General features: G+C 46.9%; 1 protein-coding gene and 1 long non-coding RNA gene across 2 annotated transcripts; both read right to left on the bottom strand.

Moving 5' to 3' along the window:
- Positions 1 to 16,506: 16,506 nt before the first annotated feature.
- On the bottom strand, positions 16,507 to 43,095 carry LOC119454006 (scoloptoxin SSD14-like). Its single transcript, XM_037716024.2, has 12 exons — positions 42,896 to 43,095; positions 39,873 to 39,995; positions 36,701 to 36,795; positions 34,390 to 34,576; positions 32,778 to 32,932; positions 31,337 to 31,474; positions 29,666 to 29,805; positions 28,218 to 28,411; positions 25,120 to 25,237; positions 23,262 to 23,384; positions 18,216 to 18,329; positions 16,507 to 16,677 (listed from the first exon to the last, which is right to left on the bottom strand). The coding sequence occupies exons 1-12, from the start codon at positions 43,093 to 43,095 to the stop codon at positions 16,507 to 16,509; spliced, it is 1,758 nt and encodes a 585-aa protein (XP_037571952.2).
- Positions 43,096 to 54,016: 10,921 nt separating this feature from the next.
- Positions 54,017 to 62,998, bottom strand: LOC125945318 (uncharacterized). The gene is made up of 4 exons (XR_007466811.1): positions 62,870 to 62,998; positions 60,314 to 60,561; positions 59,181 to 59,245; positions 54,017 to 56,610 (listed from the first exon to the last, which is right to left on the bottom strand). It is a non-coding gene; the product is annotated as an uncharacterized LOC125945318 (long non-coding RNA).
- Positions 62,999 to 72,089: the final 9,091 nt, after the last annotated feature.

Here is a 72,089-nt window from a genome sequence, read left to right as displayed (position 1 = left end):
GAGAAAGCTATGTCCCTGTGGTGAGTGAAGTGTGCGAGGCCAAGTGCACTGAAGAAGAAACATAATGCGATGACCAAGAGCGTCCGGACGTGGGCGCCATGCTTTGGGAAAAGAAGAGGACGACGAAGAGCCAAGCACGAGGGCGCGGCGCAAGTAAGAAATAAAGGAAAAAAATGAATCAATCAGTGGAACACACGAAACCCAAATGAGGAACACGAAGTTCCAGAGAGCCAACCGTGGGAACACACGAGGCCCAAGCAGAATAAAAAGGCTATGAGCGTTGTAGAACGCGGGTTTAGTTCGAAGTGTATTTACACTTAGCTGGCCTCGCCCACAGGAAGGGAAAAGGCTCCCGTGTAGAGTTTTCGGAAATCCCTGTGGGCCCTTGGCCGTTCTGTAAGGACGCCGACGTCGACCTACACCGTTTGACTTTAGAGGACATTTCTTTGTCTCTCGGTGTACGCTCTAGGGGATACGGCTGAGTATTGATTGGTGATTGACCTAGGCACATCAGACTGATGTGTGTTTTTTCTCCTGGCCACGCAAACGCTGCCTAGTCGGCTTCTCTTGCACATAATAAGTTGTCAGTTGATTTTGTCTTGGGCAGCGGACTGACCAACGGTTCCTGTGGCCCTGGCACCGATCAGGTACCACACTCCATTCGAATGAAAAACCCTCAATTCATTCAGGAAGAGTTTCGGAAGGCGACACTTCATTATCAATTGATCACCGAAGTACGCCGGTGCGGTCGCGGGGGCATTCTTGGCTGCTCGCCAGAGTAGGCCTGTATCACTGACTTTCGGAAATGTACAGCAGTTTGCCTCGTATCCAGTGAGCTGCTTTATTCCTTCGCACTTATAGCTTGTGGTAAAGGACTAGTTCGTGCGGTCGACTCGAGCCTTACCCCTTAAGACATTTTAGAACTGTTTTCGGTAGCCGGTGCCGTGTCTGCATTTCGTTGCTCTCGTTTATCTGAGAACAAGAAGATCCCCACAAAGTCACTCATAGCTACTTTCACTGGCACAACTCACCCGACCTAGATCAAAGCGTCGCCACTCATTCACCGGGTTTAATCGCTATCTCCCGCCACCTTCAACTGTTTGAAGTGTTGGCGCTGTGGGCATAACATTAAGGGATGTCCATTGGTTTTTCGCTGTCTTATAAAATGCGGAGAAAGCTATCAATCACAGGAATGAATGTTCAGCACAGGAAGAACAGTGGTGTCTACGCACTGGTTCTCATTCAGCTCACTATGCTAACTGCTCTGCGAGAGTGCAGGAATTACAAATTCTAGAGATAATTGAGCAAAAGAGATGATCCTCAAGACGTGAATTTCGTGCTATTATTGCAGAGCGATCTCGCGGGTAAGCCGGTCCAGCAAGTCGTCTGTCCCGTGTGGTAGACTCGACGCTTTCAGTTGTCATATCGTCGACAGTAGAGAGGGTAGTGAAGACGGAAATGGAAAATCTATTGGTGAGCCTCTCGGAGTCATTGGCGGAAATGGTGACTGCGCAAATGACTGAACTCTTTCAGGTGGTTGACCGCCCAACTGTGGCCTCTATACTTCCATTGCTTTTATATGCGAATGATGCGGGATGCATCGAAACCAGGCCCTTCTAACATTTGGCTCAACCAAACCTCCCCTGTGTATCATGCAGAACAGGAATTATATCAGGAGTTCAGATTGTGGCTCACAAGACACGTCCTTACAGCTTGACCCCCGTGCTCTTTAACGCCGTCCGTCTCCTTTAAGCTGGACAGGATATTAACCTGGAAAGGGCATCTGCTACTGCTGGTCTTACCTCAACAAAGGTACACTAAAAATATTACACTGGAATGGGCTTCCCATTTATGCCGATGCTATTGACTTATTTCACCTCTGCACTCAACATTCTCCTGACATGACTGTATTGCAAGAAACTTTCTGTCAGCAGAAATGACATTTCACTTTACAATCACCGTGCATTTCATGTAGACCGTCCCTCTCGCGATGGCGGCTTAGCTATACTTATTTCATCAAAAACTTTGCACCTTGCTGAAATGGGTTACCAGCTTATGACTGCGTAAAGAGAAATTCTAGCTTTAGATATTCCATTCTAGGCTGCATCCCACTAATGTTTATTTCCTCGCAGGCATTGAGAATACTATAGTGTTCTTGATTCAGTAATTGCGTTCTGTAGAAAAGAAATAATTTCTGCCGGGGATTTTAACATTTGAACATTTTTTTTTGCCGGGGATCATCATACTTCGTGAGATTTGAAGACCGATTTGAGCGGCAAGTGTTCGTGGCATTCGGATGCTAGCAATAATTTGTGATGCAGGAACGCAAGAACACCCTCATTTGTTTGTAATCAATCAGTTTCTGCGATAGACTTTAATTTCGCTAGTAATAATTTGCCTATCTCCCCGCGATCTTGTATTATAAACTCGGGCACAAACAGTGATCATGTTCCTATATATTTTGAGCTTGTATATCCGAAAGTAAGCCCAGGCCATCCAGAGAGCCTAGGAAAGGGCGGAGTGCTATGGCGGTCTGTCCTCTACGTGGGCGCGGGCAGCGGTTACAACGGCCTCCCGTTAGGGAGTCCTGACAGTAGCTCCTCAGGACCAAATAAAGTTCGTTGTCTGTCGGTCTGTCGGTCTGTCTGTATGCCCGTTGACTCCAATTGCTAATTGGAGTCAATTCTGCTGAAATTAGCTCCAATTACTGCGTTGACTCCAATTGCTAATTGGAGTCAACGCAGTAATTGGAGCTAATTTCAGCAGAATAAAATGGTTTACGCACGCCTTTATCTAATTAGCTAGAAGATAATGAAGAAGCTAAGGCCACAAATTTATTTTCTGTTTGAGAAGACTTCGTAAATAAATCTCAATTCACTGTGCGCTCCACTAAAAGGCCATCTTCAAACTCTTGATGGAAAACGGAGTGCTCACGCAATTACAGGGTAAGAAAAACGCCGTTACGAAAACTACTTCATAAGCAGTGTCCTTGCAATTGGAGTGACCGTAAGTTTGCCGCTCCAACATTTAAAAGAACAACTGTCAATGCAAAAGACAGCTTCGATTGCAGGCACTTATAAGGCCAACAACAGAAAAGCACTCTTTAGATTCATGAGAAAATAAAGATGCTTCCGGCACAACTAAACGCCGACTCTGGTTCCAACGCCCTGAGGATTGGCAAAATTACTGAAAAATATTGCTAAAGGTCTAGGAAGCCGGTTTAAGCTTATTTTGCCCTATCACGCTACGCCGCTTGCTCATGGTGAAGACTTCGAATAAGCTACGGTTTAGGAGCCGACAAACGTAGAAGCCAGTTGTCCAATTCAGCGCCAGGTCCTGGTGGCATTACTACGCTAATAATAATAGTTTTATTTAAGATATCGCCTCACGGATTGCTTGCCATGCTAAACCATTTTGCTAACATTTCGAGGATTCTTCTGGAATGGAGACGCGGAAACGTAATCCCATAATTAAAAAATTAATAGCCCTTCCCCTGTCGAGAAAATGGGAGTAAGCTAAGCTTCTCGAGTGTTTCTTCGGTGTTCATCCGGATGAATTGCACTGACGAGTATCACGTTGTGCTTGAACCACAACCGGCCACACGCACTGCAGCTGGTTCTGAAGTTCCGGTTGAGAAACTCAGCGTCGAAACCTGGCCGTCGCACCGGGGAAGATGGTGCTATCTTCCGGATGCGTGCAACACCTATGTCGGGTTCCTGTAGGGCTAGACGACACTGACATGTGGCCTCAGCATCGCGTTCCCGCAACTCAGGGTCGGCGGCTCTTCGCTGACTTTCGGCCCGGGCTTCGGAGGCCCTCACGCTAGAATCGGCACGTCGACGACGAGGTCTTTCCCGAGCGCATTCATTCTGGAAATATTTCTGTGAAATTTCTTCAAAATTAAATCTGTCCGTTAAGTAAGACATTGAATGGCTCATACCCCGTTAAGCAATGGCTCATACCTCCGTAAACACGGCCTCTTCATTACGACGACAGAAAAGTGAAATTCTACGCTGGAATGATTAGCGGCAACGCAGCCAATTGCGGAAGCAGACGACGACGAACGCGGGAGCCGGGGCACGAGCGCGAGCCGAGCACGAGCGTGTGCGGACCACCTGTGCATATAAAACCCCGCTTTTAAGGGGGTTTAAGGGGCCACCACGCTAACCGATTCAGCCAGTGGCTGAATCAGTAAGCGTGGTGGCCTCGCAACCCGTAGGTCGGGTTGCGGCCCGGTCGGGTAGTCCCCGAGTAATTTTTATTTTCGCGTGGCTTGAGAGTGAGTTTTTTGCGGTCGCACTTACAACGGCACCGACACTTGTGAGCCAATACAAGCTTCGCTTGAAAAAGCAAGCTGCTAATTGGGACGCCTTATATAACATTTGGCCAATATCTCCTACATCTAGCCAAGTAAAAATGATACAAAGAATTTTACACGACTGCATGGATAATTGGCTGATAGAGAACATGACTTTGAGCCCGTGCCGCAGAGCTTGCAGACGTGGGTGCTCCATTTGGTGTGCCCATATCGACATAGAAAGTCGAACTCAGCTTGCTCGAACGGTTTAGCGCATGGATGATGAGGACCTAAAAGAAGGGTTTTTGGCATTGCGCTTCTAAGCCACACAGAGTTCGTGGGTTCGTGTTCCTTAATTACCTCTACCATAATTAAGATATAGTTAATTAAGGCACTCGCACCCATGACCTTTGGTGGGAGTCGAACGCACGACGTTTGGTGTTACTTAAAGTAAGCTTAATTAACTGACAGTTAAGACAGAGTTAATTAAGGTACTCGAACCCACGACTTTTCGTGGGAGCCGAACCACCTTTCGCGGGAGAAAGCAAGTATTAGGTACTAACAACGCAATCGAATGATTCATGAAGCCACCATGCCACATGGTGCCCCTAACAAAGGTTGTGGGCTCGAGTGCCTTAATTACATCTACCTTAATTAAGACAGAGTTAATTAACCCACTCAGACCCAGTACCTTTGGTGGGAGTCGAGGCCACCACCATGGGTTGGAGTAGAACCCCCAACCTTGGGTGGGAGAAAACAAGTAATAGGAAGTAACAAAGCATTCGATTGACAGTTTCAAGTAATTTAATTAATGTCTCGTGAGTGCGCACGCTCTCACCTTCATCGTCTATAGCGTATGCTAAAGCGACTCTCAGCTTCTTTTCCAATTAGCTAAGTACTCACATTATAGAAAGTCGAACTCAGCTTGCTCGAACGGTTTAGCGCATGGATGATCGTGGGAGCCGAACCCTTTCGCGGGAGAAAGCAAGTATTAGGTACTAAAACGCAATCGAATGATCCATGAAGCCACCATGCAACAGGGTGCGCCCCTAACAAGGTTGTGGGCTCGAGTGCCTTAATTACATCTACCTTAATTAAGACAGAGTTAATTAACCCACTCAGACCCAGTACCTTTGGTGGGAGTCGAGGCCACCACCATGGGTTGGAGTAGAACCCCCAACCTTGGGTGGGAGAAAACAAGTAATAGGAAGTAACAAAGCATTCGATTGACAGTTTCAAGTAATTTAATTAATGTCTCGTGAGTGCGCACGCTCTCACCTTCATCGTCTATAGCGTATGCTAAAGCGACTCTCAGCTTCTTTTCCAATTAGCTAAGTACTCACATTATCAGAGCAAATTTATTAAGCTGTGAGCGCATTGCTGGCTCGGCTCTGTTTCAGAGGTAAAGGTCACGTGCGCGGTGTTCTTGCGGGAGGAGATGCTAATAATTTGGCTCCATTAACAATGCATGACTGTTCTTGATCAACTGCACGCCTTGTATTTTAAAGGAGTGCAGTTCCTGAAGAACAGTCTCGTAGTGCTGCTGGAGTAGGACAGAGTGTAATTCCTAGATAACTTACGCAGCTGCAATCGTTGATGGAGCCAAGGTTAGCACCTTGCTGAATGCAGGCTATCTTGCACAACCACAAATGCTGTTCTGGGTGTTTCTGTGACAGTACTTACAATATTTCGCAAGGATATATGGAAACCATTAAGCAAAATCAGCAATTACAAGAATTTTGATCTTGGTGCTGGGCTTTTAAACTACCGCTAGTTAAACAAACCGCAAGTAAGTGCGGCGACGACCACAGGGACGTTAAGCTTTCCGGAGCAGCAGTAACTTTGCCAGCAGGAGCCGGCAGTACATTAAATGCATTAATGCATTGGTTGGTTGGTTGAGGCACGGCCGCTGGATAAAAAAAAAAAAAAAAAAGGGCGGCCTGCCGCGTGCATCCAAAACGGTATGATCCGCCGCGGCGCCACACGCCGGGGTCTGTTGTCTGACATCGGCATAGCAAATGCGTCAGGAACGCGCTTGGAACGCCGTCGCGCGTGCAAGCCGAAGCGTTTCATCCCCTTCAGCTAGCGCCGTTCGGCACAGCCAAGCGGCCGACAATGCAACTACGGCCGTCACGTTCGCTCCCATAGCAGCGCGCCCGACGCGGCAGGCCGCACTTTTTTTTTTAATCCAGTGGCCGTGGTTGTGGTGTGTGCTGCTGGCGGGTTTCAACGCACACTCGTTTATTAAAGTATCTGTACGCTCAAACGTTTTATTGCGATAGCAATTATATGGACACTTCAACCGGATTTCTGCCGTCGGCGTCGCCGTCGCCGTCGCCGTGAGGTTCCGTATAGATAAAATCTTCGCCGCGCGCCGTATGCCCCAGCGGAAGCGTGCGGGGACGCGCGCTATCACGGAGAGCGAACGCACTCAATCTCCCACGCGCAAGCAAGGAAGCGGAAAGCCAGCGCCGGAGGGAGCAGGGGGGGGGGGGGGGGGCACTTCTCTGCCAACAACCGCGCTCGTCGCTCGTCCGCACAGTCTCTTATCTCTCCCACGCGCAAGCAAGGAAGCGGTAAGCCAGCGCCGAAGGGAGCGGGGGGGGGGGGGGGGGGGCGCACTTCTACGCTGCCAACAACCGCGCTCGTCGCTCGCTCGCACCGTCTCTTATCTCCACACGGCTCTGACCTTTAGGCGCCATTCGCCGCTCAGTTTCCGTTGAAACGATAGACCGCACGTACCTTCGCCTATGCGGCGTATCCGCTTGCTGCCAGAGTTTTGACGGTCGTTGTCTGCAGTCATTCAGTGTGATCTATTCATGTTTGTGCGCGCTCACAGCACGCTTGTTCATTCAGTTAGTAATAGTCGGGCCACATTTTCCAACGCACGCTACACATGCAATGCTGCCCGGATTGGCAGTGCAGCGCTACAGATGTGTCCCTTCGCACGCGCTGCCCACGGGAAGCGCTTCTCATCAACACCACCGTTTCACACGCGCCTTCTCGTGGTCATCGAGTCTCTCTTCATGTCGGTCTACTTACGCCGCAGCACACCTCCTTACTTAATCAGCTCATGTTTACTACAATTCATATTGCTACCAAAGCCGCTCACCTTACTTCGTATGACATTGCTGTGTTGCTATCGCATTCATTGCTTCGCCCTTAGGGCGAAACTGTGACATTTTTTGTTCGGTTTCGCGGAGTCATAACTCCGGATTTTCTGCGAATCGCCGACGTTTCGACGCCGCTTCGGCGGTGCGATATTCAGGCTCGGACGGAAGTAATCTCACTCGCTCTCGAGTAGCGGCGCAGCGACTGTCGTGCCGCGCTTTCTCTTCTTCGGAAGTGACGCTCTTCTTCGGCGCGCCATCTTCGCGGTGATGTGCTCGGCGCGGAGAGGGCGGGACTTTTGTCTCGCCGTGGCGGCGACGCGGAGCTATATATCCCGTGGGTCGCTGCAGTTACGTCACGGCTTAGCTCCGCCTCTGCGCAGCCGCGGCAACCACTCCGCACGGCGCGGTGACATCATGGCTCGGCAAAGTTAAGGCGAAGCGATGCGGCGCGCGCGATGCACGTCACGGCTCATGCAGCTGTGGCAAGGCTCGACGCGGTCAGCGCAGCTGGGGCGAAGCGTTGCTAGGCGAAGCATGGTGACGTCATAGCCAGGCGGAGGTTTTGCGGCGTACATTCGACGGACCATCCTCGAGGTTAACTCTTTCCATATACCATGAGGAAAATAGGTGTTTTTTGTATGTTACGGCAGATGTTTGTTTTATTGCGATAGCAATTATATGGACACTCCAAAGCAGATTTCTGCCGTCGGCGTCGCCGTGAGGTTCCGTATGACGTCAATGGAGATGAAATCGTCGCCGCGCGCCGCCGAACGCTGTATGTGCGAGTGAAAGGGCGGGAGGGATGCGCGCTTTCACGGGTAGCGAACGCACGTCGGAGAGCAAACGCGCGTTCTGCGCCGTGCTCCCTGAAGGGCTGCGTCTCTTTCCTCCGTTACAATCACCATATATATAAAGAGCAAACGCGACTTCTTCCGTGGCGCGAAGTGCTGTGTGGGGACGAGAGGGAGGGAGGGGAGGCGACGTTTAGCTGCGGCACCAAATGCGTATTTATATAAAAACGTTTGAGGTGAGAAGGTAGGTAAGATTTCCGACGCTGCTCGACGAGTGTCCCATTCTGATCTAAGCGAAAACTTCCGAGCCGCCCCAGAGGCACAGGCAACAGTCACCAACGCCACGCGCGTCGGGTGCGAAGGCGGGCAAAACGCCGACGGCGTCGACAACAGTTCTGCGCGTTGCTGGTGCTGCTGCATGTCCAAGTTTATACAGCTGATAAAACTACTATCCTTAATCCGCATAGCTCTCTACTTATTTGCTATCGCAATTGATGCTTCGCCTTTCGGGTGAAAATGCGACAATTTTCCCGAAGTATCTACTGCACTCAGTATTTATTCTAATACATAAACAGAAAGCAGTGTGAATGCACTTTTCACGAATAACAGTTTTATTAATGAGATGTATGTCACAAAAAGATATAAATTGTTAAAATCAAGATTGTGCGATAAACACAATCGCACAATCTTGATTGGTATCTACGCTTGGTATCTACGAAGAAAGAAGTGCTACGAAAACTATAAGATATGCAAAATGTATTCCCGTCTATTAGGCACTATCTCCGAAAAAATCAAAAGTTTGTTCCGGGCTGGTTTGCGTCGTCGTCGCTTTCAGGCTCGAAGTCCGACGAAAAGTCAGCGTCCTCTGACTCGCTGGTATTCGATGTATCGATAAGATCCGCCGCAGAGGCAGCGGAATCGCGATATCTGCGCCGTTTCCGAAGCCGGACATTTTTTTGCATTCTGCTTTGACGATCGCGAAATTTTGGAGCGCGTTTAAAAATCACCACCTAGCGGGAAAAAAAGCGAACTGCTTAGAAAACTAAAATATAGTTCTCCTTCTTCACGTCCGATAGCGCAGTATGTCCGTGAGCGGCGCGGAAGGTCTCGAAAGCGGCGTTTCGAACCATCGATACAAGGCTAACCATGCCCAATGGGCGCGGTGCAGAAAGAGTTAAACAGCTTCGCTAGTTCACAGGGGTATGTGCCATTGCGCTTGGACCCTTTCAGCACCACCTCCAGGATCGGCCGACATTTCCGGCGTACACCACCGGACTACCTCCAGCTTAAACAGCTTCGCTGTTAAGAAGCAATGTGCTGGTTACGCCTTATATAACATTTGGCCAATGTCTCCTACATCTAGCCTAGTAAAGATGATAAAAAAATTTTACGTGACTGCATGGATAATTAATTGGCTGATAGAGAACATGATTTTGAACCCGTGCCATATTGGATTCATACGTAGGTGCTCCATTTGGTTGGTGTGCCCCTATCGACCTAGAAAGTCAAATTCAACTTGCTCGAACGGTTAAGCGCATGCATGACGAAGACCTAAAAGAAGGGTTTTTGGCGTTGCGCTGGTAAATAACACGGCGCCACGATGGTCATAGGATCGTGTGTATTGATCAAAATGGAGTCTTCGATGGAACACACCGTTCACGGAGCCGAAGGTAAGTACCTTGCTGAATGCAGACTATCTTGCACAACCATAAATGCTGTTCTGGCTAATTCTGTGACTGCCTTTACAATATTTCGCAAAGATATATCCAAGCCATAATGCAAAAGAAGCAGTGACAAGAATTTTGGTTTCAGTGCAGGCCTTTTAAACTATCATTAGTTATTCAAACAAACCACAAGTAAGTGCGGCTGCGACCACAGGCACGTTCAGCTGCCCGGCAAAGCATTAACACTTGCACGCTGCCGCGGGGCGTGCTTTCACTGTGTTAATTCATTGGTTGGTTGGATGACGCGTTTGCTGCAGGCGGGTTTCAATATTAAAGGACTGTACCATACTAAGATAGCTTTGTCCCGTACGAGCAAAGCTTGAGCGCAGGAAGTCAACTCAGGGTCTCTAAGATCACGCGGTGCATTTTCAATCGCGATCGGGTCCTATCGGGATGGAATTTCTTGATCACGATGGGCTTCTTTGCGCCAATCGCGGTCGGAAAATTTTGATCCCGGTCTCACTCGATTGTGGTAAAAAAAAAAAAATGCACCGTGTGACACTTGTATAAAAAAACCTTAATCCTCACACATGGCCCTGTCCATCCTTTCATATGGCCCATTAGTCCGTGAATCAATAAATACAGCTTGAACATTAAACTGCATTTTTATATATCAGTTATGCTGGCTTGACCCCCCTGCAGTGTGCCTCTGTTGCCCTTATGGTACTCTCACATTTTTTTTTAAAGCGAATCTTTCTTGCCGAATTCGGGGCACTCCTTTCATGCGTATCTGGCCTCTAACGCCAAACGCCATGAACGCACCCTTCGACAAGCGGCATAGAACACCATTTCTTGCGGCCAATCCGGCGCGTTGAGAGGCTTGGAACGTTTCGATCGGCAGATGCACTAGAAGAAACTGACGCATCAGAAACACCACGAGTGCAACACGACACAATGGATCCACCACTGAAAAACCTAAACAAATAATATATATATATATATATATATATATATATATATATACTGAACATGTGTACAGTATATACAGCGCTTATATACAGCACTTGTAAGCTTTCTCATTCCCACATTTAATTGCTAGTCTCGTTCAGGATTGCTCCTCTTGCTCGATAACCTGGGTTTTTGCGGAAGCTACCCTGAAGTGATTGATTGCAAAATCTGGTTTCGCTACAGTTCCACTTGGCCGTGGTCGCCGTGTTACGTTTCTCGGATGTGGGGGCCTGGCCAGTTGCACTGGGAAGCAGTCTCTCGAGGTAAGCACCTGCTCCTGCAGTCCGCAGAGCGACATATTCTCCCTGTTTACACGCACCATGACTGGTGCTCCCTGTTCCATCCTATCCTGCTGCAGACGTGTACAAATCTTTCTTGTGGCCTTCGTCGGCCGTTATTTGGCGTGAGCGGAGACCATGGAGCGTACGTGCTTACATGGTCCGACGCGTATGAAGTTGATAGCCACACGGGTGCAAAGGCCCGCAAAAGTGGCTTGCAAAATGATGATGCCCACAAAGCCGACCATGTACATATTGAGAGAAGGTGGGGCACCATATGTGAGAGTCACATCAGCGGCCCCCGAAAGGATAAAAAGTAATGTACAGGTTGGAAAGGAAGTAACGCTAAAAATTCCGGGTAGTCTATGTCGCCGTGTTGGCTGCGGCAGCAGATGCCTGCGTCTCCCGATGGCTTCGCAATGGAAATTGCTCATCTTCAACAGCGAGTGTCGGTGCAAACAAGTGGGACACTGTCCAATCTGCTAGTGCTGCTCGTTGTCGCTGATTGCCAGATCGCCATGTGCGACGACGAAAGTGACCAATTCACGAGCTCGCGTTAATAGTTTCAGCGTGTATTGACATGCAAATTTTATTTCAGCTATTGTACGAGAAGGTGCACTGCTTGTCTGCTGCCACTAAAGTTGCACGTCCTGTTCACTCACTGGTGGCTTGTTTGTATGGGCGTCAGCAGACGCTCTTTGGTCTCCTGGCAATTAGAACGCACCAGCTAAGCGGCAGCCAAGGCACTGAGGCATGCCACAAAGCCAACGGGACAAGCACGGCATGTATCAACGTACGCTACTGGAAGGCTACCGGTAAGAAGCGGCCATATTAGATTTCGCATAAGAAAATTGAATTTCCGCTTTCCGTTTGAGCAGCGCCATCTGTCGCATGTCCCGGTGAGTTCCGTCGGCTTCCGCTGCTTAATTCGGTACCACTGTGGAAGGTACAGGTTCCCTTCTCTAAAGTTACTTCTTTTGCCTATGAGTGTTTCTTATATTTGCTTTTTCACCTCACGTGCCTGTGTAAATCAATCGAGAATCGCTCACAGCCATCGTTCCTTGCAAGTTCAGTAATTAATCACGGAGTTTAGTGCTTAATCGTACACTATTTATGATACCAAACGTACCCTAAAATTACATAAGCCCTATTAAGCAGCTGCGAAGTTGGGCGTCGTCAGGTCTTGTCGCCTGGACGTGACCACAGTTCCAAAATATTCTGCGGGCGCCCGTTGCTGTTGTTAATTTCTACTTCGGTAAATAATGCCTGCTTTCTTGTGTTTTATCAGAGACTCATTGTGCTTGTCATTTGTGTGACTACACAACTCATACTCGTTTAATGCCTTTTGCTAAGTACTCCACCTTCATGTTGACGATACTGAAAACCGAGAGCAGGCTCTGGTTGCCGTCGTTTACCGCAAATTATGAAGCTAATTACGGACTTCAATTATTTACCCTCATACTTCTTACAACAATACTTTTTATCTACACAATGTCTGTTCGGTCGCTGCGGCAGATCGCTTCGCTATGTCTTCTCGTGGAAGTTGTTTAAGGAATCGCCCACATACTCTCGGAATACCGCGAATTGTCGAAACGTTCGGTAATTGGAACATCAATGCAAATTACCACACACTGCTTATAGAGTATTAGCCCCCACATCCATACAAGGTCTACAAAGTTCTTTCAATGCTTCACATCACCAGGTTGTCTCGGCTGCCTGCGGCAATCGTTTGGAAGTCGTCTGCACATAAATACAAGGCACGGTGCAGACTCACCATGAACGCGATTCATTCTGATCCAGCTTACACCTCCGCTTGCATGCGCCAAGAACGAGGTGCCATGTTGAACGATTTTCGCTCAGGAGACCGGTTTCAACTTGAAGCGTTCATGTCACCTGCCGCTGTACCATCGGCATACCAGTCACCTCCTTTCCATAAAAGTCGAGGCGTATTAATGACGCCTCCTCGGCTTTCTGCCTTTGGATGGATATGTTCTCATCCGCTGCCGTCAAACAATCCCAAGTTCTTTGACGGCAACGAATGTGGAAAACAATGGGCTCCGTTACTAGACCCGCATAATTCGACTGTTGACTCTGACACAAAATAAACCACTCCCCGATCCATTTCGCTAAACCAAAATAATTCTATACAAGTAACTTGCAGCTGTTTTTTGCCTGCGCACAGAAACTTTATATTTATTCTTCCTTGCAAATTTTTCTAATGGCGCTATTGCATTTTTTGTGCACATAACGATGCGTGCCAAAGAATCTTCATTACGCAAGTCGATCTTCGTACTCGCGTGGGCGCGCGCAAGCACGCACACACGCACACACGCGTGCGCCTACACCGTTTTTTTTTAAGGGGGCGAAGCTCCTTAGGGTGTGGGTCTGTCCCTCCTCTGTAGTATGTAGTAGTAGTAGGTAGCCACGTCTACTTTTATGAAAAAAAAAAAGTTGTCGCAGTTTCACCTGAAAGGCGAAGCATCAATTGCGATAGCAAATTTGTAGAGAGCTATACGGAGTAATGATAGTAGCTTTATCAGCTGTATAAACTTGGACATGCAGCAGCACCGGCAACACGCAGAACTGTTGTCGACGCCGTCGGCGTTTTGCCCGCGTTCGCTCAAAATGCGTGTGGCGTTGGTGACTGTTGCCGGAGCCTCTGATATAAATAGGCACTTGGTGCCGCAGCTAAACGTTGCCTCCCTTCCATATAATTGGCAATAAAAATCCGAAAGTTGTGTCCGTAGCGCGGAATCTAACCAGGGACCACTCGCTTCCGAACGCGCGGCGCTAACCACTACGCCACGAAGCACCCATGGACGCACGCACCACGATGAAAATAAATACCCAACATTAACGAAAGACTGCGCGTTTCTAACGCGTTTGTGCTAGCGCGTTACGGCCCGTGTAAGAAGCTGGTGCAAGACGCTGTGGTCTCTCCGCCTTATCCCCGTATTCATAAACGCTCCTCGACTTGAACTTGACTTGCCACCGCCTTGGGCAGCGCGTTCGAAACGCGTTGAAGGCGGTGGCAAGTCAAGTTCAAGTAGAGGAGCGTTTATGAATACAGGGGTTATACTCTCTCGGCAGTCATGTGATGGCGTCGGCAAACGCGGTGCACGTTCCGGCATCTGTAAACGGCTGCGTAAGACGCTGTCGCCTCTCCCCCTTACTAGAGAGTACTGAACGTTTCTAACGCGTTTGTGCTAGCGTCCCCTTAAGCGGGAGATGGTGCAATTATAATGAAGGGCGCTGTTATAAAATAGGAATGACGTCACATATGGCGCGTGTCATTGGTGGAAGTCAATCGTTCGATTTAGTGCGGCGAGACTGGGCGAATTACACGGAAGATTCACGGTTTACCGATGATTCCCTCCGGAGCTTCGCCCACTCATCATCATTCACCCCGTGGATATGCGGTGATTTTTTTTCAACCTCCTTGGCCTACACACAAACACAACTGCGATTGAAGAACTCGGGTCCGCGCGACAATCGATGCGATGTAATCTCAAAGGCTGTGGTTTTCGGCGTACTGTCGTCATCATCGTTCTTGGCGTCAAAGAAATGGAACGTCTTCCGTTCAGAAGCCGAAATACGTGGCAGTTGTGCAATCTTTGACATTGAAGTCTTCTCAGAGTACGAGCGAAGCCCAGAACAAACGTTAGCCTCCGGTGCACCAAGATGATGACGGCAGGCGCAGTATAAATGTCCGAGAAGCGATCGGTGACGTGTGGGAAGCACCTTTACTACGGAGAACCATACGGTGAATCTTGGTCAAAAGTGCACGTCATTCGTCTGTGTGGCGTGGTTCCCCGCTGTGCTCTTGACACTTCAGGCCTCTGAATGATGCATGTGTGAGTTAATTTCATTCCCAAGGGCGTTGACACTTATGGTATATGGTAAGAGCAACCTTAAGACGCATGCAGTCACCTTGGCAGTCACAGCCAACGTAGCCCGTAGACTTGTGACGAAAACTGACGTGAAACGCCTTTGAGAACGGTCGAGGGGATTGCTTGCTGAATCTTATGTTAGGAAGCATGCTATAGCATTATCGCTTATACATTTGCAAGCATACTACTCAAACACCCTGCTTTGGTATCGTTATGTAGAGCAAAGCAGCCATTACACTAACATGCGTGGGTCACGTGCGCAGACGGTGCCGTTGGGACGCCATGCATGACGCAATCAGAGCTAAATTTAGCCTCGCGCGCGTCTTTCAGAAGGGCGTAGTTCGGCAGCACGTTTTTCCTTCCGAGCAGGCATGGTCACGCTTGAGAGAGCCCACTATGCCACAGTAGATGCAATTGATCAAACTCAAACGGGTGTTCATCAGGAGTTGCGAGGCTTACAAATGTGAAATATGTTGCAAAATATGTCACGTTTGCTTGGCTGTCAGTACTCAGTATCAGGCTGTCAGTTGCATACGTGTTTTGGTGGGATAATAAGAGAATAAGCTTGCATAATGTAGCTATGGGAAAGGCTTTCGTAATGTGCCAATTCCCGTTGAGTTTATTATTCAGTGTCACATCAAGGTACTTGCGTTTACTTTATATCTTTTGTTATTTTCGTCAATGATTGAATAAATAGGTATTTACTGAATGAACCGATGCTCTTATTAGGTCGAAAGAGTATGAGTGCAACTTGGTTTAGCATTTAACTTATGCCATTAGCATGAAATCTAGTCACGATTTATTTACACTAGTCACAATTAAAACTCGCAAATCTTCACGGTACAGGATATGGAATAAGTACAATCGAACAAACAAACAAACAAACAAACAAACAAACAAACAAACAAACAAACAAACAAACAAACAAACAAACAAACAAACAAACAAACAAACAAACAAACAAAAGACAATAAGCCATGCAGGGCAATGATTTTCACATATATTCACAATACAAATAATTCGAAGACACGTACTATATGCGAATTACGTAAGAGTGCAATATCAGTGTAACAGCAATGATTACGTGGAATAAAAACACTTTAGGTTAATTAAGCTAAAGGGATGTGAAGATAACCCGTTATCACAAACGGAATACAATTTCCTATACTAGGTGCAGTGCAATTATAATGTATGTTTACCGGAGAGGTTACGCAACGGTATAAGGTCGAAATTGCTTTTAGCTGGGCTGTGAGGGTTTCTGCGTTCTCTTAGTAAATGACGAAAGTTGATAAGTTGTGATGTCAACTGATGGCAACGAACAGACGCTCAAAATGTTCGTGGGCAAGTTTCTCGACGTCAACCAGGCAGAGATTGACGTGCACTATCGTTGACGTCCACAGAAGGCGCTACGTTCGCTGTCGTGAGGCACGGCACCGAACGTGACGAACAAAGTGGTGTGTTCTCGTCATTCTCCGTCCACGAAGTTGTTGGTCTGTCGCCGAAAGTCGTAGGTAGCGTAGATGCGGTCGCCGCTGTTTCCCTCGCCGAAGCGGCGTGCCATGGCCATGACGTCGCTAGGCCACGTGCCCTGGACCTCCGTCTTGTGGCCGAGGAACTTGAGCGTGTCCACAATCTCCTGCAAGCGTGTGCGCAGTTGCGAACAGCAGTACACTCATTGATGACGGTGATGATTGCTCGGAAAAGCGGGCTACTTTAACGGCAACGCCGCAGTCATGCGGGCAGACGAAATGCACTGGATGTCTCATCTGGTGCCGTCTGATTTTGGAGGCCACGCGCAGGGCCATCGCCGAGGCCATGCAAATCCAATAGTGGAGCGTTCTTATGCTCAGACATCGTCTGCAGCTGCTTACCAGCTCATCTATCGTTCTCAACTGCTTCACGTAGCCATTGTGGCATACGATAGCAATGGCAGATGACAGTCAAGCACTGCAGGTGAGTGTTACGCCTTGCGGACGATGTCCGTTACATGAACATCTTCCATGATGCTAAAACAAAACGATGCTCGGTGCGCATGCGCCAATCCCTCGCCATTTCCGCATGCGCGCTCCTTGACACGGTGCTGACCGACCTTGTGGGTTGACGCTACAATGAGATTACTGAAAACTTAGCGAGCTCTCCTGCCCAAGATTACAGCGGCCATTTTGGGACACTCCGCCCGTGATCAATGTGCACGGGGTGTGCCACTTACAGCAGGCAAGTAAAAAAATCAAAACCCCCTTTCTTTAAGAACGATGGCTGAACGCGAAGCTTTCTCCCATGCAAACTGAATCAAAGTCAAAGCCCAAAGCCAACGACGACCACGCAATGAATCCAAGAAATGCTGAGCGACCCGATGCAATGCATATGTGATTTGATTGCTTGTTTTGGATTGTATTTTTTGAACGTTGAAGTTGAATGAAGACACAATTCGCTGAGTTTCATAGCCTTTATTTTAGATCATGTAGCCGTTCATGCTACATGATCTACATGTTCAGCTACATGATCTAAAATAAAGGCTATGCAACTTAGCGAATTGTGTCTTCATATATATATATATATATATATATATATATCGTATACGTATGTCGTGCGCCGTTGTTGTATGGTGTGCGCCGATGCGCAGATAGTGTGCCATTGTGTAAGTTGGCTTTCCTGCAGAGCGTTTTCGGTGCTCCCGGACGGAGCAGTGAGACATAGAAACCTTCGCTTTAAAGTGAAACGGGAAACTTGTCCGGCTTGTCCTCTACCATGTTATAGAAAGTCATCGCAGGTCCAGGAGGCAAGTATCGTTATTCAGGGAGGTGGACGACCGAGTAAGTTGGTTAGTGTTCAGACTAATGACAGCGCAAGAACAACTTGAGAGAAAGCTTTGGCTTGGCCTCTTTGATCCAATTAAATGCGAAGGGAGGAATCGTTTTTCTCGGCAACCCCGGCACCAATTTGTTTAAAAATATGTTTTAAAAATGTTTTAAAAATATCGAAGGTGATTCAGGGGCCCTTTAACATGCACTCAATGCACGGTACACGGGCGTTCTTGCATTTTACCCACTTCGAAATGCCGCCGCCGGGATTCGATCCCGCACCCTCGGACTTAGTAGTGCAACGCCCTAGCTACTACGCCGTGGTTTACTACGCCAACCACCGCGGTTTGGGCAAGTTAGGTTAAATACTCACGCGACTGACGGTGCTCTCTGCGTACAACGTGTCCGGTATGAACTGGTGGTGCAGGCGACCCCAATCGACGGCTCTCTTCAACGTCTGGTCCATCCACAGCTCACGCATCACCACCTGCGAGGGCGGGCGAAAACAAAAACCCATAACAACCCATTACAATCTATTGCAATAATAATAATAATAAAAAAGTGTTATTACATTAAGAGAAAGTTTTAGCTCGCGGGCTCCTATTAAATACACTGGAAAATGAGAAATCATTTTTTTCGGCAACCAGTGCACCTAATTTGGAAGGTTTGTAGTATTTAGAAGGAAAAATTAAAATGTAAGGACTGATGGAAACGGATTGTTGATTTAGGCCAGGGTTAGCTTTATAAAAGTTGTCTAAACTAAGTATTGTAAGAAAAAAAAAAAAGAAAACGAAACTATAAAGTTTTCAGCTTTGCAACTCGGCAATAAAAAAGGAATATCACAATTCTGTAAATTGCATCATAGTACACCTAAAGCGGAGAAAATTTATGTTTTATACGCTGCTCTGCAATATACCGTTCTTATATGAGTATGACTCTTGCAAAATTCTTGTACGCACTGTAGCAAATTGTTGAGCTGTAAATTTATCTATCAAACTTGTCCGCTTTAAATGCACTAACGGAAGCAGTTAACAGAATGACAATATCTGTTTTCGATGCATTGGGACAAATTCGTAAACTTCGGGCTACCATTTCTTTAAACTTAGAATTAAAAAAAAAAACTCCTTGTAAATATACTCACGCCCTAAATCAAAATTCCGCGCCGAGCAGTCACTGGAATTTAACTTTCTCTCTAAAGTGCTACAAATTTATTAAAATCAGCCAAGAAAAGCATTTCTGCGTTTTTCATGTATTTGAATAGGTGGCATCGGAGTTGGGCCCGATCTAAAGCTTCCTCTTAAGCTCTCTACGGTATATTATCGGGTAGCATTAAATCTAACATAAAATATTATAATTATAGTTTATTCACGTACACCTCTAAATTACACAGGTACAACAATAAATTGCAGATTCGACTACAATAAAGGGCGCGCCCTTCAACGTCTTTTCCTGGCTCAAGATCACGCGACCACCAGGTAAGCTACACTGATTAGTAAAGGCGCGCAAGGAATTGGACCTTACTCAGAACTGCTCGTGAGCAAGAACAAAGAGAGAGAGAGAGAGAGAGAGAGAAACAAGAACTACAGTGTCAAGCAGAGAGTGCAAACCATGGTCTGCGAGATTTACTAAACCGCGCTGTATTCCTTGCCCCGATGCTCGCCTCCGAGCTCGATCCCGCGGGCCTGAAGCGTACGCACGCCATCGTAGGTCTCCGTACAAACCTAACTCCACCCGCAGAAACAATATGCGGCCGTCACAATCCCTCCAGTATGTTCCTATGCTGAGGCGTATATCGTCGGAGGAGTTGTCCCCGACTCGGGCATCTGGCAGGCCGGAGAAACACGTACTTTCACCACGTCACCCATGACAAGGTTAGCCGCTTAGGTGGAAGCTGCCCGCTTGCAGGGGCATAAATTGACAACTGTTACTGAGCAGTGCACAAGCGACGTTCAAGTCAGTACCAATCTTAAGCATTGCCTCGAAATGCAAACATTCGATCCATTAATTGTACGGCTAGAGCGGTTATGTCCCGTGAATGGGTTCACTGCAATGGCGTGGCTTAGATGCATTCATTGACTCGAGGCTCCTGAATCTCCCTTTTATTGCGAAAGCATTATATGCCACATTACGCGAAAATCCGTCGGCGTGACCGAAAGATGGTACCAAAAATGGCCGACGCCACAAAGAGTAAGAACACGTCAAAAATTATCGGATTGATGTCACATTTCTGCGGGAGGTTCCTGTCAACGAATTCTATTAATTGTAGCTTTGAAAAGAAAATTTCGTATATTTCGGTCAAAGTAGGAATCGAACGCGGGCCTCCAGGGGGGAGGGGTGGGGGGGGGGGGGGAGGGGGCGAGACGAGTACGCTTTCCGGACGCCAAAGCGGTTCCACGGTTCTAGGTGACTATAGTGCCTAGAATATATTTATATTCTAGGCACTATAAGCTGACTAACGGTGTGCCTAGTGCTTGCTTGATTGCGCATGTCACGTCGCAGTCATATAGCCGACTAAAGGTGTGGCGTAGGGCGTGCGTCACTGGACACGTGACGGAGCAGACAATGGAGAGGAGGTGGCGCCACGTCATGAGTGAACGACATGAGCGCGTTCATGACGTCCCGAAATCTACAAACGGTAGCACGCTTTCGCATTGCCACACGTAAGCAGTCTTCGTCTTTCTGTGGTTTTACGTGCCAAAAACCAGTTCTGATTATGAGGCACGCCGCAGTGGAGGGCTGCTGATTAATTTTGACCACCTGGGGTTCTTTAACGTGCACTACAACGCAAGCACACGGGCGTTTTTGGCGACGTTTAGCTGCGGCACCAAAATGCGTATTTATATGATGATGATGATAAAAATGTATTTATTGTAGGATGGCTCGAAGGCCTATTATGTGGAATAGCAAGGGGCGTATTTATATAAAAACATCGCGAGGCGAGAAGGTGGTAAAGACTTCTGACATTGCTCGGCGAGTTTCCCGTTCTGATCTCGTCGAAAACCTCCGAGCCGACCCCAGAGGCCCTGGCAACAGTCACCAACGCCGCGCGCGTTCGGTGCGAACGCGGGCAAAACGGCGATGGCGTCGACAACAGTTCTGCGCGTTGCTGGTGCTGCTGCATGTCCAAGTTTATACAGCTGATAAAACTACTATGCTTACTTCGTATAGCTCTCTACTAAGTTGCTATCGCAATTGATGCTTCGCCTGCGATATTCGAACTTTTTCGATATTCGAAAAATGTCGAACTGCGACATTTTTTTTAAGGCTCCCTGACAACGGGCATGCAATCACGCTTGAAATGAAACACGAACGCCAGAGAACAAACTATCGCAGAAGGCGCGTTTTCCTCTCTATTTCACCAGGCAGTGTGCGTGCATGTGCGTGTGTGCCTAATTGCGCGTGTGCGTTTATATCCGGCGGCTTCAGTACCCAGCGTGTTCTTGTTTTTGAAAAGCTTATACGCTGTTAGACGCATAAGACGAATACTAGCACTAAAAATGTATTAAATAAGGAGAGAGCATAAAGGCCCAGCGTGCTGAAAAAATATTGTTGCGAATTATTTATAACGCTTTAACCTCGTCTATATGTGCGGTTTCGGGCATAATTTACTCAAAAGCCGATCCTGTTTTCGTTCGAGGGTCGCAATTATAGGTACACCAGCGAAACCGTTCTATCTGCGCATGTGCTGCCGCCAACGGGAGATTACACCTTTTGGCGTCAACACATGACGAAATGAACACAACACTGCTGAAAGCCACAGTAGTAGAGAAGAAATAAATATTGAAGCATGTTTTAGTAAATATCTTTTCTACAACGCTACAAAATGTACGCTTTACCGCGTGACAAAGCTCGGCGAGCCAGAAATGACGAAAAGACATAACGCACATGGCCGGATCACCGTGAAATTGCCGTCTCAGCTGGCCCTTGAAGCTATCGAGCTCCAAGCGTCACTCACGACTGCAAAATTTGGCTCAGATGTCCACAGCAGCATGTGCTACCCACGGAGTGTGCTTTTCACCAAGCCCGAGGTGTAGTTCAGGCCCCCTTGCAAAGCGAACAAATCCTACCAGCGACAACCTGTCATCTGCTGTCCCGATCGATTTATATTGCGCTTTGCTTTTATCAGGTGCACGCGGAGGCGTAACCTGTGAAATTCTGTGCTGTACCGTGCTCGTTCGCTATCTTCGCGAGCTCGTACATATCCTGCGAACGCCGGCGATTTTCAAACGAACGCCATAGAACGGCGAAGTGAAACACTGCAGCATCAGAGGAGACTTCGCGTATTTTACACGAGTGTCAGGATAAGTAATACCGGTCCGTTATTTAGTTCCCAACTCTGCAATAAAGGACGGTTGCAAGAGCATGCGGGCGGTTTTAATTATTCACTTTAGGTCATAAATGTAACATTGAAATTGAAGAAGAGCTAATTCGTCTGTGCTTAGCGGAAACCATAAGACTAGCAGCCCTCTTGATATATCCAACCTCAAATTGTGCTAGAAATACCACTACGTTCCAGTTAAGGCTGTTTCGAAGTACTAAAGGGATGCTTTTGAAAAGGCTAACTGGAACTCCAACGCATTTTTTTTTGTGCAAAATTTGAAGACGGGTGCTTCGAAAGTGGTGCTATTTCGAGGATTTCTCCTGAGAAGAAAAAGATAATTAAATTCTGTGGTTTCACGTGCTGAAACCGCGATACGGTTATGAGTTACGCCATAGTGGAAGACACCGGGCTAATTTAATGAACTTATTATTATTTTTTTGACATGCACCAAACGCATGACACACAAATGTTCTTGGTTTTTGGGATATGAAAGGTGGTGGTTCCGTTGACATTACCGAGACACAGTAATTAAGGTTCACGAAATGGGCTGGTTGGTTTGGGTTCGAAGGATATCTTTCCTGCGTAACATTTTAACGCGTAGGCAGAGAAAGAAGGCACCCGAAGACCAGTAGTTCACACCGTTAGAGCAACAACCGCTAGAACAACCAGTAAGACAGAACAACCGCCAGTTCACACATCTAGAACTACAACAACTGCTATAGGCTACCACTGTCTTGCTACCACTAAGACAGAACAAGCGCCAGTTCACACCGCTAGGCCAACAAGAACCGCCAGAACAGCCTCTAAGACAGAACAACCCCTAGTGGTTGTTCTGCTGCAGTCTGTCTTGTCCAAGAACTAAAATTTAGGTGAGCTCGTAAGTGTGCATGATCATCTTAAGTGCGCTAAGAAAATGACGACAGAAGAGAAGCGCTTGTCCAATCGTTTTCCTGTTGTATTGTCGTCTTCCTTGCGTTATTAATACAATCATACTTTCGGTGCTTGTCTACTTATCCAAACGTTCTGTTGGACAAAATGCATCCGTTCTACCGAGACACATGCATGTTCCTCCCAGAAAAATATTATAAAGTCGTGTACCTGGGCTATGCCAGAAATGGTTCGTCCACCGCCGCTACCAGAGACGGCCATGGCAACTCCGTACCCGTCTCGTACCACCAGCGATGGAGTCAGCGTAGACAGAGGCCTGTGTCCAGGGGACACCTGCGCAATATGTCGTATAACAACGCGCACGTATCCGCATCACAATCGAAGACAGCTACGGGGTATACAATCCCTCTTCATGTCTGCTTTTAATCTCCTTCAGGGGCGAACTAACTCCGCCCACTGAAAATTCTGGAGGCTTACGGGCCATAGCCACGATCTGATTATGAGGCACGGCATAGTGGGAGTTCCTGTTTAATTTTGAGCACGTTTAACGTGAGCCCAATACACGGTACACGAACGGTTTGGCATTCCGATCCCATCGGAATGCGGGTAATATTCCCTTGAGTAATATGCCCGATGTAAAACATTTGAAAAACAATGAAATAAGTTAATAAGCTGGAGGACGTAATGACCCCGAAAGCGGACACCCACATGTCTACCTTTCAATTCGTTTTACTAACCAACTTTACACGCATTATTCAAATTTGCAGCACAGGTCCAATCAGAAGGGGTTTCAAGATGTATGCAACATGTATTAAATACCATTATTTTCACCAATGCCCGGTTAATGCTTATTACTTTCCGGTGTGTAAGGAACGTGAAGAACCATTACTTTTTTAAGTTCCCCCAGAACCGATTTCACGATTAACGTCGACATTAAAGCAATAGGTATTGTTATAATGCAGCTTTTAACACATCGTGTTGCCACCGCAGACACACAAAGTGCCAATCCAGCTGCCAATCGCGATGCCAAATGAGATCACCACACAGTATGTCTTGTTGGAACCACTGTAACCTAGTTGAAACTCCGCTGTATCCAACTAGAATCCTGGCTGCAACTGCGTTGCAATGGCTGGTGTTGAATCCATTTGTTTGGATCTCTAATAACGTGTTCGATATGGGCTACCAGTAGTTGCCATAGGGTAGGGCGCATCTCTTGGGGTGGATCGGTCCAGCTCTCTCAGATGTAGGGATGGCAGAGCGTAATTTTCAAGAGAAAAAAAAAAAAGATGTGTAGAGGAGAGGGTCCACTGGGTCATTGCCAGTAAGTATGCAATGCGTCAGGGTGTTTTCCACCAACGCCGGTGTGCCACGTCTGTTCGCAACACGGTGTTGGATAGCAGTGTTTGTGCCCGGCAACATTAGTGAAGCGCCCTATCCAGTGTGCGTATGTGATGTGGATGGTAAGGGGAGTCGGTTTTGTTTGTATTCCTTGAGCCGAATACGGCGTTGTTTTCGATGTTAAGCTCTGACACTTCCTGGGCAATAGGTCTCGGGCCATTAAATTAGGGTTGCTCGGTGTTAGGGGATCGCGAGGTACTGACATGAACTATAGTATATTGCGATATAAGAAGAGAATTTAACATCACATTGGTAGGTTGCCGTCTTGATGCTACATCGTGCATTTCCTCACGGTCAGCTTGGGCGCTACATTCGAAACTCACTACACAGGTGCTTTTTGTCGTCTCGGACGACGGAGTGGTCTAAATCGAATCAGAGTCGAATTTCCACAAAAGCTGATGGCGAGAATATGATTAACGCGCTTTCCGTACAGTTCCTCACGCATCGGAATTCACACCCGGCATCAATTCTTTACGTAATAGCTTTCGAAATAACTTTTAAACTTGAATGTAGGCAACCGTGGATTACAATGTTTCAGGAACCTCACGAGCATATGCAAACTTACATTTTATCGTCGCCTGAAAGTTCGTTCCGCCCATTGAAAACTTACGAGTATAGTGCGCGTATTTGTAGAAAAGATACAATAGAGCACGAGAACTCGCTCTGATACCTGGTTGCGTGGCGTCTTTGACAGGTTGTACCGGTCGACTTCGTACGGCAAGTCGAAGTCTCGGATGACGTCATTGAATATGACGCCTGTGCTTCGAGACAGCACCATCGAGCCGAACCTGTGTATTGAGAAACCAGAACAAATTGCAGGGTTTGAGGTCCCAAAAGCAACACACGACTGTGTCGCAAACTTAAAGCGGGAGTTGCCAAGTTTATCGTGCTTTTAGCAACCTAAATAATGGTCTTTGCCAATTTTCCAATATTTAGACATTCCTTAAGTGATTCATTCAGTGACGTAAATAGAGAGTACATTCTTATTGCATAAATTCCTCAAATGATTTTGGCTTTAAGTGAGAAACCTCGATCCCGTTCTACTTCCAACGGTAGTTTAAGAGGTAGCTTCATCTCGGCGGCTCCTATCTAAATGCTTGGGATGGAGAAATCATTTTTCTCGGCAGTCACTGTACCGAATGTGATGAGGTTTGTTGCATTTTATACGAAAAGGTGAACTCTAGTGTCTGATGGCAGCGACTTTTAGATTAAGGCGGTGAAATATTACTTCGGGATTGTTAAACATTCCAGAATTGTAGAAAATGGAAGTGTCAAGTTTACAACTTTGTAACTCAGCAATAGAAACGAGATCGCAATTCTGTAGAGTGCACCTAGTAATACATTTAAAGGGGACAGAATTGATTTACTCTAAAGTGCTTTAAATTATATCCCTAATTTGTTTGCGCAACCCTCGGAAACACTGTAACCATCTCACGTAAGCTGTAAATTCATATACGAAATTTGTTGACTTTTGATCCTCTAACAGATGCTGCTTACAGAACTGCGACATCTGTTTTTAGTGCAGAGTTACTTATTTGTAAACTTCGTACTTCAACTTTTTTTAACCTTGCGAGTTACGGGAATTTTCGGAAAAAACTTTCAGGCCCTAAATAAATATTTTCCTTGCTAAAGTCACTACAATTTAACTTTCTCTCTAATGCAAGCATATTCATTCAAATTGGCCCGTCGGTTGTCTTAATAGAGCATTTCTGCGTTTTACATGCGTTTGGATAGGGAAATCAGGAGTTGGCCCTGAGCTAAAGCTTCCTCTTAATGGGGGAATTTATGTGCCTCATTTCGTCTCTGCTTCTAAAGACATCGTGAATCTCTTACTAGTGAGCCATCTGGGTGGACATCGAAGCTACTTTTCTAAGCAAAGCAAGACCTTGAGGTCGGATATCATTTTAGAAAATCTCGAGTTGTTTTGAGTTTTGGCGTGCCCAAAGTTGTCTCGCCACCACTAGAGGTACTATAAGGCTCTAATGAAAAAAAAAAAAATCATAAGAAACATATTAGAGATACACAAGTATACGCTGAGCGAGGCGTTTTCTGCTAAAAATGTGCTGAAGTTCATCCTGTTGTCTATACCTAAAAATGGTTGCTAATCAAGAGCAGCGTTTTTTCCCAAACACAAAAAAAAATGTTGCTTAGATCAGTTAGATAGGCTCAAGGAATCGGCATATATATATTGGTTGTGTCGTGTTAGTCGCACAACGATTCTCCAGGCTAATTGGCTGTTTTTATGTTTCGTAACTAATTGATGATATCACGTAATTCTTGTTCTCAGGTAAGCCTCGACCCTCTGACTATGTGTACCGCATATGGAGACGACACTTGAGCAGCAAGTCATCTTTAGTTATTAGGACTTAGGGAGTGACTCCAACCAAATAAGGGAATATATGAGCCCGACGTTTCGGAGCCAATTCGGCCCCTTCTTCAGGGGGTATTCTTCGGAGGTGGCGGTGTACAGCTGTTAAAAGGTCCATCGTAAGAAAGGAGGAAGGGGGAGAGAGCCGAAGGGGGGGAGACACTTGACAGGGCACCTGTTCTTGACAGACGGAAAAGGCGAAATGGTGGGGTGGCTGCGGCGTTACTGGTCGGCTGGGATGACCGATGCTGGGGGCGCTTTACCCGTGGGAATGCCGCTGAAGGTGGGCGGCGGGGGGGGATATGTTTTGGTGTTGGTGACCTAGAGCGGGGGTCTTTTCTTTTTTTCGTCGCGTCTCCAAGGCCATGGACATAACACAGAAGGTAGGATGCCCTTCACGCGGTTTATGTATTACCCGCCGTATTCTGAATGTGCCATGACTCCAGTAGCAGCCTTTTTCACCAGTTTGTCTCTGTTTGAATGATTTGGGTTTCTTTGAAAGCAAAGAGCCCCGCTCTAGGTCACCAACACCAAAACATCTCCCCCCTCCGCCCCCCTTCAACGGCATTCCCACGGGTAAAGCGGCCCCAGCATCGGTCATCCCAGCCGACCAGCAACGCCGCAGCCACCCCACCATTTCGCCTTTTCCGTCCGTCAAGAACAGGTGCCCTGTCAAGTGTATCCCCACCTTCCGCTCTCTCTCCCTTCCTCCTTTCTTACGATGAACATATAAGAGCTGCACACCGCCACATCCGAAGAATACCCCCGAAGAAGGTGCCGAATTGGCTCCAAAATGTCGGGCTAATAAATTTCCTTATTTGGTTGGAGTCACTCTCTAAGTCTTAATCAATTTTCCCAACCAGGCAGGTAATTCTGCCGAAATGTATAGCTTCAAATCTTCAGTGATTATTTGATATTGTGAGCAGTCATCTTTTGGTTCGTAATTCCTATTTCGGTAACAGAATGTCCTAGACAGCGAGAAGATTTTGCAACAGAGAATTGAATTCATTGAATTGAATTTGGTTCCAATCGAGGGAAAGGAACACAGATGAAAAGCTGCTAACAACGATACTGCGGAAGTCATCTCTCACAGTGAGGCGAGGATGCACAAAAAACAAAAATTGACTTCACAATTTTGCAATATTACACCAAGTGCGGAATGACATAAACAACAATGTTTTAGAAATAGGAGACTTTACTCGTAGGAACCATGAGAACTCTTACACTCATAGGAAAAAAAAACTAAGGTGTACAGTTTCACTAACAAGATTGTGAAAGGCGGAGGCACCATTACTATGCAAAAACAAGCAGACTGGACAGAGTCGCATCTCAACTGAAGCGACTTTGACGTAACTGGATTTAGCAACAGCGGGGGTACTGCGCACGTGTATAAAGCTCACCACGAGTTGAGCGACGAGGACACTACAATGGCGTCCCCATTTGGCGCGAGGAATCCGAAGTGAGCGGTGCCCGCTCCCAGCGAGCCGTGGAAGGGCGATCCGTAGTAGCTGGGCTCCGCCGAAGGACCCATGCGACTGTTGATTATGCGCGCTATCGTGGCGACGGTCTCAGGTGACGTAGCCTCGGTCACAATCTGCGACAGAGACGGCGTTATACACGTAGTTATGGTTTGCTGATTTCGAGTGCTTGAAAGCGGAAGCGACGTCAATGGATTGGTCCTCGCAAAAATTCGTTCAGGCACTCCTTAAATACCTGCGGACATCTTCTCGCGATGCGTGTAAGTACTCGTGTATGGCGAACAAATTACGCCAAAGAGATTAAAGTGCTTGCAGTGTGTTGCGCAGACTTCGGGTAGTTCCTTAACACGTCCACAAGGCCTCGAGCGTAACCAAGAAGTGCACTGGGTGTAATTATACGCTTCAGTTAGGCGTAGGACGTGGCGAATGAGTAGCATTTGGTGTAGTGCAGCTTTTGACAGTGCGTACTCGGCGCAGCATACAGAAACGTGCATCAGACGTTTCGAAGAGTGCAATAGTCTATATGTAAAACCTCCAGGTGCTTCAGCACACACCTACTTTGACCTAACCAAGAAGGTGGACCTTGGGCTACACTCTATGTCACAAGTTATTCCCAGCACTGTGGAAGCTGCTGGACTCCTTTAGCCAATAGGAAGGACGAATGCCCGTCGAGATGTGTTCATGCGCGCCGGGTCGTCTGCTCATAGTAACAGTAATTCGCGGTATACAACACGCATTTGGAAAGGCCCTAACATGTCATGCATGGCTTTGACATGTCGATCATGTACCAAGCAAAAAATAAAACTCTTCTAATCCTGCCAATAATAGAAAGTTATATCCCGAACTACATTCAGCTGCGCAAGGATATTACCTGTATATGCCTAGTACATTCGGCAGCGCTGCAAACGACTTGTGAGATGAAGTATAGAAACGCATTTATACTATATCGTACGTCAACATCCGGGTTGATTACATCCTGCCTGTTTCACCCCGTTCCCCGCACCGCTCAAGCTTTGAGAACGCGCCTCTCTGCTTTAAGAGGGCAGCTGATGGAACGGCAGCCATCTTGGTTAATGCAAGTAAGATGTGTGGGAAAGCCTGCTCACAGTAATTGACATGCCGGCTTCGATATACTAAAGCGTACGAAAGTACCCCACCTATAGCGAAGTATATTAGCATCATGTACGGGGTGTAGAGAAGCATTTTGCAAAGACTGAACTAGATTTCGGCTAGTCTAGACCCGTAGGACTTCCAAAGTGTGTAAGAACTTCATCACACAGCGTTGCCGTCATGGGTGCACGGTTTGCTCGGGTTTCTCGGGGTTGCTTCACAAAGAGTGAAGCTGTTGCTCCACTCTTTGTTTATCTTACCCCGTCTATGTCGGCGAACTGCGGGTCCGCGAGCACGTTGCGTCGACTGAAGGCGAACTTGAGCGACTCGACGAACCGATGCGCCGTCGAACTGTCGTCGGTTAGCGAGCCGTCCGGGTGCACGAAGTGGCCCATTACGCCTGCGACACAGGGGGACCACGATTTTGCACGTTGCCTGCTGAGAGGAGGCGCTGGAGCGCCCGCACCGTGTTCTGAACTTTTGATGGAATGCTATCGCGGGGTATAAGCGCGGACCATAGAGCGTCCTGCTGAAATTGCCAGATGGTATACTTTCGCGCTTCGGTCACTCAGATATACCACTGGAATCGCGGGAAGCACACGCATTTGTCTTAAAGGGGCCCTGCACCACGCCTCGGGCTTGGTGAAATAACGTAGTACGTGGGTAGCATATAGGCTGCTGTGAACATTTCAGCCACGTTTTGCTGTCGTACGCGGTGCGCGGAGCTCGCAAGCGGAGCGCGAAGTGACCTTTCTCTCAAACGCTCTCGCTTCAAACAGAAGCCATGTTCCTCATTCTTTTCCGGACGCCTTATTTCGTAACAAAGCGAATTCCCATACGCTTCTGCTATTGGTTCCGAGTCAGCGTTTGTCCCGTGATCTTCGTCTTTGTGTCGTGTCTTTTCGCGCTGTTGTTACAAAAATGCAGTGATACCATTTCTGCACGAGTCCACTGGCTGAGCGCACTGTGAATCGCTGAGGACAACCGCGTTTGGCTTACGTTTAGTACGTCTTTTAGGCGCCAAAATCGGAAGTCGTGGCGTCTACGTTAACATCGAAAGTGAAATTTGAACTGTGTGCCACGCCCCACGTACTCCGCCGCAGCCTTCGCAGTGCAAGTCATTGAAGGAGCAACGGGAGCACAGCGGATTCCATGTTTGATTGCCAATAACTCCGCTTCTGCTGAACGCATTGAAGTACGTTTTGCAGCAAAGTATTTCTGAAATGTTAGGCCTAACATTAAGTGACAGGAAGAGAGCGGTGTGCATCAGAGAGCAAACCGGGATAGCCGATATTCTAGTTGACATTAAGCGGAAAAAATGGAGCTGGGCAGGCCATGTAATGCGTAGGATGGATAACCGGTGGAGCATTAGAGTTACAAAATGAATACCAAGAGAAGGAAAGCGGCAGTCGAGGACGGCAGAAAACTAGGTGGGGTGATGAAGCCAGGAAATTTGCAGGCGCACGTTAGAATCAGCTAGCGCAAGGCAGGGGTAATTGGACATCGCATGAAGAGGCCTTCGTCCGGCAGTGGACATAAATATAGGCTGATGATGATGACGTTGATTTCTGAAATAGCCTATGTTCACTTCGGATATCTTTCTCCACTTCGATAAAAAATGGTTCAGGGCCCCTTCAACTTCGTGCTTGCGGCTTCAAACGTTCTCGTAGCGTTATTTATTATAATTTCGTTGTTCCAGATGTTCCATACATAAAAGTTTATTTTCCCCTAAACGAATGAAGGTAGCAGGTTCCCGCGTACATGCAATGACATTGCGCGTTGTAGTATATTAAATTCAATTTTTCGTCCATGTTAGTTATTAACGTCGGCACGCAATTGAACAAAATAACACTTCAACTTTAAAGCCTTTATAGACAAATGCGGCTGCAAGAAATTTAACTTAGGCGTGCGCGGGCGTCGTGCCCACTCACCGAGCACCAGTCCCAGGTAGAGTCCTCCAGCAGGTGGTCTGGGCGCAAGCAGCGTGTGACCTTTGGGCAGCGCAAAGGCAACGGGCATTGTGACGTTCACCCGATAGGAGGCCAAGTCCTTCTCCGTCAGCAAGCCCCCTGTACAAATGCAAGCAGAGCACACGCTTGTTAATTAGAGACACTCTAAACAGCAGTTAGTTGTAATAGTCAGTTTGCACTGGTACTGTATTACTCCATACTGCTTTCACTCTTGGCGGAAAGAGGTTGATTGCTGTAGGGGAGAAAACTAAAATCAAACTCACCTCCGCATTCGAATAGGACCATATGCCCTGTACTATAAGTTTATATGGTCGTACGAGTGTATAGGGGAACATAAAGGTTTTCGTACAGAATCCTGTCTGATCATGTAGGATTGTGGAAGCAGGGCATATGAGGTGTACGGTTTTTTTTTCTCAGTAGGACTATAGAGGAGGCACTCATATAAAAAAAATATTTCAGGATCTATGACCCAAAGAAATAGGGAGCAACAAGTGCAGGAGGATAAAAATACGGAACGAAATGGTATCACTGCATTTTTGTAACAACAGCGCGAAAAGACACGATGGACACGAAGACGAAGAAGATCACGGGACAAACGCCGACTCGGAACTAAGCTTTGTTCATGCAAAACTAGGTATTTTATGTACACACAACATTACAGTTAGGAACCCAGACACATACACAAGTAATAACACGTGTCACCACCTGTAAATATAGCATCCTCCCCAGAACTAGCTATCAAGGTATCAGAGTTCTTTCCGCGAGAGTGATAGTAGGCGAGGGTGATAGTCGAAGCAGGTCACATAGCACGCAAAGGTGCTGACTGCATCAGCCCGGCCTCGACAACACTGAAGCAAAAGAAACTTGCACACCCAAGTTTTCACGGAATCGACGATTGAAGACAATATAAGTGCACACAAAACCGTTCGGAGAAAAATGATGAGAAATATGAAAAGCTCAAGTAGGCTAGGTGACTGTTTGTACCCGCCCCGTTTCAAAGGGAATGCCGTTAGAAATCATCATGATGAACTTCGTCAGCCCTTGCTACTTCTGGCGGAGGAACCGCTAAATCGTCTGAGTAAATCCGGCCAATGGCCGACATGCTTATAACTGTGACAGGTATTTCTGCAAGTTTAACCAAAGCATTGGTATCTTGAACGAAACTTCATACGCTCCCCGCTGCCATGTGCAGAATGTTACTTTCTCGTATGTTCTCGCCGTCTTGCTACATCAGACCACCGTCAGTGGCACTATTTATATACGTACACATACCCACATACACGCTCTTATAAGTTGTCCTATCCCCCCTCTCTCTCTCTCTCTCTACCACGTGACCAGCTTCCTCCAATTCACACACATACACATTTTGTCCACATTAACAGTGGAACTGTCGGCTGCGCACCTTCAGCGTGTAGGTCTCCGGCGAGAACCGCAGCCAACGGGCCCTCGTAGACGGACGCCTTCCTCTGCGAGAGACCGTGAAGCGTTGCGGCCAGCGCCCTCTGCACGAGCGTCTCGCCTGCCTTCAGTGGTCGTCCGTCCCGCCAGAAGATGTCGCTGCGGGCGCCACACTGATTTAACGCGTGGCTCCGCGCAACAGCGCTACCGCAGCCAAGTTCCTTACAATAAAAAGAAGTCGCAGTTTCGCCCGAAAGGCGAAGCATCGATCGCGATAGCAAATTGGTAGACAGCTGTATACGAAGTTTGGATAGTAGCTTTGTCGGCCGTAGAAACTCATAATTATTCATTTACCATCTAAATTACCAAGCATGGTGTCACGCCCGCACAGGAAAACATAAACAGATCTCACTCGATGAGCGCGGACACTCGCTGTCAAAACGCTGGCCTGAGGAAGAGCGGCAGCAGCAGCGGCAGCGACCGAATTGACCTTCGTACTGCCTCTTGCTTCAAGGCGAACTAAGCGGTGAGTACGCAGCGTAATGAAGCTATGAGTCCCTGGCGCACCTAGACTCTGTAGTCATCGCAAATTGCTTTCAAGATAGGGCCCGCCATACGTATGGGCTCGCGCCATACGCAGCAGCTGCCGGAGTAGAACACCCCTCTCGGTGTCTTACGCGCGACGGAAGGCGGCGCGCTTCCTACCCGCTTTCCTCTCTTCCGCGTGCGAGACTGAACCTCCATCGTCGGCTCACCCTCCCACGCTTTTACTCGCACATGCAGCATATTTCGTGCGGGGACGATGTTATCGCTCTTGGAATTTATACGGAACATCACGGCGACGCCGACGGAGACGGCAGAAGCGGCAGTATCGTGTGATACTTCACGTACTCTGAGGGGACTGTCTCGCGATGGCACGCTTCTGTTGAAGTGAGGCCGCTCCCCAAGCCTCGGTGTAACGTGATCCGCTGCCTGTGCGGACAGAACGTCCGTGCTCTAGCGCTACGTGCTGACACCGGTGGGGCATTGAGAGTTAACGGGGTCGCTTAAACGTGGCGGTTTGCTTTTATTCCCTTTACCCCTTTTCCCAGTACAGGGTAGCAAGCCGGTACTTACACTGGCAAACCTCCTTGTCTTTCTTTCTTTCTTTCTCTCTCTTGCTTCCGAACTCCCACTACTGGATTGTTCAACAAACAAATCGCCTAATAGCTAATGTCTACGCAGTTTTCATAGATACGCGCTAAAAACGAAGACGAAAGGAGCACATACAGCAGGACGGGCTAATGTCTACACTAGTTCAGTTATAACTGAAATAATATTTCAGTGTCTTTTTGTACAAATGTACTTTGCATGTGCAGAAAAAAGAGGAATAATTTCTTCGAATATTCCTTGAAGTAGAACTGTGTTTGGGCATTACAGGGATACAGGTACTACTACTTTTTGACCATGCGTACTCTTTTGACCGTCTGTTTTTAACACTTGGAAATATCGCCAAGCTTCTTGACATATATTTAACTTTGACCAACCTATATATTTATAAGCTGTCTACCTTGACATTGCGGTCGCTTTGTTTTAACCTGTTCGAAAGGCTAACTGGCAATCGTAAACTGGTGTACCGCAGTGCGCTGGAGCCGATCTCTGGCTTGGAGGCGATAATGGCTGCCAGTTCGGGGCTGATCGGAAAGCCGTCGCGTGCCAGGGCTATGGCGTCGGCGAAGAGGTTGGGCCAGGGCACGGCCGTGCCGGTCACGTTGAGGATCGTCTCCAGGGCGGCCATCTGTCCCGGCACGCCTACGTACATGGCTGCGCATGCGCCAGAAAGAAGGAGATGAGGAGGAGATGAAAGGGCGAGGAGGAGATGAAAAATTAGGACAGCTTGAATAAGCATAGCTACCTATGTACGCATGATACGGTCACACGCACACACACGTCTACATACATACATACATACATACATACTTACATACATACATACATACATACATACATACATACATACATATACATACATACATATATGCGTACATACATGCATACATACGTACACAAAGTGGCCTTCGTTGTCTTTTGATATACTTCAAAAAGAGATTTAACGCTTGCCTCTGCGTTGTTAAAGCTGAGATTTCGCTAAGAGATCGCAGTTTTATCTGCGTCGTTCAACATCACACTTTTCATTGTTGGGTGCCAGCTGCGCCCGGAAAATAAATGAAAACAAAAAAGCATGGTTCTGTGAGCGTAAGTGCTGCATGTAGACAGACTGGTTTTCGCCGCCTGTCGCCGTCACATGAACGTTCAAGAACACCTCGCACATCTAAATGGTATTAATTTCTCATTGCTTTATGAACGCACATACAGCGCTTTAATTTCTACACCCTGAGTTTGTTAACTGCTTATTTTAGAGCGTAGCTCTTTGGCGTCCGCTTCTGCGGCGAGTGTGGGCGTCGGCGTAACCGAGCGAACGAGCACAGCTAAAGAAAGCGAACGCGGAGCGCAGCAGGGGATGAAAGACGCGAGCAGGAAAACGGAGAGGAGGGTGCAGCCGAACCATGAGGCGGAAAGCGGAGGAGGAGGGTATGGCGAAAGTGTGAGAAGAAAAGCGTAATGCGGCGACGATGGCTACGAGATGGCGCCAGCGCTTCGTCTGGGAGGTCTGTCGGCGGCGGCTTCTGTGAATCGCGCCCACGCGTCACCCACGCGCTGGCCCCACGCGCTGGCTCTCGCGATATCCAGATTAGTGAGGCAGTCGCGCCACACTTCGCTCTGTTTGCAACGTGCCGAACGAGACAGACTGTCCGCGCCAGCCAATATATCGCGAAATGAAAACACGTGCAGAGATTCGCTCAAATTCCTGCATTCGGGAGTATCGTAATCGTCGCTGAATTTTTTTTATCATTACTCGTTCTCAACTTGCTTCATTGAAATTATTTCTATGCTCTGTACTACTGCCATGATGTCGCAAGATGAACGGTTCCAAGACTGTCACACTTTCATACTGTCATACTGTGTGTACCGTTATACTGTCGCAAGACTACCTGTCATTCCTCCGCGTTTAGTCTTCTTGTTGCCCCACAAAAAGTTCTGAAGATGAATGCCATACTCTTTTTTTTCGCACTCTTGACACAAGAGCGTTGTTGCCTTGCGATGTTCTCCAGCCGTGTTTCTTGTTCCTTATGCCATTCAAAACCGCGCGCACTGCAATGTCATCATCACCACCATCAGCCTACATTTATGTCCACTGCAGGACGAAGGCCTCTCCCTGTGATCTCCAATTACCCCTGTCTTGCGCTAGCTGATTCCAACTTGCGCCTGCAAATTTCCTAGCTTCATCACCCCACCTAATTTTCTGCCATCCTCGACTGCAATGTATATTTGTATCATTTTTCTAGACCACGGTAGTACGGCTCCGCTACAATAATGCCTTGCGGGCGATGCATCGATATGAATAAAAATTGAAAAAAAGGAGATCAAGAACTACAACTAAAAAAAAAGCAGAACAATAAAGACAATACTTCGTAAATTGGGCGATGTAGTGCTGATTCATGTTTGAAGGGTATTGCGAAATCCTAAGCATGAAGAAAGACAGGGTAACCACGGACATAAGCGCGCGCTTCCATCTGACAGAATTTATTCAAGCAACCAAGACTTATATAGGTGTTAGCGCTACACTGTAAAAGCACCCTCGAAAATGAACGAGGGTGTATATCGGTTTAAAATTCAGACCCTTACAGCCATAAAGCGTGTTAGGGTGGGAGGTATAGATTATTTTCATCCTGATTCCCTTTGGGGGTTTGAATTACTTTACAGTGTACCCTTCAAACATTAATCGAAACGAGAACAACACGATGAACGCAACGAACGTGACCAGCAAGCTCAAATAGTCTGGACAGCAGCCAAAAACGCGACAGTCACAGTCCCCGCGACCCTCACCGTTCAGCGTGTGGCCAGTGCCCTCGTAGGTCTTCCAATTGGCGGCCGCCGGGGCCGTTTCGTGTCCATCAACGACAATGGCCTGCTGGGCTTGCCTGAATCAAATGAAATACTTATTTGACATTGCGGAGTTACACACTCACGCAGGGTCACAGACGAAAATTTGAACGAAATCGGCTTGACAGGGCTGGTGCCGTCTATGCCAGATTTGTATCGAATCTGATCCTTAACTACTTGTTTTTCTTTCTTGTCTATGTATGGTTGGTTTGTAGCATTTATTAGCAATATTTTCTCCAGCGTTTAATTATACGGCGCGTGCCGATGGAAGGAAGTACAACTTATTTTATTCGATCTTTTTTTTCTCATCAAAATTCAATTGTTTCGTCGCATGCTGCTTGTGCCAGTGTCACCGTGAATAGGGATTAATGCTGTGTGAAGCTGCTCATGAAACTTGTTTATTTACCCTCTTCATTATGTATGTATATTGATGAAAAAAAAAAGATCACACGAACCCAATTGGTGGTAGTAGTAAACATGCACAAAGGAAAGATAATATGGTAGGGTGATATAATAACGGGCAAAACTGGCAAAATGTACAATTTACAAAACTTACAAAACTCGAAACTTACCAATCTAGCTCAGCAATAAAAAATATAATAATTTTGCACACTGCACCTAATAAGGCATATAAAGCGGAGAAAATCGATGTATTATATACCGTTTTGAAATATATAGCACTAATTTGGGAGCAGCACTTTTGCAAAACCCCTTGAAAACATTGCAACCATTAAGGTGAGCTATAAATTCATATATAAATTTACAGAACGATGATATTAGATCTTGACACAGGATCAAGAGATTTATAAACTTTGTGCTTCTATTGCTTTTTTTGAAACCTAAAAATTTTCAATTTTCTTTCTTTAAAAATATGACGTCAAAAGTCAACATTTTCCTTCCTAGATTAACTACAATTGAACTTACTCTGCCAAGTGCAACAAGTTTCAGTCAAATTAGTGCTGTGGTTGTCTCGTGCAAGTATTTCTGTGTTTTATGTGTATTTGAATAGCGAAATTGGACTTGACCCGATCTAAAGCTTGCTCACAATGGTCGCATGAGCGTTTCATGTGAACTCACGTGCCGGCCTTGAAATACGTTGATTACGTTGTCCTTTGGAATACGCTGATTACGGTGACTGCGTTGACTACGCTGGACTACGTTGCTTTTCGAAAGGAGCATGGGGCACTCGTTGTAGACTCCCCCCCCCGCATTCGTCTATATGGTGAACAAGATACCCGGGCTGGCCCCGAGACGTCAACTATAGGTTTGTTTTATTTCAACGTTAGGCGAGTGCTCGTTTTATTTTGACCACATGTATCATCACCCTCGCCTGACGAATTTTCGTCGGACATTGGTATTGTAAACTCTGCGTCATTTTGATTTCCAGAAGATTAGACCGGAAATGTAATGGATTGTTCGAACATGCTGATAAGGCACCGTTTGCTAGGGTGTGGCACACTCCTATTAGGGGGTGCCCAACCGCCAATGAGGTCGGCAATTCAACGTATCTTTTTGTTCAAATTTTAAAGAATAAAAAAAAAAGCCATGGGACTCCTTTGTTTTTAAGAGCAAGCAAGGCGTAATGATGAGGAGAACCCATGTTTGGTCTTATAGATTCCTAATCTTATATAAGCCCTCTACAATTCGTTTGTGTCGTTTACAACGAGGTGACAGCATGTATACAGCAATTGCTCGTTCAGGGACATTATCAATAACAAGAATTTAACATTTATTCTTCGAGAAGCATACGAGAAGCCGTGCGTCAATTTTTTTTTTTTAGGTTACCTGTCGTATGAAGCCAAGTGTCAGTGAAGCCACGGAAAGCAAATACACCCAGGCTGGACACACAAAGAAATCTGCTTGTTTCACTGTCACGCAAACTCTCTCTCTCTGTTTATATATATATATATATATATATATATATATATATATATATATATATATATATATATATATAAGTGAAGTAAAGAGTAACCGGAGCCGGCACAGAAGTAGTTCAAAAATAGAAGCACGTAGGAAAAACATAAGACTTTACTAACAAGACTAACAAGAGCCTTCATCAAGACTCTTGATGAAGGCCGGACCCCGGCCGAAACGTCAGTAAAGTCTTCTTATGTTTTATTGCGATAGCAATTATATGGACACTCAAAAGCAGATTTCTGCCGTCGCCGTCGCCGTGAGGTTCCGTATGACGTCAATGGAGATGAAATCGTCGCCGCGCGGTAGGTAAGTGGTTCTTGAGGGAAAGGGAAAGGTTGGCGCCGCCGAACGCTGTATGTGCGTGTGAAAGGGCGCGAGGGACGCGCGCTTTCACGGGGAGTGAACGCACGGCGGAGAACAAACGCGCGTTCTGCGCCGTGCTCGCTTAAGGGCTGCAGAAGTAGGCGTCTCTTTCCTCCTTTACAATCACCATATATGTAGAGCAAACGCGCCTTCTTCCGACGCGCGAGAGGCCGTGGGGGAGGGGGAGGGAAGGGAGGCGACGTTTAGCTGCGGCACCAAGTGCTTATTTATATCACAGGCTCCGGCAACAGTCACCAACGCCGCACGCATTTTGAGCGAACGCGGGCAAAACGCCGATGGCGTCGACAACAGTTCTGCGTGTTGCCGATGCTGCTTCATGTCCAAGTTTATACAGCTGATAAAGCTAATATCATTACTCCGTATAGCTCTCTACAAGTTTGCTATCGCAATTGATGCTTCGCTTTTCAGGTGAAACTGCGACAACATTTTTGAACTATATATATATATATATATATGTATGTATATAGATAGATAGATAGATAGATAGATAGATAGTGGCTGGATTTTTCAATGGGCCAAACGTATTTAGAAGTGGTGCTTCTCAGTATTCATAAATATGTGAATGAATGAAAGAATCGATCAATCAATCAATCAATCGATTTCATTAGACAGGCCTGACTCGCTGTACCGAACGGGAGCTGACGCTCACGTACGCAGCAAGCATGCTTAGCGCGCGATGGCAGTAACGTAATTACAGCGTTAACTCGAGAAATCGATCAAATCTGCAGAAGGAAAACCGACGCACGTGCAGGATAGCCTTTCGCGCGCGGGTGCCTGACAGGCTATTGAACGCGTCGCCCAATGGACTGACCCGCTGTAGTAGATAGCGTACAGGCCTCCTCCGATTCCGCAGCGGTTGGGCAGGGCGACGCACATGCAGAGGGTCGCGGCTACGGCCACGTCACCCACGGTGCCGTTCTGACGCAGGATGTTCCTGCACGCAAGAGGAGGCGGGAGTGATCCTGCCATGTATCACATCGCTACGGACAACATTTTCAAGTCGCTTTGAATATTCATTACGCGGCACAAGAAACGATTTTGTTGTTCACTAATTAAGAAGACCACGACTGAACCCTTGTGGCAACATAGGTTCGAAGACATTCGTGGCATTGCCAGTGACAATATCATGAGATCGCTTGTAATGACGATCGCATGCAGCAGCTAAAGCTTAAAACGCGTGGACGGAAAGTAGCGTTGCCGGGGGAAAACATAAGCAGGTACCAAGCAATACGGCAATCAATGTTTACCAGTTTTATGCGAAGCATTCTGCCCATAGCTCGCTATCTAACCTATTTAGGGGTTTCGAAAGGCGTTACCACATGGCACGACGTGCTCGTTGGGTCAAAGTGTTCGCTGTGCCACCCATTTGTGTTTGCGAAACGAGCGTGTGTGAGACAGGGTTAGACGATGACATGACGATGGTGATGTACGGATGTCCATGACAGCGACAATGACATGATGGCGGTGACAACAAAACTACGGCGGCACGATGGCAGCAGCCAATCCGGAAGGCGGGTCACTTAGAATCGAACTGTATTCCGACAAAGAATGCTCCGCATTATAACATGTGGCTGTTAATTGGACACGGTGCACCCGCCGTGGTGGCTTAGTCAGCTAAGGCGTTGCGCTGCTGAGCCCGAGGTCGCGGGATAAAATCTGGAGGCGAAATGCAAGAACGCCCGTGTGCTTGGTTTGTAGTGCACGTTAGAAAACACCAGGTGGTCAAAATTAATCCGGAGTCCTCCACTACGGCGTGCCTCATAACCAGAACGATTTTTGGCACGTGAAACCCCAGAAAGAAGAAAGAAGAATAGGACACGGTACACCGAAAGGACCGTTTCATCGAAGAGACCTAGCAGTCGGAAAGGCAGCTGCTCGCGGCTGTCGATGCCCTCAAACAGGCGCGTATTGCCTCGGAGCCAATCAACCTCCAGGCGGAGATTCAGAACCTCACGTGGACCTGTCCTTGTCTCACCTGCAAGCGTCACCATGGTCTTCAAGATTCTCGAGCTGTTCACTCGGCCACCGGATTTTCGGGCGTGGCTTCATTCCCGCTCTTGACCGGGAAACATCGTTAAATTCTGCCTGACCAACTCCGTGCAATGCAGCGAAGTCTATGCCTTGCGTCTGCCAACCAGCGACGAGAGCAGCCTGACTGCATGTTCTAGAAAACTGGGGAAGAAGAGGGCTCCTCCATTGTGCCCTATTGATGCGTGTGTATAGTTTCCATTGGACAGGTCTAGCTTCTCCGTAAACGAATTAGCGTTTGCGGTGTAGCGGATCAACGGAGAGGGGTACGGCAGTAAGAGCGCTGCTAGCGAAGTCTGGTGACGCAGGTTTAACCAGGGAGCACACAAAGCCAATATTGCAGTGGCCTACTATATTTTACTAAACTGCTCGCGTAAATCGTTGATAGCGACTAATCGTTTACGAGCAGCCGTTTAATGATTTTCCTCCGGCGAGAACAATCACGCGAGACTGGACTGGACAAACTTTATTTGGGTCCTGCAGGACGCGCTTAGGGTGTAGCGGGACAAATTTTTTTTCTCAAATGCGTTGTTGTGGGACAAAACGTCACAAGATGTCACTACAAGTTTTGCTAATACCATCCCCGGCTCCCATAACCCGGTAATCTGTAAATATGGAAAAGGTAAAGCTCTATATTCCATCAGGAGTTGCGCCGACGATCGTCAGCAGCCGACAATGGACGAGAGCTACTTATGGTTCTTGTTCTCGCTGTCTGAACGCGACCCGTAGGTTTGGCTGCGCTGTACGGATTAGGTGGGTTCAATTCTTCCGAGATTTCTGTACTGTGCTTGCCGTAACAAATTTGCGCATTATATAAGAACTGTCCCGATTCCACTGCTTCTCACTCCAATTCTGGGATTTGACTCAGGTCAACGACTGATCTAACCTCTGTTTGATTTTTCTCCCGGTCATCATCATGTTTCGAACATCGTTAGTATGATGAACCTGCTGTGTTCGGTAGTCTAAGTATTTCACGATGGATAGATGGTCTTTAGTCAGGTGCCTTTCTCGCTCGCCTATATAGTCTCACCCACAACTTCGCTCGACATGTTTTCAACAGTTTCTGACAGTTTTGGTGCAGCCATATCTGGAAGTTGTCCGACAAAACGGGTTGTCCTTGCGCTTGTGTGTTGCTCACTTGAATCATTTCAAGTGGCATCCGCAGACGAAAAAAAAAGGAAGAAAGAACCACGGTAATCACCTACCACCCTTTTCCTCCACGCAGATCGTCGCACCTGCAGTAGTCGTCTCCTTATGGCATCTTCCACTAGTCCTCGAGCGCTCAGGGCGCGCTGCAAATGTATTGTGAGGCACACCAGTTGCACTTCGTTACAAACTCACTTTAGAGGACAAACGTGGGCCGTTTCCGAGGTGTTTTCCGTTTGTGTCGCATGTGCGTCATCCGCCTTGCGCACACGCTGGCACAGAGGGTACCCGTAGATGTTTCGGCCCTATTAGGTCACGATCAAACTGACCAACTAGATGACTGCGAGCCATGAAATCTGACGGATGACGCATTCCAAGAATTGATCCAGTACTGTCCGTATGCAATAGGCCCGCTTGTTTTGATTTGTTGTTTTACAATGCCATGTTTTACACTTACACGACAGGATGTTTTATATCGGCATGTGGTTCAGTACTGGGATTCTCACCCAGTACTTCCCGCATTCGAGGCGGATGTTCTTAGACAAGGCCATCACTACTGACAGCCGAATGATGAAGGAATGAATGAACGCCAGAGATCGGCCCGTTTCTCAACTCCAGCTGCTGCTGCTGTTCGCAGCAGGAAAGGAAGAGTCGACTGACCTGGTAGTGTTGCCACATTCGTGGTGTCCGACGATGCCCCACCGGGAGAAGACGCCCATCACGCTGGGAGACACCGGTGGCTGGCTGTCCTGCTTCCGGGTCCGCAGAGTGCGTGCCAGGTTCAGGCTGAGAAGGGAGACCACCACCAGAGCGAACAGGATTCCCGCGGCCGTCCGAAGGCGCCGGCTCGTCTGGCCCATCGAGGAGTCGCTCGGGATGTGCGATCCGTAAGCAGGAGCCGTGTGGTCACCGCAACCGCTGTGTATTACTCGCCAGTTTAATAGGACACTGAACCGCTACGCGCTATAACTTCACGTACTCAGAATGAGGCCTCAACTCGGAGGTTTTATTCAACTCATAGAACGGACGGACGGACGGATGGCTGCATTTATGAATGCGTGGATTGCGATTATCCACTTTTTTCTCGTCGTTGGGGGTTGATGACACCGAGCTAGGTGATATTTACGCTTCGTTTAATCTCGACCCTTAGAGACACACTGAAAAGAAACGGTAGATCGGGTTATATTGCTAAAGCCTTATTTCCGAACACCAATTTAGTCAATGTTGTGGTAATGGGACAATATTAGAAGTGAAAGCAAGATTGAAAGTTTTGTCACACCAGCTGCAGGAGATGTAGGAGGATGTAGGGATGTAGGAGGTCCCGTGCCTGATTTTGCGTCCACGCTTGCTGTCACCGCAAGTGCGGGGGCACAGCTTAGCTAGCTTGTTCGGCGCAGAAAACGCCAGAGCGACACCATGCCTGCTAGCATTTCTCTTGAGTTGATGAGCGACATTATGAAGATTAAGGTACTACCCCAGGCCTGAAGGGTTCACGTTCAGCGGCCGTCGTCTTTCCGTAGGGCCTCAACAACTGCTGTCAGGAGCGACATAGGGACACCTGCTATATATATATATATATATATATATATATATATATATATATATATATATATCGTAGCCCCGAATTAAAGCTTCCCCTCAAGTATATGCCCCACATACTTGTGTTCTGACATTTTTTCCTAATATCCACAAATATTAAGCAAGAGACCTATTCGGAAATCATTTGGCCACAGTACAAAAAATGAAACACTCTTGTTAACAGTTGTTTACATTCAGCATCTTTGACTTTATATAGCCCAAGGAATAGGTTAGTAAGACGGCAAGGTGGTCTGCGAGTAGTCTTTGGCCAACATAGCGAAAGTATAAATTCGATTACATAAGAGACCTACAGTTCCTGTCACAGCAATGCACGCCTATCGGCTATTGCCCCACAAATGGTGCCGAAACACAGCGGCTAAAAGGTAGTAGACTCACGTTTTAGGCGTCGTAGACGAGGGACTCGTGCTGCTGGTATCCGTCGCTTCACCGGACGACGTACCCCGTGAGCGTCTCGTCCTGTTAAGACGAGAGGCGCTCAGCTTGCTACTACCGATGGCAGAAACGGCTCCCTGCGTTGAGCCCTTGGCCAAAGCGCCGCCGTCGTCGTCGACGAATGGTGCCTTAGAAGAAGTACTCCGAATCGCGCGTCCTTTTCTTGAAGCCACGCTCTTCCGCGCAGCCGTCGGTGGCCGGTTACGACTACTGGCGACCTTGTCGGGGCTGCTCATACGACCTCGATGCAACGTGGTCTTTCCTAGCGGATGTGACATCATGGCCTTCGACAGTGGCCGCTTCTCCGTGACCGGCGTCACAACTGGGCGTTGCCCTCGACGTCTTGTTACCCTTGTCTCCGTTTTCTGCACGTTCACAACGGTTTAGGTTTGCAGACTTCCCAACGCCACCAAATGAGGCCTTCCGGGTCTTGACAACTTTCGACGCTAGAAGAGGCTGCTGGACGTTAGTCGTGGCCTCCCCTGGACTCGCGGAGCTCTTGACGGAACTCTGTTTTCTAGCAGTGTTTCCAACTTGCCCGGAGGTCATCTGGGAGATCGGGTCCACCCCCGGGGAAATTCATTGACGGCAGGGACTTGGAATGTCGACGTTTTCCTATTGGGACCTAAGTTTCGCGAGTGATTGAAGGTGCCTACGAGGTTGCAAGCTGGCCCCTCGGCTGTAGTAGCCGAGCGCGTCGGAGACATTCCACGACTTTGGACAGCCGTAGTTTTCTCCAGACGACTGGTGACAGCATCTGCGTTCGTGCTCGTGAGTCGCCTGGCGGCGACGGCAGAAGTCAGAGGCTCTTCGCGCCCGCCTGCGGCGCCACTGGACACGTGTTTCGTCTTCTGGGAGACACCGGCACCGCTGCTGGCGCCACCGTTGGCCAACGCCTCGGTGCCGGTTGCAGAGCCGGACGACTTCATGGTGTCGTTTCGCCCTTCTTTCCTTGTAGCACCGGACGGCTTGTTGATTCGGTCACACTTGGAGCTCTCGGAACCTGCCTTCTTCTTCTTGAATTTCCTTTCCGCAGGACGATGCGCTTTCATAGTTGCCGCAGCTTCCGCGTTGCCTTCGTCATGACTGCAAGTGCTGGAGCTACGGCGGGGACTTTTCGACCTGCTCGCCAACACTTTAGGGCTACGCGCTGGCGTAGCCATTTTGTGACCCGAAGATGCAGTCGATTTGTGCGAATAGCCGACTCTCGAAACCGGTGTCGCTGCGGCGAGGTTCGCTGTAGGCTGATAGTCTGCCTTCGCCGCCGCAGCCGCTGCACGCTCGGAACTCGCGTTCTTCGAATCGCTGAGACGGCCGTTAGGCCTAACTCATCAACGTGGCTGACCTCTATTTCCGTGTCGTCGATGTCATCGAGAAAACGCGAGTAAAGGTGGAACCGCTCGCATGATTTTGCCTGCTGCTGCTGCCTCCGTTAAGATCCTAGGGGCCTCTGGCGTTTTCTGAGTCCTCGAGGCCGCTGACGGCGGCCGGAGATGAGCTGACGGACGCCGTGGGACTTCAGGAAGGCGGGACCTGCAGAAGCCGTTCTGATGCTGACCACTATCGAATGATGATGATATCCTCCGAAAATGGCACAAACCCACTATTAGATATAGCCGTATAATCGGGGTGGCCGTGCGAAAACAATTTCATAAAGTGCAGAACACGATTTATTCACGGGGATTTACTTCTTTCTGGGGTTTTACATGCCAAAACCAGTTCTGATTATGAGGCATACCGTATTGGAGGGCTCCGGATTGATTTTCACCACCTAGGATTCTTTAACGTGCACTATAACGCAAATACACTGGCATTTTTGTATTTCACCTCTGTCGAAATACGACAGCCACGGCCGGGATTTGATCGCGCGACCTCGTGCTCAGCAGCGCAACGCCTTAGCCGCTGGGCCACCACTGAAGGTATTCACGGGGATTTCACGTCTTAACGCTGCACTTTGGCTATGAGAGACACCGCGGTGTACGGCTCCAGATTTATGTTGGCCACCTGGTAATCTTTAACGCGCACCTAAACAGACGCGAGCGTTTTTGAATTTCGTTCGTCGAAACGCGGACGCCGTGCGCGGTGAAGATGATTGAACAAAGAACAAGGAGATAATGAAATACCTCACTGCTGTTCAATTTCACGATTTCCACGCGTAATGGAAATGGAAGAATTACAAACTTAATTAGCCAATTTATTAATTAACTACTTGTACATTACAATTGATCGTGGCACTAACGTCCCTATCTTCAGACAACCTGAAAAAGTTGGATTGCGCTTTCACAGGCAATTCCCTGAAAGAAGAATGTGTAAAAAAAACAAGAAATAATAATGTCCTACGCCTCATAGGCGATTAAAAAAACTTCTGTTAAGACTAAACTAAAACATCGCGTATATTAATAGAGAATTAGAGATCAACACACTCGTCTAGAATAAGGCCATGGCGGCCAAGAGAAATCAGCTGCCAGAGCAGAAGACGATGAGTATGGCAAGCTGTCAAAAGGTAACCCTAAAATGTAAAGCAACGCTTGGTTAATATCCAGCCGATTACGCACCACGCATTATCATTAGCGACAAGACGTGGTGTGCAAAACACGCCGCCAGCGCAGTCCGGAGAACGCGACTCGCGATTTCGAGACAAGTGTCTTGACCGCCGCACTTTTTGACTGCGCCTACACTTACCCGTGGTAGCTCGAGCGTCTTGCGCTTCGGGTTGCAGCAGAAACACCGTTTTACAGTAACCACACGAGCATAACGCCAACTCTTTATTGCCCGCTAACAAAGACTCGAGTACAAACACTGGTCACAAGGGTATAGAGTTTCAGGCCATCAACACTAGTGGGGAATGTGGCGCTAGACTCTGCGCACGCCGCCACTCATTATGGCTGTTTAAAGGCTGGAATTGGAGTGGCAGGCTTGGGATGGATTTGCCCTAAACTTCGTCGTGCTTACTCCATACGATCTTGTATATCTTCACATTAAAAACTACTCGAGACTCAATTTTTATCACGAATTTGTTGCATCTCCGCGATTATGTTTATTCAGCGTCCAACTTCTTCAATTGTTTGGTTTTAGCGATGTGCCCTTGCGATCGTTATTGTACACGATTTGGTGTCATTGAATTTCATCTCATAAAATTCTTCTCGTTGAAGTTTGTTCTATGCGGTGTCAATGCCACTGCTATCATAGGCTGCTCAAGGCTGCACTATCTAAATAAATAAATAAATAAATAAATAAATAAATAAATAAATAAATAAATAAATAAATAAATAAATAAATAAATAAATAAATAAATAAATAAATAAATAAATAAATAAATAACACGGTATCTATTTCCTTAATTTGAGAGATCCTCCGCTTGATCAGTGTTACTCAACATCAACATAGATATTGAGTGCTACCGACGCGTCAAAGTGCCGCTGTTTATTTAATGGCTCACAGATACTCGACGTAATAAAGTGGCTCTGAGCGTAACAGGCATTTACTATTACAAAGCAAACGTGGTGAGCACAGCATGCAACGCAACTTAACCGCACTGAATATATAAGAAGGCGCAAGGAGCTGTGACAATGAAGCCACGTCATATCGTAGTAAACCCTGGGCTAATTCTCATTTCAGCTTAGGCTGAGCGATTGCAGTGCCACATTTCCCTCTAGCGAACACCGCAGGAAACTCTATGGTCCCGAGGTACAACGAGAACAGGAAGCTTTTTATTCCCCCGATAGTAAGGTTACGTTTGGTCCCGTAACTTAATGCACCACGTCGCGAATTATTCGCCTTCACACTTCGCACTTACAGAGCAACAGTCTTATTTTACAACGTAATGCTTATCAACACCGTATCGCAACACAATGCATGAATAATATGCGGACTCAGCGGCCAAGCCGCGCAGTACAAAGAAACAGATTTCGGTGAAGAATACTTTCAATGGAATCACATACGTTCGCAGCGTTGTACATAGGAAGGCTGATGCTGAGATACATTATTACTTCCTTCAATTGTATGTTAGTAACTGGCGATGTCAAGAACTGAAATTTGACTTGTACCGATTCATCACGTTGCATTAGACGCCAAGCAGGACATAAGAACAAGAGGACGCAGAACGGCGCGACTCAGAACTGAAAAAGGCTTTAATAAAACCACAGAGACAAATAACTCTAAATAACCATCACGCAATTCACGAACGCAGAAGCAAAACAGACAAGGAATAAAGCAGCAGACAGAGACACTGATCACGTGCTCCCAAAAAGGTATATCTCCTTAGCTCGTCTCAGAGAACGGGGACGCATCAGCTGCTCGCCGCTCGCCTGCTGTCTTCGTCTGCTGTCCTGTCTCGGGTGTGGTCAAGTATCGGGCGGCGGTTATCTATTGCTCTTTTAACGTCTCGATTGTTCTTTTGATTCATTTATTGATCTTTTTTCTTCACCTTTAGGATTATTGTGTCGCGAGTGTAAAGTCAGACTAACCTGATGTCTCTTTCTTCCCCCGGTCAAGGGCATTCCCCTTGGCTAGCCTCAATCCCTTCCCGAGAGTGGCCAATAGACTCTTTTTTACGCAGTGGCAACAAAAGTGTCCCTGTGGCTCTTGTGCCTACAAATGGGGGATCGATTCAGATGAAGAATCCGAAAGCGATTCAGGTGGAGCTTCGAAAGGCCTCCTCCCAGTTCCAAAAGATCACCGAGGTCCGCCAGTTTGGTCGCGGTGGTATTCTTTGCTGCTCATCGGATCAGGAGTGCGTTCGAGACCTTCTAAACTGTTCTGAATTCGCATCGAATCCGGTGAGCCCGTTTATTCCACCACACCTTGCATGCTCGAAAGGCTTAGTTCGTGGGGTCGACGCGAGCCTGGACCCCTCAGAAGTGCTAGACTTATTTTCAGTTGCTGGAGCTGTATCCGTATACCGGTGTAGCCGAATTATTGAGAACAGGAAGTCACCTACGGAGTCGGTGATTGTTACGTTCGCGGGAACAGTTCGTCCAACTGAAATCAAGGCATGGCCCCTGATATACAGAGTAGAGCCACTTTCCCCAAGACCACTACAGTGCTTGAAATGTTGGCGCTACGGACACACTATAAAAGGATGCAGATCGGTTACTCGATGCCGCCTATGTGGAGAGAATCACGACAGCACAGAATGTAAGTCGCAGGAAGAAAACTGCTGCCTATGCAATGAAGCACACCCTGCAGACTATTCAAACTGTTCTGCAAAGGAACGAGAATTAAGAATACTAGAAGTGGTGGAACGCAGGCGTTGCTCACGTAGGGAAGCAGTTACAGAAGTTCAGGGAAGATCCCAGGGCTACGCAGGCGTAACAGCTCGTCACACCGCTAGTATGGATGTTTCTCTATCCAAGGCCATAGCAGAGGCAGTAGAGAAAGCTATGGAAAAGGCAATGGAACGACTTGCAACAACTCTTTTTGAGTCCTTGACACAAATGATGACTAGCCAGATGGCGCAGGTCATTGGTGCAGCCTCTACCCAATCTCCTGCATACCAGGTTGCAAATGTACTAAACATAACTCAAAAACAAACATTGTCATCAAACTCGTCAGCTGACTCCCCTTGCGCAGGACCTTCTACTCAAGTAGAACGGACGGAACCGGAACCCCTAACGGAAGAGTATGAAGACTACCAGGATGTAGACATGGAACACAAAAGTCTAAAACGCACACGATCTCCTCCCCACAAAATTTCTTCAAAGTCAAAAACTCAAAAATATGAAAAAGTGAACCTTTCCAAGAAGGACTTTTTGAAAGAGACTATTTTGGATCAGGCGGTTTCCGCTACCGTTCTATCTTCACCATAGGGTCTCTAAAAATTTTGCAGTGGAATTGTCGTTCAATTGTTTCTGCTACTACAGATCTATCGTATATTTCTTCTCAATTTTCTCCAGACATCATTATCTTACAAGAAACCTGGCTTTCAAATGGTCAAAAATATTCTCTAAAATATTATCGAATGTTTCGTTTGGATCGGCCTGCCAGAGGTGGTGGCGTTGCTTTCTTGGTTTCAAATAAATTTAGTCACAAAGCAACGATATCGTTTCAAAGAATGTCTACCGAATGTGAAATTTTAGCATTAGACATTTCACTCCCAGACTGCTCCCCTTTTACCTTAGTTAATTTATATTTCCCAGCAGGAGTGCAGGATACATTTTCTCTAGACACCGTATTAGCTTCCTGCAGAAAAGACATAGTATTCGCTGGTGACTTTAATTCACACCATGTATCTTGGGGTTTTAAAACTGATTCAGAAGGAAAACGCCTGTGGGAATGGACTCTTGATAATAATCTATCTTGTCTAAATTCAAAAGTTATTACGTTTCTTCGCGGACAGTCTCAATCGGCTATAGATCTCACTTTCTCCAGCTCATCTTTAGCTATATCATCGTGGAATACTATAGACTGTGCTACGAACAGCGACCACCTCCCAATTATTTTTCAAATTGATTTCTCTGTGATTTCTCTTAGAAGGAAAAATAACTCATTTATAAACTATAACAAACTTCAAAAAGACTTGAAGTCTACGATGCTTTCACGTACGGATATGCAAGAGGATATTAGGGCTCTGAGCCTCTGTGCAGTTTTAAAGCGTTCCGCGAAGAATGCAACAGTTAATTTAACCTGCAACACAGGTAAACCATTAAGTCCGTGGTGGAATTCAGATTGCGCGAGGGCCCACCGAAAACGAAAAGCTGCCTGGAAGCAACTTCTTTGTAATCAATGTCCAAAGAATTGGAGTGATTACCAATTTGTTGCTGCAACATTCAAGCGTACGATAGATAAAGCCAAAGAGGAGTATGATATGAATAAATACAATCATCTGTCTAAATCAAAAAACAAAAAAGCCCTTTTTAGGTTTTTACGCTCTCGAAAAATGATTCCAGTTCCAGCAAATATTGACTCTTCCGTGCTTTCGCCACGTGAATTATCCGAATTATTAGAAAATATTGGAAAAGGACTGAAAGATAGGTTCACTTCAATCATTCCACCGTACATAGTGAAACCGTTACCACTAGAGGAATTTAGGGAAGTCACAACACAAGAACTGGCGGATGTTGTTCGCTATCTGCCTTCTTCAGCGCCAGGACCAGATGGAGTTACCACAGCCGTGATAAAAATTCTGTATGAATTGTCCCCAGAAGAAATTTTGAATATGGTAAATTACTCTTTAAAAAATGCGTGGGTACCTTCAGAATGGAAACTTGCTAAGGTAATTCCGATACTTAAAAAACAGGGAGGTCGATATGATTTAGATAATATTAGACCTATTTCCCTAACATCAAACTTAGTTAAACTAATTGAACGAATTTTAAATTGTCGAATTACGACCTACATTTCTGAAAACTTAATACTTAGCCCCTGTCAAATTGGTTTTAGATCAGGGTGCTCGATTTGGTGTGCGCACGTAGATTTAGAGAGTCGCATAAAACTTGCTCGTCGCCGAAGAGAATATTCAGCATTAGTGACCCTGGATCTAGCAAAAGCTTATGATTCCGTGGAACATAGCATACTGATAAAGCAATTAGAGAATTATAGGTTTCCGAAATACATCACGGCGTGGTTGTCAGAATTTTTAAGGGAAAGAGAGTTCTACTGTTTTCAAAACGGATGTTCATCGTCTAGGTATAAGCAACAGAGGGGAGTACCACAAGGATCAGTATTATCTCCTGTTTTATTTAATATATTTTTAAGCTCCATCCCGCTGCTCCAGGACATTCATGTGTACGTTTATGCTGATGACATCGCTTTTTTTGCATCGAATGCTGATCTACATTCACTTTATCAAATGTTACAAAATTACTTATCTATGCTTGAAACTTGGATTGAAACCATACATATGTCTCTGAACGTTAGTAAAAGTGCACTCCTTCTCTTTCCTTTAGATGTTCCCGTTCACATTTCACTGATGTATCGTCAAGAGTTCATTCCTCAGGTGGATTCTCTTAAATATCTGGGAATTACATATGATGGAACACTAAACTGGAAAAGCCACATTGATAACGTCGCGTTTAAGGCAACTCGGGCTGTAGGATGGTTGCGTAAAATCAGTAACCGACGATACGGGCTGCGAAGAAACACATTAATTATGATATATAAAATGTATGTCCGACCAATCATGGAATTTGGATGTGTCTTATTTTCTGGGTGTCCAGCTTATAAAATTAAACCTTTGGTACTATTAGAAAAGGAAGCTCTGCGTTTGTGCCTTGGACTCCCTAAGTTTGTTGCAAACAACGTTCTGTATATGGAAGCGCGACTACCATGTTTAATTAGTAGATTCCAAATCCTTACTGTCCAAACGTACCTAAAGTTTTACGATTCTCCCCAAAGAAGATCAATGTATGTTTTCATTAATGAACCAAGTACGTTTTTTAATACTCATTGGTCGCGACTGCACACCCCTCAGATCGTATTCGTACAGGCACAGCTAACACCACTGAATGTACAAATTCAATGTATTCACCCAATAAGTCAATCCAAGAAAATCCTCCAAATTGAATTTGACGATATCTTCCCCTCGAATGCTAAACTAATGCCATTCCAATATTTAAATGACCAATTACAAGATTACCTCTCTCACCAGGAAACAAACAATAGCCACGGACGCTTCAATGTTAAACGAAAAGGCTGGCGTAGGCATCTTTTCTCCTTCTCTTAGTTGGTCCTTTTCTATTCGCCTTCCGGATTACACGACTATTTTCATAGCAGAATTATTGGCGATTGTTTTAGCACTGCGCAAACTACCCCCGAATCAATTATCAGCTGTCGTAGTAACAGACTCTCGATCGGTATGTGTGTCGCTTTCCTCGGCAACGAATTCAACTATCTTAAATGTGTTTCAAAATTTAATCCCTACAACGTTACAAAAAATTAATTTACTCTGGGTTCCTGGACACTGCGGTTTATACATAAACGAAATGGCAGATTTATTAGCCAGAACATCTTTAAATGGACCTGTGCTTCATATTTTACCGGATACAGCTTACGTCACTGCATCGAGATTCAGAACGTTTAGCCTACGAAATGACTTAATCAAATTATCGCTGCTCCCATCTACAGACTTTCAGCATCTCGGTTTTGGCTGGAATAATCAGTGGTGTCCTTCTCGGCAGTTAGAAGTTACATTCTCCAAATTACGCTGTCGCATCCCGGAATTGAATTTCTATTTACACAGAGCTGGTCTGACGATGTCCCCTCTGTGCCAAAATTGTAAGGAAATTGAAACAATAGACCACTACTTTTTATCATGCCGACGTTATTCAAACCAGAGAACGAAATTACTCGAAGCTCCACTCTGCAAAATTGGATTAAGATTAAGTACACCAGTATTATTATCATTTGGGGCCTCCTCCCTCGGCTATTGTCACAGAGACGTTTGTTGCGCAGTCTTTCAATTTTTAACAGAAACAAGACGATTACCCTGTTAATTATAGTAACCCTATTCTACCTATCAGATCAGTATTCATTTCACTGAAATTTGTTTCTCCAAATTCGTTAGTAACATTGTATTTTTTCTGACCTTGATAATAACTATATTTTTCACCTTTCGGTTAGTCTGACTGCTCGTTGGCACAATACTCTAGGTATACAAAATTTTCTTTGTTTTTGTTTGTGCCTTCTTTACTTTGCGTATCTCATTGTCAAAAGAATTTTTTTTTTTAGCTACCTACTGCCGCCCGATTCTTGGCCTATCCCCCTCAGTGGGTGCGAGCCATGGTGAAGGATCATCATCATCATCATCTCCTTAGCGGACCGTGTATGTTACGAACAGCTGACCCAGTCATCGGCGTTCTTGACGATAAGGTATGCTTCTCATAATTTTTCGCAAAAAATTACTACTGTGCTGGAGCAAGATACCTGCATTGCTAAACAACGAAAAGCAGCAAAAGCTAGCTCATACAATGATCAGCCAAGTTGCTCCAGTATTGGAGAAACTCTCTTAGAGAAATGTCAGTATTGCGTCATTGTCCGTCCTTTTCTTATTGTGCTCCGCTTGACACCGAAATATGGATGTTAAAAAGCTCACCACGCGATTATCGACTTAGCGAATCAACAGTTTTTGATGATAGCTTTAAACTCTCATGGTTCGTGCTACTTTACTCTTTTTGTGGCAGCTAATCTACACCTTGGCCGCGGATGGGATGACTGACCGATGTTCATTCAGGAACTGATAACAGTTGTCTCAGAACGAATTGGTGATATTGACACGCGGATTTTAACTGGGGGATTAAAAGTTGTATCTACGCGGTGATATGAAGCTGGATGTCAGAACACGCAGATCACCGGAGTGACAAAAACAAGGTGTTTTTTTTTGTAGTGGCATCGTGGTTCAATGACTGTAGGAAGGATTAAATACGTGTTTACAGAAATCAGCTAATTACATCACTATAAGTCGAAATTGGCCTTCGAACGTGGTGAAGCATACAGAATTCTGTCTTGTTGCAAGCGTAGTGTTTTTGCTGACGGTTCGCAGGAAGGGAATACATTTGCGAAGTTGCTAACAATTCCCAATCGATTACAGACACAGATTGAAGAGAAACATTACATCACTGTACACTAAATAACTATGCCTTCATAACTCTATTTACATTAATTTGGCGGAATATTACTGCCCAAAACGAAGACGTTTAGTTCCCGAATCTCGCGGTGAAACCTCAGCGCGGCTGCGTCTGTGTGACGGCAGTTAGCTAAACAATTTTCTTGTAGACTGGCCAGTTTTGGTGCAGAAAGACTTCTGGAACTTCGTTAGATTGACTGTTTTGTTTGTTCAGAATGCAAAGTTGCTTTTTTCACCGATAAGCTTTTCACCTATAAGGACCGGAGCAGTCGCTGCTTGAAATCCATGCCGTTGCGGCAAGTTGTTACGAGAAGTTCTGAAAAGTGCTGCCATTTGTTTTTCGTTTTTGCGTCCTTGCTGGCTTACCATATCTTCTCTCGCAATAAGAGGGGCTGTAGCGCTATAGAACGGATCTAATTTATTAACACAGTTCTGTTTAATGTTTTACTTGAGTGCCACTTTAGGTCAACGACCGTGTGAGCTATAACCCTTCCCGACAGGCCACACGTTTAGACAGAGACATCCGGCGAACCCAGTTGTAGGCTGTACTCGAGTAGCGGTTTTTCTACTAACATTTGAATGCTCATGACCTGATTAAAACATGCGTTATTGTCGCTCATGCGCATGATACAACACTTAAGGACAAAAGATGAACAACTGTCATTAGCAGAATATACATGTGTAATTACATCGGTAATTCAGAACGGCTACACAAAGAACCGCTTTGACTGGTTATGTTCGTGTACGCTTTGTGATTCAATCCTACGTTGTAGCACAATGCGTCAGACAAGTACTCCGAAAGCACGTTGCAGTGTTTCGCTACGTCGGATATAATGACTAGGCAGACCTTTGCAAAGCACTTCAGGACACTCACACGCCGTACAAATTCGGGCGGAGACGACTGTACACCTTGTCGCATTGATGCCACGTGACAGCTGTACTGTGTCATACAAACTGGACGGAGTATCTACTGTAAGAACGCGTTTCTCAAGTCTTCTGGCCTATACTGCTCGAACCTAGACCCAGAACTTTGGCTCTTGTGTCGTTTATAAAAAAGCACTGCAATCGTCAGTAGCACCGACAGACCAATTGACCCATCAGCCACACATACAACGCAGTACGTGTCCAATCCACGGAAAGTCAACTACTCCACTTATCACCGCCGACACATTTCGCAGAGGTTAAGCCACAGTATGTAACATTACACCAGGGACTTGTACACGTAGATTGTGTATGGTTGACCACGCAGTTGCACATGTCTAGTCCTGCGAACGCGTGACACGCAAAGCACCATGTATGAAAACACTTAAAATGTGTCTAAAGCGTGTAGCAGTCATGGCTCTGCGCAGAGGAGAGCACACAGTCTTTCGCGGTCACTGTCCCTAAACCTGCCTTCGGCGGCAGCCATGGGCCGGTTAGAAACGGCAGGATTCGTCGAGCAGGATCGAGTAGGATTCGTCGAGTGCCGACGTCACAGCGTCCCCGCGCACACACTGTTCAGCGTTCCACGTAGAATCGGAGTACGTCTTGCAGCGTGATGCGGCCGTGGGAGCCTTGCCTGACGGTGGCCGTCGTAGTCCTGGCCGGTAGAGACCACCGCCTGGTGCTGCCGCCGACAGTTCGCAGGACGCGGGTGCGAAGCATCGCATCTACAGGGGTGGAAACAGACGCAGACACAGAAGCTTCCAGCCAGCGGTGACGAGCTTTTGTCGCCAGCGGGTCGTCGAAGGGCACAGAGCACAGACCACTGCCCGCGTCTATTGAATGCTACACGACTCTTGCTCTGAAAGCACACCGAAAAGAAGAGAAAGAAACAAACACACAGCACACTGGTCAGCACCTGCCGCTGGAACATTTTTACATCTCTCTATTTCTCTCTGTGGTTAGCCGGAAGAGCTCTACCTGAGGGTAGTTTGTGCGACAGGACATTCCATATGATATATCAGTAGGAGGTCGCATAATTATGCTGATATTCACCGCACTTATAACGCCAGGAGCGCTGACTAGAAAATAAGCACAACTTTTTGATGGTCATCGCTCTATTCGCGAGAAACAAGGAAACAGGAAAACAAGAGTATAAGAAGCATTACATCGGAAAAATTACGTTTCTTGATGTACATTTCTATCCTGCCAACGCAACTGCGGAATTTAATGTGGCTAGAAAGAAAACAGGTTTATAAAACACTCAATAAGTGCAATGATAGTTGTGCACTACAATTTAAAAAAAAAGACAAGACAATACAAATAGGCAGGCAAGCAAGCAAGGAAACATGCATGACATCTCGTTTGGAATCGTCTTAGAAGAAACCTCCAAATGTGATAGCATTTACCTATGCAACAACCGCAGTTTATGCCCCTGCTTTCAGCAACAAGGCTAGTGTGGCGTTACTAATGTCTGAGTAGAAAGCAGAAAGGGTAGGTCGATAAATAGTCCGGGCGACTGCATTCGAATCATTGGACGCGGCGGCTTGCGTTAAGCTCATGAACTCAATATGGTCACTACTGAAGCACCGAGCATATGCTATCAGTTGAACTACATGGCCTGATGTTCACTGCTGGTTCCAGGAGTGAGCATTATAAGCCTAACATTGCCGACGTTTTATCTAGAAATACTCCAGCTGTTTGATTATCTTTGCTACAGAACAAACAATGGGTAACGCAGTATTTTGATGCGCTAGTTGATGCATATCGACATTTTCGGTCAGCATAATGTTACACTAAGGAACGGCATATCCCTCTCGTTTAGTTTCTGTCACCCCTGCGTAAATTTATGCAGACCGAAACAGTAGAGGATAGTTAGGCGTAAATTAAGCTCTCAGAAAGGAAGTCGGCAAAGGCTGTTCGGAAGGTGTGATATAGAGGAGTCATTGGTTGCAGCCACCGAGGGTTAGAGAGATGTCAAAATGTTTCGTGCACGTCAAGTGCTCCAGTGCACCTCAAATACTCCGGATCCTTCTAACACGGTGTGCTCGTGCGATAGGTGTGCTATAACGATATACAGAGACCTGCGTTTCTGTTATTAGAAGACTCTTGCATTTATTGAAGGTTTGATTTCTGTCAAAACTAGCTGCGTGATCCCAGTTTCCGGGTCCGCATTGCTCAATAAACAGTTTTCATTATTGCTTGCCTGGTTCGTCTTGGAAAATGTAAAACAATTTGTCGTTCTATGTGCACCCCTTCATCAGAGACTGGAACTGCTTCGGAGAAGTAAACTAGTTTCGCCTTTTGTCAGCAGCGAAAGTTTTGGATAAACCATAAAGACAGCGAATGCCAGATATTTTGTTGCATTTTGCAGAGAGAAAAATGCAATATTGTTGCGAAATTTAAGCGAGAACAAAGCAGCAGCACACGCACAAAAGTTTATTTGTTTCAGAAAAAACACAGGTCCCTGTAACACTCTCGTCGGAGAGCACAAGTAATTGAGCAAGCAACCGAAGTCCTTGCGCATCAAACGACAATAAGCAATCATCATCAATATTAGAGAGGAGGGAGGGAGAGGAGATCAGGTGGTCTCATGACAAGACAGCGTGTCACGATGTAGTGCAGGTCAGAACAATGCTGATAGAACAGCCCCGATGTCCCCGATAGACCTCCGATGTCCCTCTATTAAAGAACTCTATTGACTTGAATAACATTTGCTACATGTTTTAGGGAAAATTCCTAATGTGTAATGACACTGATGATGAATCGAAAGTGTGAGAAAAACATTTTGAAAATTGCAGAAATCACAAAGTTGTAAAAGGCACTGAAGCTCTGTGCTTAGAACCTAATAATAACTCTGCAACCTGTGTAGGTATTTTTTAGTGTCACCGATTAGGGCTTTGAAGTAGGCAAAGTCGATTTATGATGCATCACATTGAAGTATTCTAGTAAATTGTGAGCAAGACTTATGAATGACTGACGTAAGCAAAACAGCTATTTTATGTAAACTATAGTATAATGTATTTCTCGGCTTTGGACGTTCTGCGAGGTGCAGGTCAAATATTGTGTGATTTCGATGCTCCGTAACGGGTTGGAACATTGACGCTTCAATTTGATTCTTAAAACTAACCGACTACTAAAATTTTGGAGAATCAGGGCGGTAAATAACACAAAATGCTTCAAAAGGCAGCACGATTTCACGTTTTTAGGAAATCTGTAGAGAAGTCGACTACAAAAAGAGCACGTATTTACAGTTCAAGTTTATTGTTCAATTCAATACGAAATTCGGAGTCGGCCCCAAGCTAAAGATTACTCTTAATCGTCGCTTCTATTCACATGTCCGCACCACCCACCTCAACCCCCCCCCCCCCCCCCCCTCCCGCGTCCTTTACATTTTGCCATGAACATCCGTGATAGCGAAATACAAATTACCTTTCTTCCTCTGGGTCCTGCGGTAGCCGTCCTGTAACTGCGGCAAAGACTCAAGGGAGTCCCTTCTGAAAGAGTGACGACAGCGTTGCCTTAGCACAACGTATGCATCACCGCTAACACTTTTCACTACTTTCAGCATCTCAGATTTCATTGCTTAAAGAAAAAATCTGCTCATCGAGCAAAGCGTCACTGCTGTTTGCGTGCTCTCGCAGTAGAACATGCCGCACCTTAGCCTTCCTGCAGCGTAATTACGATGCCTGCTCACACGCGCAGAAGCGCGTATCAAGGTAAGCCAAAGGACCACTGTGGTGGCGCCGCATAAGCAGCCCTTACTGTCATGGCTTCCAACAAGATTTACAAGAACCCTGGCACTGCAGTTCAGCTGGCGTGAGAATGATGGCTAGTGTGTAGATTTGTTCACTAGTCGTGTTTTTGGTTTGACTCGTTTTTTTGTCGGTATTTGTTACGCTTTACCTTTCTAAATGCATTTGCAAACATTGATAGCTTTCTAAGAGCACGAAGGCAATATGTTTCTACGCATGTACAGAATCATTGGGTATTGTTACACTTGTAACGCAATATTTGGTTGAAAATTACCAATATACGAAGTCCCGAACCCGCTTGAAACCAGGAAGACTATGTTTAGGCGAATCCATGTACTACTGATCGTTCGCTTACTGTCTAAACTGTCATACCTATATGCAAGTTTACATTTATAAGACACAGCATGAAAAGTAAGCCAACACTAGAGCGGCTTAGCAGCCCAACTCTCATAATTTGATATTCTTTACACTACGAACTACAGTCATCTGTCGAAATATGAAGACTTCACTATGTCAGTTTTGACATTAAAATGAATCATTATGCTGACAGGAAGCCTTTTGTAACTTTGGAAGCTTTCTGATAGTATCCACATGAAGAGCGACAAACTCCAGTCAGGCCAGGAGGCATTTGTTTCTTTCACGTTTTCTGTATCTTCGAACCTTCGTGGGCAGATTTACGTCTGCTGCGGTGGTGTTCGTTATCCCTGTCTTGCTTTGAAATGTATGACAATCCTGAGGTGCATAAATTCATTAGCTTCAACGTGATGCGGTGCTATTTACTGTAAAAAAAGATTTCGAGTAGTGGCACACCGGTAGGCCGGATGTAGCAGCCTCCGATCCAGAGCAGACGACGTGCCGTTGGCCAGGACAGACGACGGCACGGAGCTTGCGTTGGATCCCACGTAGCGGCGCACCTGCGGCGTTCCCGGTGACGTACTCTCGGTCCACTGGCTACGCGAGCGCTCGGCGGTGCGTAAGAACCTCCTCTGGGCGGCCAGACTCGAAATGCGCCTCGTGCTCTCCTCGATGTCTTCCCGGTGGCTGACGTAGTTGGTCAACTGCAGCGAGAACGTGCGAATGCGGACAAGTTGGCTAAGGCAATGCGCCACACTACCTTGCGTAGCACTATATTAGAGAGAGGGGGGAAAAAGAACGACACTCGAAGGCTAGGCGTTGTAAAGACCAACTGGCCGCCTTGTGCTGAGTGTAAGAGAGCAGGTAACTTACAAGTTGCAACTTTGATGCTTCTTTTGTGTAAAGATACGTAAAGCGTCCCCTCAATGTGTTCTTACTAGGTGGCGCCACTCGTGCAAACATATATGGCGGCGAATGGAGTGACTACCACAAAGAATGCCTCCTGGAAGTCAGCTAGTGTTAATGTGACGGCGAAATTTGAACAGTTGGCGCAGTTTTTCACGCAAGTGAAGCGGTGTTTTTCTTGTTTTTTTTTTTTTTTGATCCCGGGACTCTCTTTGATCGTCTGCTATCCCCACAGGAAGTGCGAGGTTTCAAGGTGTTGTCTGCAGCTCCGAAACGGAAAGCTACTGGAAAGTCCCGCTACCTTCTAACAGGCTTCTAACAGGTGGCACCACTTGTGTGACTAAATATGGTGGCACCTTTCTACCACGGCCAGGCAGCTCAAGCGGAAATACGGAAGGCGGTGGAAGTAATATGAGAGGGAAAATCGTGATCCGAAAGGGAGCACGAAGCTAGAAAGGATATAATTACAGTTTCCTTAGAAAGTTTCGCAGTTGTGTAGAAATTGGTCCTGGTCCGATGATAGAACCCGGGATCAACGATCTTCCGGCCAGTCGCCCTACCATATAGCTAACCAGGAGGCTGGCAGAACGACTATCAGAAGGGAGAGCCATCACGCCGGAAAGGCGTTGTTTCCGGGTTCGATCCCCAGACCAGCCAGTTTTCTTCAACTGCGAAGCTTTTGTAAAGAAAGAACTGTGATATTTTTTTTTTCATTGTAGCTTCGGGTTACTGGAAAGTCGATGGCAATTTTTCGAATGATTGAAAGTCGAGCAAGTTGGCAAAGATTCCCAAGAGAGAAAGGCAGGTGTGCAAACATGGACCCGAGTAGAACAAAGAGGAGCGACGTTTGAGTCGTCTTTTTGAGACAATGTTCTCGCCAATTTTCCGCATTGAGTACGTCTGTTTCTAGCCCCTAGCCTCTTGCGTGGGTTGATCCCGAACATAGCGCAGCAAAAAGATGCAATAGAACTGATGATGATCAATCAGATAATTCAATCTGCGAGCAGCACTAATTATGACTATAATAATGATGACTGTGATGTTAACCATGATGGCAATGATGATGATGGCCACTATGACGATGATAATAATGATGATGATAATACTTACGAGGATGATCATGATAACGGATGACAAACGCCCAGAAAGGCATTGTCTTTTACCGATTTCAAATGGACGTTTAATCGCGGCTTCCAATTTATTCCTTCTACTAACTGTTGTCCGCGTTTGCACGCCTGCCTTTCAGTACCACGACAAATTTAACACGACAGCGTTAAGGACCCCGTGTCGCAGAAAATGCAGCGCCGGCGCCAGCGTCCGCGGCTGACAAAATAATCCCTAGCCACCTCGAGTAGGCAGGCCCTCCGCGTGGCGCAGAGTTAGTGAACTAATTGAATTTGGCAAAGTAAAATCCGCCAGAAAAGTTGCAAAGTACGACTTAACCACAACCCACAGACATGATAGCGTTGGATTGTAATTTGAATGCACGAGAAAACATAATTCTAACACGAGAAAACAAAGACAAACACCCTTTTCAGCATTTCTGCTATACAACAGCGGCGCGCCCGGGTAGATTAATTGCAAAAATACCATCCAGATGCCGTTCGCTCCCTCGGCAGATCTAACAGGTCGCGGCCAGCTGGACGCCACCCTAGCCCCCTCTGCCTGATCGTGGCTCCCCCACCTGTCTTCAATAAAGTTCAATAAAGCCTCCTTGGACTAGCCTGCCTAATGCGTTTTGGACACGCGCGCGCCTCGGGGCAACATCAAACGATTAATAAAATAATTAACAAAAGTTCCTAGGGCCTTCACATTTTCATATAAGACGGCTTATATTGCCCTGGGAAAAATGTCTTCCCAGCAATGAATTTGTGTTTAAACGTGAAGCCGGCTATGAGGGGATCGGTGTAAGCTTGGTCTTTGTAAGCTGGCTTTCCCACGTTGTGCGTTGCAGTGAAGCCTACTCATAAAGAAAAATGCGATGCGAACGGGTCCCAATAACGCTATTGCGTTCCACTGTTAAAGGCGAAGCTTAAGCATCTTTTTTTTTTCTTTCACTTTCGTGGTAGCCCGTGGCTATCTCTCTCTCTCTGGCATTGTTCTTACCTCCACGGGAGGCAGGTGTGACAGCAGACCACTTCCGGCTGTGTGCGGCGGTTCGGAGACGCTGTCGCTGCTGCCGCTGCTGCTCCCGTTGGCGCCGTGGTGCTGGCCGTGGCGGGTGCTCCGTGCCGTCCTCGCTCCCCCTCCCCCTCCTCCTCCTCCGGCGTCTCGGCGAGCGCGTAGAGCCTCGTGTCTCCTGACCGCCACGTTGTCGCTCTGACTGAAAGAGGGGCCGGCACAGCGGGGACGCCGTCAGCATTGCAATGGATCAAAGGCCGCGAGGAAACGAAAAAGAAAAGTAGCTACATGGGAAAAGAAATTATTCAATAGATGAACCGCACACGCAGAAGTAACTGGTCTTTACAAAAAAAGAAAAAAAAAAACTGGAGGCGCAATGCTAAAGAGACAGCGGAGCTGATGGGCACCTAGCTAGTCCTGGTGTTTGGGCTAGGCTAAGGACTATCAAGTCATCCCCAGCATTTTCCTTAATTTATTGATTATTGATCGATTATAGATTAGCTATTGATTGGCTACCGATTGGCTATCGATGACTGATTAAGCTTAAGTAGTCCAAACCATGCTTAGCTAGACTTGGCTCAGCTTCGCTAGTTCACAGGGGTATGTGCCATTGCGCTTGGACCCTTTCTGCACTACCACCAGGATCTGCCCACGTTTTTTGTGGACGACTAACGGACTAACGGCCGGCTTAAGCAGCTCCGCTGTTAAAAAAGAAGCTGAAAATGACAGCTGTTAGAACAATGCAAACTAGCAGCAAACAGAACTCGTGCTAGTTTACTCTTGCGTCTGCCGAGAAAATCGCACACTCGTCGAGCGCGTTGCACACAAACGGAATGGCTGTCTCCCCCTCGCGCATCAGCAAAACCGTTGCCATAACAGCAGGCTTATTATTTTTTTTTATCAGAAGCATGGCCTACCAAGCACCCGGGGAGAAACTGGAGCTCATGACGCAATTCTCGTTTACCTGGGGGGTATACCAGCTGACATGGCCGTGGGCTAAGTCCCAGTCTGACCTTGGCTGAGCTTGAAGGTCAGATTTACGGAACCAGGAGTTTTCTGGGCTTGTACCTGGAGTAGTCGAGCTATCGCTGTAAAAGGGCTCGCTCACCGTGCACTTGAGCGCATGAGTTGCGACAACACCTGATCGCCCCGCTGCTACAGCGGTCAACGCGCCGAAATATACAGGGCGCAAATCTTCGGCGATTCAGGCGTCGCCGGCTTGACGAACCCGGCTGCGCGTATTTCCAATTGCTAGTAGATACAGCGCTCGACCGCTGGCGCCACGCTGCGCCGCTCGCGCGTACCATGTTTCTAGCCGCCGCCGTTGGAACGGAGGAGGCGTTGACGGTGAAAACGCTGGGCTGGTGGTGACTAGCCTGCTGTTGGGACCGGTGGTATTATAAACGCACCACTGTTTTGATGATCCAAATATAATCTCACTATCGGGGAGGGAGCAGTCTACCTGACTGGAGCAGTATTTGTTTATTTGGGGTGTTGCTACGCTGCGCTCCGCAACACCCCAACGACCGCCGCTTCGCTTCGGCGCCCGGCACCACGGCTGCCTCCGTGGCACCGGGGTTCAACCGACTGCGCTGGCAAACAGAGAGGAAAAAAAAGGAAAAGCGTGATATTAAGAAAAAAATTCTAGCCAAAGCGGGATTCCAACCCGCGTACGCATGATCCCGAAGCGAACGCCGTAACTACTCATCCATACAGCCACGCTTACAAGAATTGCATTCATGCGAGCCATATGATTGCGTTCGAGCGCCCTCGGCGAAAGAAACCACCTAGAAACGCGGTACGCGTGAGCGGCGCAGCGTGGCGCCAGCGGTCGAGCGCTGTATCTACTAGCAATTGGAGTGTTGCTACCCGGCTTCGCCGGTCGCTGCCTGGCACGCTGGAAACGCAAGACTATAAATGGCCCCGAAGGTAATCGTAACAGTGAGGTGCCGCCGCGTCGGAAGACAACTGTCGACGTTGAAGAGACGAATCGCAAGCGCTCCGTTCGGTGGACCAATGAGAGTGCCGACGCGCGTTAAGCACCATGCCAAGCCAAGCCAAGACGATGGCGAAAACTCGCGAGGCCTGTTTCGCCCAAATGGTGGTTCGCATCCTTCCTGCAAGGAGCCTGCAGAACGTGGAGCAACGTTTGGGACCATAGTGGAAGAGAGTCGCCGAACACAGATGCGTGACTCCCGAGGCTCCTGAAGAACACAGCTCGAGCGTCTCTAAAAGTTGGACGGCCAAGGAGACCCGTTGGACATCATAGTAATTTCGCGTGAAATGCGATCCGGATAAAATACGAATTAGGTCAACAATAACCATGAAAAATAGACAGAGACATATATAATCAACATTTATTCAGTATATAATTTGAACAACCACGTACGTCGACCTTGTCTTCTTTGGCAAGGACACGACTTTCTTTATTTTCCAGTTAGCCCGGTATTTACATTATCAGATCAGATTCATTAAGACTGCTCGCTGGGCTCTGTTTCAGAGGCAAAGTGCCCGCGCACTGCGTGCTAGTGGTTGGAGCTTGTTTGTAATTCTTAGATCCTTACATTAAAGGAGTGCACTTCCACGGTTATAGTTTCTAGACCTACTGCTGTTGGAGCCGAAGCTGCAGTACCTTGCTAAATGTAGCCTATATTAAGCAGCCATAAATGTTGTTCTGGTTGTTTCTTTGACTGCCGTTGAAATATTTCGCGAATATAGTAATTAAACTATAATACAAAAGCAGTAGCGACAAGAATTTCGGTCTGTGGGCAGGACATTTTAAACTAATACTAGTTATACAGCGAACCAGAAGTGCAGCGGCGACCACTGGCCCGTTCAGCTGCGCGGCGTAACAGTAACACTTGCAGGCTAGCGCCGCCAGTACATTAATTGTATTAATAGATTAGTTGGTTGGTGGAGGGGTTTGCTGCTGGCGGGTTTCATATTAAAGGACTATAAGAAAGCTGCGTCCCGTACGAGCCCTGTTTGAGCGTAGCGAGTGAACTCAGGATCTCTAAGATGGGTCTCACGCGGTGCATTTTCTATCGCGATCGAGTCCTACCGGGATAGAATTTTTTCGATCCAAATTGGCTCATTTGCGCAAGCTGAGGGAAGGAAGCTTATCGCGGTCGGAAAATTTTGGTCCCGGTCTGACTCGATCGTGGTGAAAAAATGCACCGTGTGACACTGGCATAAAAATTTCCATTCTCACAAACAAACCCCTGTCCTTGCTTACATATGGTCTATTTGTCAGTAAATCAACAAACTCCGCGTGAATTCCGCGTTAAACTGTTGCGATAGTGATAAGGGACCCGTGATGAAGAAAATCCGGCGTTGGCGGCGTTATCCGGCCAAGAAAATCATCTCGAACCACGCCGACCACGCAGGCCCTCCGCGTGGCGCAGAGGCGCTGGTGAACTAATTGAACTTCTCAAAGTAAAATGCGTCAGAGAAGTCGTAAAGTAAGACTTAACCACACCCTACATGCATGATAGCGTCGGATTGTAATTTGAATATACGAGAAAAAAAACATAATTATGTTACGCGGAAACATGAACACAAACCACTTTTCCAGCATTTCCAGCCGTAACTATACAGTATGTGAGAATTCTCTTGGTTTCTCAAACATGCAACGTGCATCATCATCTGCGGTGTATGTAGTACGTGTGGTGAACTATTTTGGCTGTATCAGTTTGAAACTCGACAACAGGCGTCTGTGAGTGGCTAGCGTGAATTGGAATATCTTCTCACAATCTGATCGCTTGTCCCGGCAACTAAAACACAAGAGTGCTCGTATACAGCCAACACAATGCGAACCAGGGACATCTAAGCACCGTCCGTTATAAACCATTCGCGCCAGCAACCGGTATCGTTCTCACGCAGTTCAATCCTAGTAGTATTAACATCTCTATGCTATGTCTTCATTAGCCTCCTGCGTGCGACCGATGGCGTTGCTCAACGTAGCGATGCACGGTGGTTAGGAAACCAGCATGATACCTTTAAATTTTGTGCTTCGGCATTCCTCTTTCGCCCTGTAAACTATTATTATCCAAAGGGGAGATCACATGGCTCTGACGTCTATGTGTAAGGACACAATTTCCGTAAAACGGGTGAGTGGGTCGTAAATAACGGGACGGACAAGACTCCAAAATATTGTTTTCATTCTCTTCTTTCGCTTAAAAAAACAAGAAAAAATACAATGAAAACACTGGCTAACGCCCCAATAGGACTTCGCATATGTTGCATTCGTAAAACAAATTTTGAGAAATACACAACCGATCTCAGAGGCTGATTGTAGGCTCAAAACGCAATATGACGGCGCCCATGTAAAGGCGGTTAATACAAAGTAAAGAACCTCTGCTCTCCAAGCCTCGCGCGCGGCAAGAACAAATGTACCGCAACTGAGCAGATCCTCGAGCTATTAGGCAGAAAATAAACAATCAGACAACGACCGCACCGAGGAACGTCACTGAGTGGGAAACACGACAGGCCGCTGCTTCCAAGGGATTGGCAAATAAAGAAGGTATGACGAAGAAGGTATGAAGGTATGAAGATATGACGAAGAAGGTATGCACGAAGCGAGAAAGAAGAGAATAAGACGGCTGACCATGATTTAATTTAGAAGCGGAAAGACTGGACAGCTTGGAACACACTTCTAGCACCGATTCTAGTGCAACCAACGTATACGCTGCAGGCGCGGATCCAGGGGGGATGTCCGGATGTCCTGACCCCCCCCCCCCCCCCCCCCCCTCAGATTTCTGCATCGCCCCCTCGCTGACATGGGGATGGCCCTGTCGCAAAAAAATATGGCCGCCAGCATTCTTGAAAAGTATTTTTCGCGAGTACCAGTGATATCAGCCATGTATAGAAGTAAAGCTAGCTCGCTCACAAGCTTAGTTGTATTCCGTCGGAGTGTGGTGTCGCGAAGTTGCCGTAGTTATTTTTTCTCATGAACACCTTGGACCTCCTGGCGCCGGCGGTGCCTTACTCGTCCCGTCGGTGGCGTCGAATGAACGAGGTTGCCAAGCACGCCGATGTCCGCGCGAGCGCCTTCGCCCCTGATCAACTTAGTTGCCCCTTGGGGTGTCATCGGTTGCCTCATTGGCTGTCATCGGTTCCGCGACCAACCTGCTTAATGAAAGAGATCACTTGCTGAAGTGTTCATATACAGTGTTTGTCCGAAAAGAAATGTCAGTGATTATATTGTGAAGCGACTAAACGTCGCAGCGCGCTAAGACCAGTTGGGATTGGTGGAAGGGGAAGTTAGCATACGCACGCGTGGTCGCTCAGTCGTCTGCGACAATCTGGAGAGTAAGCACAAGGTTTTTCGTCAACTCATTTTTATTTACCGTGCAAGCCGTAATGCAGCGCTTGTTGGAACAAAGGATTGCCATCGAGTTGTGTGTGAAACTCGGCAAGTCGGCAGTGGAAACTTTTCCAATGATAAAGACAGCTTTTGGTGATAATTGTTTGTCAGAACGTCAAGTTTACCGGGGGCACAACGCCTTTTTAGAAAGTTGTGAAGAGGTCAGCGATGAAGCCCACGCTGTACCGCCATCAACGACCATCAGCGACGAAAATGTGACGCGCGCGAGAGGTCTTTTGTACTCAGACCCTCGTTTGAGTGTCCGTTTAGTGGCACAGACAGTAAACATTCCAAAAAGCACCGTTCACGAGATTTTGACGAATAATTTTCAAATGCGAAAAGTGCGCGCGAAGACCTTGCGCAAAATATTAATGGACGACCAACAATCAAGCCGAGTTGAAACATGACAGGAGGTTTGGGACTTGTGCGAAAGTGACCCCCACGTTTTGAACAATGTCATCACAGGTGACAAGACTTTGGTGTTTGAATACGACCCCGAAACAAAAAAGGCAAAGTGCCAAGTGGCACAGCTTGGCGTCCCCTCGCCCCAAGAAGGCCAGAATTAGCAAGTCAAAGTTCAAGACCACGCTGATTGTGTTCTTTGACATCAGTGGTCTTGTCCACCATGAGTTTGTACCCCATGGCACAACCGTGAACGCCAAATTCTACGTGAAAGTGCTCAAGCGACTCAAACGAAGGATTCATCGCACCCGGCCTGATATCGGGGGCGATTGGAAACTTCACCATGACAACGCACCATGCAGCCTGCACCGCCTTCCTCGTGACCCGCTTCCTGGCCGATTGAAAGATGTCAACAGTTCCCCAGCCGCCCTACAGTCCCGACGTGGCTCTCCCAGGCTTCTTCTTCTTTCTGCACTTGAAAATTCCCATGAAAGGACATCAATTCGCGACAGTTGGCAAAGTCGAAGAGGCTTGCACCAAGGCTCTAAAGGACATTCCTGAGGAGGCCTACCGTGACGCCTTCGATGGTTGGAAATCTCGCTAGAACCAATGTAACGAAGCAGCAGGAGCCTATTTTGAAACATTTTATTGTGTTGTACCGATCTGATCAATAATTTCTTTTAATCGACTCACTGACATTACTTTTCGGACAAACCCTGTATAAATAACAACTAACAGCTAAACTAAGAACTACGCATGGGCAACTTTTTTAACTGTAGCACTCATTAATGTGATCACAGTTACACGTTGACAATATTCAGTACGAGTACAGTACCGTTCGTACGCTACAAGTTTTTCATTGTAACTTCGCAGTTTTATTGCCGTACATTAGGCATAGTAGGGTCAAAGCCGCTGGATCCGTTTATCTGAGTGGGTGTTCTCGCGGAGCAGGGCGAAGTCTCGAGCAGCGGCTGCGAAAGTGGGGGAGCGTGACGTCTGCGGTCAACGCCAGCGCGCGGGCCAAGGCTGGCGTCGCGCGGGAAACAAAACATGAAGATGCTGGCTCGCGCTCTCGGCTACTAGAACACATCGTTCTTCTTGTAGGTGGCGTCGTGAGTCTTCATACGCGGTGATTCGCATATCGTAAACAACAAGCGTAGTAGTTGCTGCGTTGGAGCTCCAAAGCAAACGAAGGTGTCTCAGCCGAACACAAAGAATCTCCTTAAGGAAATCAATGTGTCCCAACAAAACTCCAAAGACGGGCCCGTGCTTACGCATTTATAACGAACCTGCAACAGATCATCCCAAATTTTATTTTAAGAAACAATACAGGCTAGATATACCAGGTGTTCAAAATTAAGCATTATGGTTTTCTTAAAGTTAGCCACATGGGAGGCACGTGAAGAGCACCTGCGCAAATAAGTTATGTGGCCAGGGGGACACAAAGTAAGGTGATAATTATCGCTGTCAGCAGCCGAATTGACTAAAATTGAATAATTAACTTTTTATTGACTGCAGTAAGAAACACGACTGTCTCTAAGTTTTCAATACAAACATACCCACTTACTGCAGCCGACAAAAAATGATTGTTCAATTTTAGTTAATTGGACTGTTCACAGCTACTATTATCATCTCACTTTGTGACCCCTCTGGCTACATAACTTATCTGCACAGGTGGACTTCGCGTGCCTCCCAGTGCCTCATTTTAAGAAAAGCATAAAGCTTAGTTTTGAACACCCTGCATTATCAGGCACAGCCGCCAAGCACATGGTTGTATTGGGTATCGTCCTTTTCCTATAAGCTCGGAGAAACCGATATCTGGCTTCGCTACAGGTCTTTTTCGTCTTTCTGGGGTTTTACGTGCCAAAACCAGTTCTGATTATGAGGCACGCCGTAGTGGAAGGCTCCGGATTAATTTTTACCACCTAGGGTTTTTAACGTGCACTACAACGCAAGCACACAATTTCAACCTCCATCGAAATGCGGCCGCCGCGGCCGCGATTCGATCCCGCGATCTCGTGCTCAGCAGCGCAATGCCTGAGCTGACTGAGCCACCATTGTGGGCTACAGGTGTTTCTCTAGACGTATAAAACGCGGGTTTATCGTGAGCAGAAACGGTGAATTTCGATAAATAAGAAAGGCTACTATCATCATCATCATCATTGACAGAAGCTGACCACCCCCCCCCCTCCCCCCCCCCTCAGAAAAAACCTGGATCCGCCTCTGCGCTGCTCGCACGGTTTGGAGAAGGAGCAATGATCTCCAAAAGCGCTCACGTGTCATCTGAAGCTGTGGCTAAAGTTTCGCGTCGTCCCCCCGGTCACCGTCTACAATGTCCGCCGAAACAAAGGCTTGATGAGGTGGACCGGACGACGTGCACATTCATTGTAAACACTGAGGCAACAGAGGCAGCTGAGGCAAGCAATGGACGCGTCACCACGTGGTAAAACATGGCGGCGCCCGCAGCATTGCCATGAAAGGGGTCTATAAGAAAGCTGTGCCCCGCAGAAGTACTGCACTCACAATCTGTATAGTCTGTGACACCTTAAGAATAAAAAATATGGTTGATCCCTCTTATATAGGAATCGGTATAGAACACGAAAGTGAAACGTGTCTTCACAGAAGTAGTGTAATGTTTATTGCACATTGATATATAATGTCTATTGGTGTTTTGTGGCTAAAGCGCCCTTAGGCGTTGATGCACCCACGCTGACGCCTGGTGGCACGTCTTCTCCATCACGACTACCAACGTCGATGACCATGAGCAACCGTCGTGCATATGGAAGCTGCACTACGCTGCACACGCTAGCACAACGCGAAAGACGAAGCACGTAACTGACACACTAATACAACGCGCAAGACAAAGCACGTAACTGAATCGTCACCGAGTCAAATCAGCGCGTACAGCGCGTCGTAATTGCAGCCTCCGCGATCAACTTCAGAAACATTTTCAGAGCTAATAGACAGTTTTAGTTTAGCGTGGTTACCGGAATAGCGGGCGTACCGGAATAGCGGGATCGAAGTGCGCATGCGCAGAACGCTAACTGACCCATACCGTTTACCGTGCGCACGCTATTTCTCAGAGTTAACGTTACCGTGTTAGCGTGGTGTACGTAGTGTACGTAAAACATGGCGGCGGTCCCGGTCGCCCGCTTCGAACTGAATTTGGCGTTGTTTTTGTAGAATTCACTTCGTTCGTAGCAAATGACTGCGTAACCGGCTTTTGCTTAGTCTCATGCCGCTTCGCCGAGAGAGTGTTATGGCTAATCTTGAGGAATTTTCGAGATCGCTTCTCGTTTCGAACGCGCCTAAGCCTAACGAGAGAAATTTTTTTGAGATGCGAGCGCCATCTGTCGCTAAAGTCGGGAGATAGGCGCGACGACGGCATATGGCCTCTGAGATGGGAGAATTTCGGAGGCTATGGTAGACAGCTTGTAC

This window comes from Dermacentor silvarum, chromosome 5 (genome assembly GCF_013339745.2).
Source record: "Dermacentor silvarum isolate Dsil-2018 chromosome 5, BIME_Dsil_1.4, whole genome shotgun sequence".
Taxonomy (NCBI): domain Eukaryota; kingdom Metazoa; phylum Arthropoda; class Arachnida; order Ixodida; family Ixodidae; genus Dermacentor; species Dermacentor silvarum.
The sequence above is the reverse complement of the archived record's forward strand: the minus strand, read 5'-3'. Positions and strand labels throughout refer to the sequence as shown.

Bases quoted from the DNA above. Each gene is read 5' to 3' on its own strand.
- LOC119454006 (XM_037716024.2), bottom strand. From the start codon at position 43,095: ATGGGCCAGACGAGCCGGCGCCTTCGGACGGCCGCGGGAATCCTGTTC. The intron at 39,996-42,895 runs GTCAGTCGACTC...TCTTGCGTGCAG, and splicing joins GAATGTGGCAACACTACCAG to GAACATCCTGCGTCAGAACG. The intron at 25,238-28,217 runs GTGAGCTTTATA...CTCAATACACAG, and splicing joins TCCTCGTCGCTCAACTCGTG to GTTCGGCTCGATGGTGCTGT.